This window comes from Aotus nancymaae, unplaced genomic scaffold, assembly GCF_030222135.1.
Source record: "Aotus nancymaae isolate 86718 unplaced genomic scaffold, 86718_ANA_hifiasm-v0.15.2.pri h1tg000016l, whole genome shotgun sequence".
Taxonomy (NCBI): Eukaryota; Metazoa; Chordata; class Mammalia; order Primates; family Aotidae; genus Aotus; species Aotus nancymaae.
In genome coordinates, this window is record NW_026988428.1 from 37487261 (window position 1) to 37557412 (window position 70152).

The 70152-nt window shown below is 48.7% G+C and overlaps 1 protein-coding gene and 2 long non-coding RNA genes across 4 annotated transcripts; 1 reads left to right on the forward strand and 2 right to left on the reverse strand.

Annotated features, from left to right (window-relative positions):
• Positions 1–1178: 1178 nt before the first annotated feature.
• Positions 1179–19376, reverse strand: CALCOCO1 (calcium binding and coiled-coil domain 1). Of its 2 annotated transcripts, none has more exons than XM_012450344.3 (15): positions 19298–19376; positions 16987–17166; positions 16539–16641; positions 15356–15546; positions 12715–12873; positions 12156–12304; positions 10157–10247; positions 6362–6517; positions 5890–6144; positions 5310–5435; positions 4712–4807; positions 4261–4369; positions 3828–4027; positions 3136–3242; positions 1179–2165 (listed from the first exon to the last, which is right to left on the reverse strand). In XM_012450344.3, exons 2-15 carry the CDS (start codon positions 17140–17142, stop codon positions 1988–1990), a joined length of 2076 nt encoding a protein of 691 aa, XP_012305767.1. In that variant the 5' UTR covers positions 17143–17166; positions 19298–19376; the 3' UTR covers positions 1179–1987. The 2 variants fall into 2 exon arrangements, with proteins under 2 accessions (XP_012305767.1, XP_012305768.1); XM_012450345.2 differs by having other exon boundaries at positions 16987–17163; positions 19298–19348.
• LOC105715879 (uncharacterized) lies at positions 18506–22685 on the forward strand. The gene is made up of 3 exons (XR_001107145.3): positions 18506–18592; positions 21787–21910; positions 22513–22685. It is a non-coding gene; the product is annotated as an uncharacterized LOC105715879 (long non-coding RNA).
• A 14762-nt stretch (positions 22686–37447) lies between these two features.
• LOC105716007 (uncharacterized) lies at positions 37448–48375 on the reverse strand. Its single transcript, XR_001107171.2, has 4 exons — positions 48154–48375; positions 47165–47280; positions 41728–42363; positions 37448–37955 (listed from the first exon to the last, which is right to left on the reverse strand). It is a non-coding gene; the product is annotated as an uncharacterized LOC105716007 (long non-coding RNA).
• Between the last annotated feature and the right edge of the window lie 21777 nt (positions 48376–70152).

The following is a 70152-nucleotide window of genomic DNA, read 5'->3' on the forward strand; positions in this document are numbered from 1 at the left end:
GAAAATAAATCACACATGATTTCATTAAATGCACCTCCTGCTGAGGATGTTGGCTCATAATTCCTCTCTGATTAACCCCCACTACCCCGGCAAGTTTATAGGCCAAGAGAGGGAGGGGGAGAGGGGGAAGGTAAAAGGAGGGATGGAGGGAATCCCAGGCGGGTGATGGATGCCTCTGTCAGCCCAGCTCGTATTTATTAATAGTCTTAATACGGGAAGCAATAAAGGAAGAGAGGGATTCTATTAATTAAATCATTGTTATAATTAACTTTCATTAAAGGAGGATCAATAAAGAGAGGTTGAGATGGAGAGGGGAGAGATCCATTATCTCTAATTTCCTTGGAAGGGATTCAGGGAATGAGATGGGGTTGCTAGGAGACAGAGACGTGAGGGAAGAAGGAAGGATGTAAGATGTCATCCAGGTGGGGCTGGAAAGGGGGTGGACAGGAGCATTTCAGGTGAATGGAGGCAGAGAATGGTGGGGGTGGTCCACACAGAGGCCCTGAAGGGAGTGGAGGGCGGCTGAGAAGGGAGTTTTTGGGATGGAGAAGGGGGCTGTAGGCATGTGCTTGTGCAGGGCATTGCTGAGAGCCTTGGTGGGCGTGCAGGTCCTTAACTAATGCTTTATGATGCTGTGTATGTGTCTGTCTAGCCTGTGAAGCTGGTTAGAGTGGATGAATGTGTTTTTGTGACTGCTGAATCAGTGTGCATACAGGTATGAGGGGATGGCAACAGAGAAAGAAACAGGAAGAATATAAAATCGCCGTTAGAGGCTTAGGGCATGTTTTACTAAGTAGATACTCAAAGGTGCACCCTCTTGACAGGAATAAAGCCTGTCCTTTGGCATAAGGTACAGTGATGGCTGGTGTGAAAGGTGAAGGTCTGGGCAGTGGAAAACCTGTCTCGCTTTTCCATGGCATGCACCCGCCCTGAGACTAAACCCTGAGCAGAACTGACAGGTTTTCTCCTTCCCACTGCTGCACACTCCAAGCCAGACTCCCACTTGAGACAAGCCACTGGTTGCCAGCACACCAGGACAGTAACTGCCCAGTATCCCCCGCCATGAGGCAGGGGTGCGTCCCTTCTTTCCCTCCTCCCTCCATCAGGGTCTAAGGGCTGGCAGTCTGGGCCCTGTACTCCAGTCATACCTCATAATAAGAACACATTTGTGACAACAGTTATACATATCATATAAATATATTTGTTCAAACTACAGATCAAAGGGAAGGATATTAGGGGGAAGCTTTTATTGCTGTGGGGGACCTGGAGAGGGAGGAGGGGCTGGGAAACAGGGATACCTGGGACCATTTCTTCCCCCCATCCCTCACAGAAGGCACAAATACATTATTTCTTTCTGTGTGAGGAGATGTGGGAACAGGATACAGAGTACAGGAATCCTCAAAAATACAAAAACCCTCCAAACTGAATACCTAAGGCTATGGAAAAGGCTGGGGTGGGGCGCAGAAGGCAACGGGGGAACAGGAGGAACCAACGAAGCTGGGAACCAAAAGGGACCTGAGAGGCCGTGACGCCCATGCTGCTCCCTCTATGCAGGCCCCAGAGAAAACTCAGGTAAACAAACGGAAACCCCAAATAAGAGAGGGTGGGGTGCCCCAGGAATTGGCTTTGGGGCATCAGACATGGGAGTGTGTGTGAGTGTGAGTGTGTGTGTGCAGTGGCTGTGTATCAGCAGCAACCAGGGCTATTCCCACAGGGGAAGGCCTCCTCCATCCCGGTTCCTCCAAAACCGCTTTCAGGGGGTAAATTCAGCCACTGCTTCTGAACACGACCCCTTCCTGGGACAAAAGAGCCAGGCAGGAGAGGATAAAGTGAGAAATCCTGGGATGAAAGCAGGGCACACAGAAGCAGTTCTTAGGGAACAGAATCTCATGGAGCCTGGTGTGGTAGAAAATGGGCATAAGTATATGCATGTGTGTGAGTGAGTGTGTGTGTGTGTGTTTATTTGTGCATGTATGAGGGAGTAAGATCACTCAAAGGTGAAGGGGTCCTGTGTGCTGAAAAAGAAGTGTCGATCCATGTGGTCCTCCAGGGCATCCTTGTCACTCTCAGCAGGGAAGCGCTCCTTACAGATAGGACACTCCTTCCATGTGGGGGTGGCAGGGCCCCCAGTGCCGGCTTCTGACAGGGGCCCCACTGTAAAGCCACTAAGAGAGACAGAGGGGACGGCGAGAGGGTTGGCGCGCTCTGTTCCCTTTTTGACTTGCAGAGTTCAGGGAGCAGGACCCACGCGCCTGGTCCCAGGTTATCCTGTGCCTAATGCAGCATCCCAGCCTCTCCCACAGCGTCTTTCTCCCCACAATCCCGGAAGCCTTGTTTTTCCAGTTCCCCACGTCCTCTCTTCTTTAGTCCCTGCTAGTCTCTGCAGTGCAGAGCCCATCCCCCAACCTCCTGCTCTCCTCCCTCCATCTCCCTCTGCTGCCTAATGAGGCTGAAAATGAGTCTGACATCGTCCTTCATCTTCCCGCTCCAGCTGAGAAGGATGACAGCATCACCCCCTCCCTGCCCTGAGCCCATCTCACATCTAGGCAAAACTGGGACTAGATGATCAAATCTCTCCTCTGTGCCTGCCCCCTTGACCCTGGGAATAACAGGGAAGAAGGTGACAATCTGGTACCTGAAACCCCCACCCCTGTAGGTTCCCTTCCCTAAGGGTCCCCCAGGGAAGTCAGGGAAGAGGGACAGCATTTTCGGTGTAGCCAGACGGATGCTGGACCCCAGTCTTCTCTCTGCTCCTATCCCTGGGGGCTGTGGTCACCTCCCTTCCTCCCCGGAGGATCCTAGGTACCTACCTAGTGGCTGGGGAAGGGGTAGGGGCAGGAGAGAGGGGAAGCAAGGCAATTTGGGCTCTGCGGAAGATGGTGCTAGAACAAAATAGAAGCCAGTTAAAGGCAAGACCTCTGAATGCATTGATAAGATAGGGGGAGGGATTACCTGAAGGCATCTAGGATTTGGAGCAGTGAGTCAGTTTCCTCGTTAACCATACCTGTATTTCCTTTTCTTGGCCAAGGCCAAGAAGGGTGGGGGTTGGGAGCAGGGCCTGGTGACTGTCCACACAGATGCCCCTTTCCTCTGACCTCCTCCCACTTCCCTCCTGGCCTCGCTGGTTGAACTCACCTGGCCATGTCATAGAAGGCACTGCCCAGTTCAGGAAGAAGCAAGTTGGCCTCCTCGCCCCCACTCTGCACAGCTGCCATCAGGACTGACTTCTCATCTTCAGCCTCCTGGACGCCAAAGAGACAGGGTTGGATTTTGGAGTGGTGTCCCAAGATAGGGGAGCAGCACATTGGGACAGGTATGAGAGGAGCAGCCAAGGTTAAGACAGTGACCTGGGGGGCTTAGGAAGAGTGAGGCAGGAGAGGCGTTTTGAGGGGCTGGTGGATAACAAGAGAATGAGGAGTGTGGGGGAGGGGAGAAGCAGTGAGGCTACTGGGCTGGTCTGGGTTTTGGGATGGTATCTGTTGATGTGGCCTTGAAGAGAGGCTGGGCCTGCCTTCTCTGCCCTGGGAAAAAAAGAGAGCCCCATATGGCTAAGATTCCTGCTCTAATTAGCTGGGGGCACATGCCTGTGGTCCCAGCTACTCTCGGAAGACTAAGGTGGGAGGATCACTTCAGCCCACGAGGCAGAGGCTGCAGTGAGCCAAGACCATGCTGTACTCCAGCCTGGGCGACAGTGAGACCCCGTCTGAGAGACTCCTGCTGTAGAGCCGGGGAGACCCCGTCTGAGAAACTCCTGCTGTAGAGCTGGGGATACTTGGGTTTGGCGCTACCCCTCCTTACTGCCTCTCACAGTCTCCTCCACTGCTCACCGAGTCAGAGCTACTGTCCTCAGCTGGCCCAGAGAGGTGAGAAGAAATGGGAGCCGGCTGGCTGATGACAACGAGGGGAGAAGCCTCTCGAGGCCCAGCAGGAGAGGAGCCTGGGTCTCCATGCTCACAAGGGCCATAGGGTGGGAGCCTCATGTCTTCTGGGGACTCGTCCTCTGAGTCTGTCAGAGCTGCTGGGCAGCCTGTAGGAGACAGAGCAGGCAGAGAAGAAAGAAGGATGTGTTGTGAGAAGGTTGGACCAGCTGTCTCCTCTGGATGAGGGGTATCATTAGACTAAACAGGGGACAGGGTCTGGGAAATAAAAGGCAAAACACATAGAAGGCAGAGGCAGCTCCCAGCAAGGTTACATGGAGCCTTCCTCAACAGCGGGAGGTAGAGTGGGGAAGAGGTGTTACAAGACTGGGGCTGTACGGACTCAGCCCTGCAGCAGCCTCCTCATCCTCTGTGGCACCATCCTCATTCCACTTCTCATCTGCTACCTTCTCCAGGCGGGCCTCCAGCTTTCTCATGTACTCTAGCAATTCCTGGAATTGGGAAGAAAGAGGCAGGTGCTAGAGACTGGGAAGGTGCCAACCTTGCTCTATACCCAGGAGGAACTCTTAGCTCCTCAGGATTAGAAGCCTTCAGCAAACACTAGAGCAACTTCAGGTAGATACCCCCCCAGCACCCCTCCTTCACCACTTACATCCCTCCCTTCTCCCAGAGATCATCCCCTGTCCTGCCAAGTCCACTAATAAGAGAAACCAGGGTACGGGTCCTCTTGGAGAGAACAGTTTCTAAGTCAAGGGATGACAGGAATTTACAAAGTTTCTAGCCCTCTAGTCCGCACCTGTGGCATCCATGGGGCCTGGGTTACGGGTGCTCACCTGCTTCTCCTCTTGTAACTGCTCCTTTTCCTTCTGGAGCACACGCAGGGCTGATCGCAGCTCTGTCAGCTCCCGCTTACTTTCTGACAACTGGACCTGAGGGAAGAGAGTCAGATGGAATCTGGAGCCTAGAATGTACCTCCAAGAACCTGGGCTCTGGGAGCAGGGCCAACAATCTAGAACCAGGTCTCCCCATATCTCTGCTGCTTTCTTGTGCTGACACACCCACAGAATTCCCAACACTCTTTCTCCATGAGTCCTTTTTCTTGGGCCACAGGGATTCAGTGATCTAAGTCCTAGTCTCTGCCTCTCGAGTGGGGACCTCAATGACTGCCTCTAGGCTGGGGTGCAGAGGCTTTGGTCGTACCAAGGGGCCACTCTATAATTCTCCTAAGACACCCCTACTGGGCCCAGATGTGTGCCCTGAGAGCAGAAAGAATGCACATTTCAAACCAACGAGGGCTTGTGTGTGCAAGTGAAATGCCACCCAACATGTAAGTGGATACCTCGCACTTCTGAGCCCATATCCAAGACAGAAAAGGGGTATGGATGCCTCAGGAGGCCAGAGGACAGGACTGTTGGTGGCTGGGTGCCTCACCAGGCTAGAATCCTTTTCCCGGGCCAGCTCAGTCTTCAACACTTGGTTTTGGGTCCTCTCCTCCTGAACTGCCTTCTCTAGTCGAAGTATCTCTGCACTCAGCTTCAGGATCTTGTCCTTCTCTGCCTGGAAGATAGCCAAGAAGAAAAATAGGAAAGTGGAGGGGGAAGAAAAAGGAGCGCCACTGTCAACAGCACCTTCCCTTACTGTGTCCTTTCCTTTCTTTCAAGAATCATTTTTGGAGCATTTTCCCCTTTCATTTCCTAACGAAGGATAGGACATGAATGACAGCAGGTGCTGCACTATCAGGAATGGGCATCATGGCAGGGCCTGGGGCCTAGGACAGAAAATGTTTCTGTTCCAAGGAAGGTGCTCTGGTGATCAGAATTGGGATACCTTGGTTAGAGATGGGTCATGCTTGGAAAGTAAAGTGTACCTCCCTCAAAGTCCCTCTCCACCCCAAGTCCTCTAAGGTTCTTAACCCCTCTTCTCTCCTCCCAGAGGGTCTGACCACATGTAGGAGTCCCCACAGAGGTGGGGGCGGTGGCCATCATTCTGCCAGGTGCCCCTATCCCTCTACCTCCACACTCTGCAGCAGTCCTGATTGCTCCTTGCTCCATTGGGATTTTTCTTCTTTCAAGTGCAAACTGAGTTCAGCCAGCCTGCTGTTGACTTCAGCCACTTCCAGGCGGCTGCGGTGTAGTTCGGCTATGGTGCGGTCCCTGGATGCCGCTGCGCTGGCCAACTCCTCCCCAAGAAGGATGGCTTTCTGCTGGCTTGAGGCTGCAAGCTCCTGGGCCCCTCGAAGCTGCTCCTTCAGGGGCTCCAGCTCAGCCTGAGGCGAAAGGAAGAGATGGAGATCAGAGTTCCCTGTGAATCATCTGTCAGCCGGGGAGGTAACCAGGCTCCCTCCACTCCACTGCATTAGGACTCAGGGTTGTGTTGTTTCGTCTTTAGCCATGTCTTTCCCCTTCTCTTTAGGCACTCAGGCTTTTCTACAACTTGCCCTTGGAACTTTCCCTGTTTTCTGTTGCCTCGGGGCCTTCACTCACCACTCGCTGCTGTGCCTGGCCTAGGGTGTCCTTCATCTGGGCCACCTTGTCTTTCAGTCGCTGGGCCTGAGCACTCTGCTCCTCTTGCCAGCTCTTGGCCTCCTGCAGCTCTAAATTTAAGCGACGGTTCTCCTGTTGTGCTGCTTGGAGCTCAGCCTGATGGAAGTGGAAAGCAGGTAAGGAAAGGGGTATGTGTGTTGGGGTGGTGCGGCAGGTGAACCATGGTGATGAGAGAAGTCAAGCCTCCACTTCTGAGACTTAACACACATTCAAGCCTTCAGCTATTGCCAGCCCTTCTTGGGTTCTCAGCTCAAAGGACTCAATCCTGCATATCTAGTCTCCAGCTTCCAAAATGAGGTATCCAGCATCACAGCCTCAGGTCTTACATGTAGGCATTCCATGTACTATTTCTGCTACTCCATTCTTTCTCTTAAATCAAAACTCAGTCTCCACACCCTACAGGCCCCTCAAACTCAACAGTCTACCTCCCACCCCATCCCAGTCTTTCCTCATCTTATTTCTGTCCATGGTACCAACTAGCTCCCAGGTCACTCAGGATGGTTCCCTTGGTGCCATGCTTGACTCTGTCCTCCCCCTAGCGGTCCACAGAAAAGCCTATTGCTTCTCATCCTCGTCACAGCCATTTCCTCTTCTCTATTACCACCACAACATTATCTCAGACTCTGGTCATTTCCTGCTTGGACTACTGAATAACTTCATAACTAGCTCATCCTCCACAAGGCAATCGGATTCTTCTTCTTTAGGTACAGTTCTGATTCTTTAAGTACAGTTATTTTCTTTTTTAGATTTAGGGTCTGGCTCTGTCGCCACGACTGGAGTGAAGTAGCATGGTCATAGCTCACTGCAGCCTCCAACTCCTGGGCTCAAACAATTGTCTCACCCCAGCCTCCTGAGTAGCTGGGATTATAGGTGTGCGCCACCATGCCTGCCTAATTTTTGTATTTTTTGTCGAGACAGGGTCTCACTACGTTGCCTAGGCTTGTCTCGAACTCCTGAGCTCAAGGGATTCTTCTGCCTTGGCCTCTCAAAATGTTGGGATTACAGGCGTGAGCTACTGCACCTGGCCATAAGTACATGTCACCCCTGCTTGAAAAATCATCAAAGCCTTTCACTGCTTGTGGAATAAAAATGAAGCTTAGGATCCTCCACAGTCTGACCTTGGCCTTATCTCAAACACTTTAGTCACGCATTCAAATGCCCTGAGTGTTCTGGCCTCTAAGCCTGTGCTCACGTCTTTTTCTGTTCCTAGAATAGCTTCATTCTCATCTCTGTCTACTCAAATTCTACCTATTCTCACTGCTGCGCAAAGGGTTTTTAAATGATCTTCCACACAAACCCAGGGTTCTGAGGAAGCAATTTAGGAGTTCTGTAGATATTTGATTTGAATTTCTTCTACGTTATTAACAATTATGTTAAAAAAAACAAAAACAAAAACACAAGGCCAGCCGCAGTGGCTCACAGTTATAATCTCAGCGTGATTTGGGAGGCCGAGGCGGGTGGATCAGCTGAGGTCAGAAGTTCACGACCAGCCTGGCCAACATGGTGAAACCCCATCTCTACTAAAAACACAAAAACTTAGCCAGGTGTGATAGCTGGTGCCTGTAATCCCAGCTAGTCAGGAGGCTGAGGCAGGAGAATCACTTGAACTCGGAAGGTGGATGTTGCAGTGAGCCAAGATCATGACACTGCACTCCAGCCTGGGCAACAAGAGTGAAACTCCATCTCGGAAAAAAAAAAAAGGGCCAGATGCGGTGGCTCATGCCTATAATCCCAGCACTTTGAGACCGACGTGGGCGGATCACGAGGTCAGGAGATTGAGACCATTCTGGCTAACATGGTGAAACCCTGTCTGTACTAAATATACAGAAAAAAAAAAAAAATTAGCCAGGCATGGTAGCATGCACCCGTAGTCCCAGCTACTACTTGGGAGGCTGAGGCAGGAGAATCGCTTGGACCTGGGAGGTGGAGGTTGCAATGAGCCAAGATTGTGCCACTGCACTACATCCTGGGTGACAGAGCAAGACTCTTGTCTAAAAAACAAAACAAAACAAAAAAACAAACCAAAAAAACCCCATAAAATCACAAGTTAACACATTGGAGATCACCAATGGATATGTGTTTCCAGGTTAATTCATTTTTTTGCAAAGCTCAGAACAGTTTCTGTTGTATTTTCTATTGAATTGAAGAGTAAACTGAGCTGCAAGGTGGAAAGTTTAAAAATGGTTATCATTTGCACCTACTTGTGTGTGACTCAACATGTTCCCAATATTGCACAACCAAAATAAAATACAGAAATACATTAGTTGCTGAGGCTGACAGAAAGTCATCCATAACCTCTAATTTCAAAGTCTGGTGTGTCTCAAAATTACCTAATTGCTTTCATTAACTTTTAAGTAAATGTTATACATTCAAATTTATAAAAATAAAGTTATAGTACTAAAATATTGTTTTTGTTTATTCAGTGAGATTCCACACAAGATGAAAAACTTTATTGGTGGGAGGAAAAGAAACGGTTCTGCCAAAAAGGTTTGGAAGTACTAGGCTACTACATGCTCCACACCCCACCCCTTTTTTTTTCTGAGACAGAATCTCACAATCTTATTCTGTCACCCAGGCTGGAGTGCAGGGGTGTGATTATAGCCCACTGCAGCCTCGACCCCCTGGGCTTAAGCAATTCTTCCACCTCAGCTTCCTGAGTAGCTAGGACTACAGGTGCATGCCACCATGCCTGGCTGTTTTAAAATTTTTTGTAGAGATGGGGTCTTATTGCCCAGGCTGGTTTTGAACTCCTGGGCTTGAACGATCCTCCTACTTCAGCCTCCCAAAGTGCTACAATCACAGTCATGAACTACCACGCCTAGCCATGAACCTCCCCTGCTTTTTCTTTTTTTTTCTTTTGAGACAGAGTCTTACTCTGTCACCCAGGCTGGAGTGCAGTAGTGTGATCTATGCTCACTGCAGCTTCTGCCTCCTGGTTCAAGCAATTCTCCTACCTCAGCCTCCCGAGTAGCTGGGATTACTGGCACCCACCACCATGCCTGGCTAATTGTATTTTTAGTAGAGATGGGGTTTCACCATGTTGGCCAGGCTGGTCTTGAACTCCTGACCTAAGGTGATCCACCTGCTTCGGCTTCCCAAAGTGCTGGGATTACAGGTGTGAGTCACCGTGCCCGGCCTTCACACCCCTTTTAAAAAGACTTTTCTAATGTCTCTAACAAGATGTGCTCTCATATACCTCCCTAGAGCCCTACAATACTTCATTAGATTTCTCTCGAGGCCAGGCGCAGTGGCTCACACCTGTAACCTTAGCACTTTGGGAGGCTGAGTTGGGTGGATCACTTGAGATCAGGAGTTCGAGACCAGCCTGCCCAACATGGTGAAATCCTGTCTCTACTAAAAATACAAAAATTAGTTGGATGTGGTGGTGTGCGCCTGTAATCCCAGCTCCTCGGGTAGCTGAGACATGAGAATCGCTGGAACCTGGGAGGTGGAGGTTGCAGTGAGCTGAGACAGTACCACTGCACTCCAGCCTGGGAGACAAAGTGAAACTCTGTCTCCAGAAAACAAAACAAAAAAAAGATTTCTCTTGTGACACTTCTTATATTCCACTTTTCCACTTTGACTAATTCTGATTTGGATATATGTCTTATGTTCCCTAGTAGAGCACACACAATGTCTTCTTTACATTTTTATTCCCTTTGGTGTCTGGCTCTCAGAAAGGAATCAAACACTGACTGAACAATGGAGAAAGTAAACCAACTCTGAGCCCCTTACCTCACTTTGCTCCTTGTCTGCTTGTACTTCTTTCAGTTGCCCAAGGAGCTTCTCTTGTTCCCGGGTCAGGGCCTTCACTGTGTCTCTAACCCTGGGATTGGTAGGATGACATGTCAGACAATCTGCTCCACCCAGAGAAGGAACGGACTCAGGCCTCTGTCTTGTGCCCTTCTACTGCTGCTCTAGGCCCAGAACTCCATTTCACTCTGGGATGCATAAATCCCCAAGCCAGCAGATCCAGTTCTAAGCCCCAAGATTCCAGGTTCTAGAGCACCATTTAGAAATAAATAGTTTTTCTTATTTTTTGATGTAATATTTTAAGGAATGTTCTGCTCATGGTTCCTATTGTTTTCACTCAATCAAGAGACTAGAATCTAGTCTTTTCAAGACAAGGACAGTCATTATTGATTATAAACTTTTGATCTAGACCAGAAGTTGGCAGACTCTTTCTGTAAAGAGCCTGATAGTAAAGACTGTATGCTTTGCAGGCCATGTGGTCTCTGTGGCATCTACTCAACTCTGCCATTGTAGTGCAGAAGTATCCATTGACAATATGCAAGTGAAAGACCGTGATGTTCCAATAAAACTTGAACAAAGACTTGAAGTTCATACAACTTTCATATGTCACAAAATATTCTTCTTTTAATTTGTTCTTAACCATTAAAGGATGTAAAAATCATTCTTACCTGTGGGCTATACAACAGGTGGCAGGCTAAATATGGCTTGTGGGCCATAGTTGTTGACCCCTGGTCTAGGCACTCCCTAATCTTTTCCAGATGCTCAATCTGACTCCTGCTTTTCTAACCTATGACTTAGAATGTAGACAGCTAATATCTCCCTACGGCGAGACTAACATATCCTGAAGAAGCCTCTCAGATGAACTCACTTATTATTTTGGGCCTTGGACAGAATGCCTTTCTTTTAAACAGTTTTAAAAAATATCACATCCACCAGTAGTAAATGAAACATAATTATGTCATTTAATGAAATAAAGGACGAGAGTGTTTAAACTGGTGAAAATTTGAAAGACGGACATGGGAGGTGGTGGTCACTATTTATGCTACTTGGTAGAGGTAACAGTTTTCTGGAAGAAGAGAAAAATGTATTCTATGTGTCTCCAGAGGTCTCAGGACCTCCTGGTAAGTTATAAGAGGGTAGAGTTTGGCTTAATACAAGAGATACAAAAATGAAAGAGGCTGCCTCCTGAGGGTGACCTCTTACATACCCTCATACATACCTTACATTCCCAATGCTAAGAGTCTATGATTTGTATCTTTTTTTCAGGGGAGAGATTCCATAATATTCCTGGATCACCAGTTCTAATGTTTCTTAATAGTAGCTTTCCTGTGGTCAAATCTGAAATCCATCCTCTCTCTCTTTTTTTTTTTTTGAGATGGAGTTTCACTCTTGTTTTCCAGGCTGGAGTGCAATGGTGCAATCTCAGCTCACCGCAACCTCTGCCTCCCAGGTTCAAGCAATTCTCCTGCTTCAGCCTCCTGAGTAGCTGGGATTACAGGTATGCACCACCACACCCAGCTAATTTTGTATTTTTAGTAGAGACAGCATTTTTCCATGTTGGTCAGGCTGGTCTCGAGCTCCTGACCTCAGGTGATCTGCCTGCCTCGGCCTCCCTAAGTGCTGGGATTACAGGCATCAGCCATCTCGCCCAGCCATATCCATCTTCTCCTATCTTGCACTGACTTCTATCCATTCTCTTTTTCCAAATCCTCCAATCCTAGCTCTGGCTCAGCTTTTGCTGCACAATAAGTGACAACTATGATTATTTCTGAAGAGGAGGAGTATAGACTAGTGTTTGGAAAGATGGGAGAGAGCTCAGCAGAAAAGGGTATCCCCAGTAATTGGACTAGCCTGAGTGAGGGTGAGATGGAAAGAGGAAGCATGTGGGGCAGACAGCAGGTCTGCCTGCCTGAGAGAGGAGGTTGGAGTGAGGGGGTCACGGAAGGGAGAGGAAGTGACGGGGTCAGTGGACTCCCCTCACCTGTCCAGCTCCACCTCTTTCATCAGCACTTTCTCACTGATGGTCTGGATGTCGTCCTCCAGCTCCAAGATGCGTGCCACATGGTCACCCTGTTGCCGGCTCAGGATGTCCCTTTCTTCTGTGATCTCCCCATGGGACCTCGAAATTCCCTGTAATTAAGTTTCCCCCCAGAAGAAAAAGGAGGTTGGGATTCATCTCTCAAGTGGTGGAACAAAGACTTAGGAAGAGCACTCCAGGGTCTGACTGCTCTCACCCGGCTATCACATCACCTTCCTTGAAAAAGAAACTGTAAGGGAACATTCCCTTACCTATCAGTGTAGCTACCTCCACCTTAGCCCAGCATTCCTATGTTCAAAGAACTGAGTCTCATTACAAGTTTGGAACATGTCTTTTGTCATATCAAGTTTAATCCCACCCATTACCCCTTAAATCTATTTCCTTGATTCCAAAACCATCATAAAAGCCAATTAACATCTCTCCTCCACCCTCTTCACTGGGTTCAGATTTTAGACATTGGGTGAGCAGCCAGGCCCTGTCCCCTACCTGGCCCAGCTCCCACCTTGTACTGTTCTGTCAGCTCTGCGTGCTCCTCCCTGGCAGTTGCCAGAACCCTCTCGAGCTCCTGCACTCGGCTCCTCAGCTCTGTCACCTGTGCCTCCAGCTGCAGCTTCAGCTGCATCAGGTCATTCCGTTCTTGCTGGCTCTCATCGAGCTGGTTCTATAGATGGCAGGATGAGAAGGGGGTATGCTGGTGGAGTACCCCTTTTAAGGGCCCATCCTCACTCAGAATGCACCAGGTACATTTTGGGGTTGGGGAGTTATGTAGCTTTAGGCTCTAAAGAGGTGAGAAAGGGGATGCTCAGTGTGCTACGGAATCCCATCCATCACCCAGTCAAACGCACCAGCTCATGGCACCCTGAACTGCCCATCCCTCTTTTTCCTTTCCCTGCCCTAGGCCTGGCCCTTTCTTCACCCAGCAATTGCAGGAATCCCTCGTGTGGCACAAGTCAATGAACATAGACACAAGGGATGACTCCCCTAATTTTACCCTATCTGCTCTGGAGTTGGATACACTTGGGTTCAAATCTTCAATGCAATTTTTACTAGCTATGTGATTTTTTTTAAAGATAGGGTCTCACTATGTTGCCCAGGCTGGAGTGCAGTGGCTATCCACAGGTCCAACCACAGCATACCATAGCCTCAAATTCCCGGCCTCAAGCAATCCTTCCATCTCAGTGTCTCCCAAGTAGCTGAGACTACAGGCACACGCCACTACACCCGGCTAGCTATGTGATTTTGAACAAGCTTCTTAACTTCTCTAAGTCTCTGTGTCTTCATCTGTAACATGATTCTGGATTGTTTTAGGGCTCAAATGAGAATCATGATTGTGAAAACACAACAGAGTAGGAGCTCACATATCTTTCACTTATGTGACATAAATATCTTGCTATTACTGTGGTGAGCCATGTATTTATTAGACTTGGAGTTGAAGAGGACAGGGTTTGTCTGAATCACAGGAAATCTACTCATTCTCACCTTCTCAGCCTTCCCCAGTCCCTTCCTTATCTGGGGAATATATTTCCTCTCCACCTGGCCCTGTCTCTTGTCTTCCTTCAGGAAGTCTTTCATGCTAATATCTGCCTTTACTCCTTAATTCTTCTCTATTTGGCTCAACAGAAATATAATACAAGCCACATATATACTTTAAAATGTTCTAGCAGGCACTTAAAAATTAATGAGAAACATTTGAAATTAATTTCTAGAATACACACACACACATACACACACACATACACACACACACACACACACACACAAACACACAGATGGAGTCTCATTCTGTCACCCAGGCTGGAGTGTAGTGGTGCGATCTTGGCTCACTGCAACCTCTTCCTCCCAGGTTCAAGCAATTCTCCCATCTCAGCCTCCCAAGTAGCTGGGATTACAGGCACCCGCCAGCATGCGCAGCTAATTTTTGTATTTTTAGTAGAGACAGGACACCATGTTGGCCAGGCCAGGCTGGTCTTGACTCCTGAACTCAAGTGATCTGCCTGCCTTGACTTCCCAAAGTGCTGGGATTACAGGTTTGAGCCACTGTGCCTGGCCAGGAATATTTAGTCTAACACAGTCTATCTAAAATAGCATTATTTTGGCCAGGTGCAGTGGCATATACCTGTAGTCCCAGCTACTCAGGAGGTTGAGCTGGGAGGATTCCTTGAGCCCAGGAGTTCAAGATCAGCCTGGGCAACATAGCAAGACCCCATCTCTTAAAAAAAAAAAAAAAAAAAGAGGTTTAAAAAGACCAAAATGGCCGGATACGGTGGCTCATACCTGTAATCCTCAGCCGAGGCAAGTGGATCATGAGGTCAGGAGACTGAGACCATCCTGGCCAACATGGTGAAATCCCATTTCTACTAAAAATACAAAAATTAGCTGGGTGTGGTGACAGGTGCCTGTAGTCCCAGCTACTTGGGAGGCTGAGGCAGAAGAATTGCTTGAACCCAGGAGGCAGAGGTTGCAGTGAGCCAAGATTGCACCACCACACTCAGCCTGGGTGACAGAGCGAGACTGTCTCAAAAAAAAAAAACAAAACCAAAAAACCAAAAAAACAACCAAAACAGTATCATTTCAATATGTAGTCAAAATAAAAATTATTCAAGTCTTTTACATTCTCTTTAAAAAATACTAAGTCTTCAAAATCTGGAGTGTATTTTACCCATACAGTCCATCTCAATTTGGATTAATTGCATTTGAAGTGCTCAAAAGCCATATATAGTTAAGAGCCTTTGGCGTTGGACAGTACAGGTCTGGGGTCTTGCCTATCTGCTCTCACTCCCCACTTGTCCTGGAAGCAGGTCTTGTGCTGCCTTTTCTCTGAACGTCCCCTGGAGTAGCCCGCCCCTACCCTTTAGATCTTCCTCTAGGGCATAGGGCAGGATGTGGCGCGTGGAGAAGGAAGGCTCCGAAAGTTCTTATGAAATCCTGAGTTACACTGGCCTGTGGGTGGTCTGCTTTCCTGCCTTATATGTTCATGTATGTCTATGTTAGACTGAGACATTCCTGGAGGCAGAACTTTGTCTAACTCTCAGTCAGGTCTTCAGTTGAGGCCACAGATGAGGGGAGGGTAAGGTGGGAAGGGTCCTCTTGCAATGCTGCCTCCCACTTCTTGCCTGGGAGTAACTCTGTCGCTCTTTTCTCACCTGTAGCACAGTTGCCTTGGGGACAACCAGCAGGATGTCAGAACCCCCATCAGCCTCCTCCATGGTCACCAGTTCATCCATGGGCCTTGGCTCTCGGAACTGGAAAGGGGGGCTCTGCCCACACACCCGGCCCTGGCGGTTCACATATCGGAACTGGTAGAGCTGAGCTCCTGGTTTGGGCAGGTAGCTGGCTGTGGGAAGAATGGACCCAGGACCCCAAATGATCCACTGTGCTTGGCTCCAGTCCCTTGCTCAGTGTTCCATACACTGTTTCTTCTCTTCTCCACTTCCTACAAGCCATTTCTTTTCCCAGGTACTCTTCTCCCTCCTTTCGGCCTATCCTTCTTCTTTCTTTCTTTCCCAAACCCACTCTCCTTCTATCACAATCATAATAATGCCAGTTACCATGTAGTGAGTGCCTATCATGTACCAGACACTGCAGTAACAGCTTTTATTTTATTTTATTTTGAGACCAAGTCGTGCTCAGTTGCCTAGGCTGGAGTGCAGTGGCGCAATCTCGGCTCATTGCAACCTCTGCCTCCCGGGTTCAAGCGATACTCTTGCCTCAGCCTCCTGAGTAGCTGGGACTACTGGCATGCACCACCACATATGGCTAATTTTTTTGTATTTTTAGTAGAAACAGGGTTTTGCCATGTTGGCCGGGCTGGTCTTGAACTCTTGACCTCAAGTGATCCATCCACCTTGGCCTCCCAAAGTGCTGGGATCACCATGCCCTCTAGCTTTCATTTTAAATCCTCATAATGTCCCCATAAGCCAGGCATCCCCTTTTACTGTTAAGATGACAGACACAGGGAGGTTATGTAATTTGCCCAAGGCCAGACAGCTTGTAAGTGTTAGAGGTGAGATTTGAACCCAGGTCTTTCCCTCTTCTCAACACATAACGCTACCCTTCCCTCTTTCTTACTCCCTTGTTCTTCCTTCTTTGGGTAGGATATGGGACTAGATGCCCTCTGAAGTTCCTTCCATTTTGAAGTCTCTGATTCTGCGATAATCCCATGATTTTCTATCTATGAAGCCCTGTTGGATATATTCTCATTATATTTATTTTCATTTATTTTTCCTCGTCCTTTGTGCCTAACTTTTATGTTTCTGAGCCCATTGCCTTCTTCTAAACCTCTACTCCCTCGGCTCCTCTCTCCCAATTTTCCATCTTCCCTTGTACCTTGGAACTGGACACTGGTGTGGATGGGGGAACCATCAGTTGTACTTTCAGGCACAGAAGACCACACAAATGTGTGGTAATCCCGAACACAGGCAGCCTCCACCTATGAAAGCCCAAGGTTGAAGAAAGGCATGGTGATGGAACTACCTTCTATGGACGGAAGAACAGGATGAGGGATTGAATGGAGGGGGGGATGGGCAGGATGGAGCTACAGTGACAACAATGACAAGAGGAAGAGAAAGTGGAGGGACACTAATGTGTCAGTAGAGAACAAGGCATAGATGAAGAAAAGATGAGCTTTGCTTATACAGTGGCCTCTGTCATCTGTGACATCTTTCTCCCTTCTTCTCTATCAACCTGAGGTTGAGAATCCAAGAACGCAATAATTCCCCTTATTCCAACCAACCCACGGCCCATAAACCTAAGCCAAAAGGGGTTCCAGGGATACCTTGAAGATGCCAATCCAGTCGCTGGCACTGGGCATGGTGCCTGGGGGAAGGGTGTAGTGACATTCCACCTTGGTGTTGGGGATGTAGGTCCGGGCTACATTCAGAAAGTTGACTCCACCACGGGATGGTACCCGGCTTAGTGGTGATTCTTCCATCCTGTCCTTGAGATATCTGTCCTCCTATGAAAGAAAGGGTTGATATCCTAAAGTCTCTCCAGTCCACCTCCTCCCCCTGACAGCTCCAGCACCACACATTCACAGCCCCTGCCACTACACCTGGGGATAAAGCCTACCTGATTCCAGTCCCTGAGGGTTATGGGACCTTGTAGAGGTATCACTCTTAATCTCATCTACATCTAGGATGTAGACCTGGCCTTCCAAGTCAGTCCCCATCTGGTCTCACACTGTACCTTCTCTGGCTCACAGACCTTTCTGAGGGTTCAGGCTTCTCTAATTTTTGCTTCCAAAAGGGCACTGAGAGAGACAGAGCCTGAGGCTTGGTCGACAGCCTCCATTTCTCCATTCCATTTCCCACACCTGGCTCTTGAATTCAAAATCCAACTGAGGTGTGGGGCCCTCTCATTGAGAGGTGTCCTTACCTACTCCTAAGCTTGTTGACCCAGCTGTACCCAGGAATGAGTTATGACATAAGAAAGCAGCAACTAATCTCTGAATGGTTCAGTTTTCAGAGCTAGAATATGGCTGGGGGTCGGGGAGGAACTGACAACCCAAATCCTTAGGCTCCTCAGCTCTCAGCTATTTTCATGCCTCTGAGCTGTCTACCCCCATGAACTCTGGGGAAGCAGAAGGCTTCTGCTGGCATCCAAGAGACAAAGGGAAGGGGAGGATATAAGGAAAGACAGGTCCTGTCCCTCGAATTATTATTCCAGGAAGTCAAGAATTCTGGAGGCGGCAGCTTCAAGGGTGGAGTGAGGCACTTAGCAGGAACGTGGAGTAGGGGTGGGAGATGGAATGTGGGGGCCTGGAGCCAGGAAAGCCCCACCCCGGGACAGGGAACAGACTAGAAAGTGGGAAGTAAGGGGCCTCAAGAAGTGGAAATGGATTATTTAATGTTGAGGAAAGGGAAGATATATCGTTTAAAAATAATGTAAGATTCTTCTCTCCAGACTGTGCCTGCAGCAGGACTAGAAACCTACTAGTTTCACTTTAGTATTTCTTTTCTCATTTTCTCTCTGCTCCCCTCAGCCTCGATCCTTCCATCTGTTTGTATTGGTAGCTGGAGACACACTATAGGATGGGGTTGGGAGGAAGGGGTGTTCCAAGTTAGCTGGGGAGAGTTAATTGGAAAATATGAGGGTGGGGCAAGGACAGATAACAATCAAGAGATGCCTCAGTCCAGGGCTGTGAGATGGCCCTCTTATTCATCATTCCTCTCCAGCCCACTAATCTGCTTCCTGTGTCACTCACAGCCGTCCAGCCGACGTGTCCAACCAGACATTGCCACTAGTCATATGCACGCCCCCAAACATCACAAACCCACACAGGCTGAAGTCCAGGGTACAGGAAGCTTTAAAAGAAAACAGAAACTCAGTGGATAAAGGTGAGCCAGCAACACAAAAAGGAGCAACTTCTGCCCCCTAAATAGGTAGGACAAGAAGTTTTTTTGGATGTTTATCTCTCTGAAAAATTCCTAGTTAAATCGAGCCCATGTTTTCTCCAAATGCAATTCTTCCAGCTTTCTAAGGGTGGGGGTAAACTGTCCCCAAAGAGCTATACCTGGAAAACCCTAAAAGACACCCCACAAAGAAAATCCGTAACAGCTGTAAATGTTCTTCATGTCCGAAAGAAAGTTCTGAGCACCTAAGGTGTAGGTGTGTAGCGTGATTCAGATGTTCACATGGAGGGCGGGGAGCGGGGTGTCCTACCCCCTACTCTATAGGGCTCTAGAGTTCCTTGACATTCTACAACTTGGAAATTCCCCCTTCCCCCAGGGATTCAGCGTCGTAAAGGCCTTTGGATTTGCCTAAGGGAGAGCAGGAAGACGTGTGGGGAATAATCTTACCTGGGAGAGAATAAGCAGATTTCAGCTCCCCTAAAGGGATCAAGCTTTATAGACGCGTACTGAGAAGAAGGCGAGGACGACGAGGGGGCGCCCCCTCTAATCAGGGTCCCCTTGAAACCAAGAACTCCCCAAACAGCGGGGGTGGCTTCTCCAGTACGGAAAGTGTTAAAACCCAAACGCTCCTGCATCCGCCTTCGACAGTTCCCTTACGTTATTCTTCCCCAAGCTGGAAAGTGGGGTGACCCTCCCCTCCCATAAGATCGCCCCCAATTAGGCCAAGTTTCTTACCCAACAGACGGATCAGCTGTTCCCCTCACCTTTCACCAACAACAAAAACAGCACTCCGACTTCTGGAGGGGAGGGAGACGAGTGGGCGCGAGGGCTTCTGGGGTTTGTGGTTCTCCCGCACCTTTTTGCAGCCGCGCTGGATCGGATCTAGGACCACACATCCCAGAAGGCCGCGCACAAGGAGGGCGGGGAAGAGGGCGGGGAAGAGGGCGCCCGCGGCGGCGGCCTCTCTGCGGCGTCCTGGGAGGCGTAGTTCTCACTCCTATGGCAGAAAACGAGGGTGTGGCCACGAAAGGACTTCATGGCCCATGATCCCTTAGGAGGGGGCCGGCTGTATTAGTGGTGGCTGCTGGTTTGTAACGTGCATTGTTGGGGGCTGGGGAAGATTTACGGCTCTAACGCCTTTTGTATAACGCTTTAACGGTGGGCAGAACGCTTTCTGTTGCGCCATCTCATGCACTTTTCACACCCACCTGTGAGATAGGCGTTCGCGTTAGGCACACTTAACAGATGAAGAACCTCATGCCCAGTACGGTTAAAGAGCCGGTGTGAAGTGTCAAAGCTGTGAAATGTAGAACTGCACTAGCCTTGGCTGACTCCACGTCATGTGTTCTTGCCAGTACACCACAGCTACCCACCATTTTGGGGATGGGAAACTGATAGCTGGGGTAGCAGTTTCTTCTTTGCTTCAACCTCAGGGACAGACCTTGTAAGAATGATGCGTTCTTCACAGCTGACCATTTTCTTCCAACTTGAGGATTTCAGTGCTAAGGGGCCGGACAATACACATCTGGACTGGGCTCCCTTAGAGTGGCTTCTGGGTTTAGGAAGAGGATATAATTGCCTGAGGTGGTGGTAGGAGCGGTGGAATGAGAAGAATGAAATTGAAAAGGGAGCCTGGCATAATTCAGGACCAGTCACAATTCACAAACAAGCCACTTACAGGGGCCTGTTTGCCCAAGCCTTTTAAGTGGCTTAAATTAATTGGGATAACAATACATGTTGACCTTCCGGTTTTTATTTAGGAGAGGTGAAATATTGACACGTCTCCCACACCCCAAATCACTTTATAGACGTGGGCATCCCGGCCCCTCTCTCGCCATTCTCCACCCCTCTAGTCGGAGGCATTCGGAACTACCTCTTTCCCTGGCTCTGTATTAAGGGATTAGTCTTAAGGATTGATTTCCTCTTCCTAGGTGCCTGCTTTAATTCTCTACTGCACTAAGTTACGGAGCTTCTGCCTTCTCCAAGTTTTTTGGTAGTGTTTTGCTTTTATGACTGAATGCGGTGTCTGCCCTGAATGTCTTTCATCCGAAGATTTCCAGGCACTTGACAATTAGTTACTGGGCTGCACAAACATTAAGGTGATTTGTCTGTGTCATTAGTCAGGATTTATGAGTTAGGGAACCAGCTTCTGGATTAGGAGGCAGGTCAAGGTCTGGAGTGGGTTAGGAGTGAGGCCTGTTCAAGGACCCAAGTCTCAAGTTTCTTGGCTCTTGTCTTCCACCAAAAATAAAGGTCTATAAGAAAGCAGTCTCAGACGGAGCTAAAAATGATAACTTCCATTTATTGGGTGCTTATGATCTGTTCAAACTATACTAAGAATTTTCCCATTTAATACAACAGGGTTATGTAATAGGCCTTGTTATTATCTCCACTTTACACACAATGAGATTGAGGCACAATTAATGACTTGCCTGGAGTCATCCAGCTAGTAAGTGGTAGAATCAGGATTTAAGCACAAGCAGTCACCATACTCCCAGTTCAGAAACTCTGGCATGTGATACTAACTCCCATTGTTCTAAGGAACAGTGCTGTTCATTAACAGGAGACAAATGTTCACTGAGCATTTATGTGCTCAGTGCAAGACACAGGTAATGTGAAACAGATTCATTCAACAAATATGTGTGTCAGGTACTATGCTAGGTATTCAGTTAATTTTATTGAAAGAATGAATAGAAAATATTCATTATTTTAATTATAGTCATTACTTTCAAATATTCAAATATTTGAAGAATACATTAAATTCGGATAGTTTGGCAAGATGGGGACTGGGGAGGGTAAGCTTCTTCTAGGCCAAAGCAAAGATTTGGAGGTGGGAATGGATAATGAGCCTAGAGTCACATAATAGCACATCCATTTCAACCTTTATTTATTTATTTAGGCGAACTCAGATTATTGATAATGTCTTCCTGAAATGTTGCGTTGAGGATTCTGAGGAAAGAGTGCCGGGTAGTAGTGTCTGCCATGTACTCCAGATGGAAAATGGCAGTTGTAGTGGAGAGACTAATTGTTTGAAATTATTTCCTCTCTTTCCTGCCCACTGCCATGTGACTTGCAGTAACGCCTGTAGAAGGAATATATGTCTCATGTCGTTGACTTTGGGCTTTGTCATGTTTCATAATTTGGCTGAAGAGATGTGAACAGACGTGACTCATGCCATGTTTAAGCACATGAGTTTCCATTTTCTTGTTCTTCTCTGCCACTAGAATGGGCATATTCCATGTGAGCGTTGCCTTCTGGCTGGGCCCTGCAATGAGAAGACTTACGGAGCAGAGCTGCCGCCTACTCACAACCTGCATGTACATGAAGCAGAAGCCAACACTGGTTGTTGTAAGTCCCTTAGATTTTGGGGTTGGTTGTGATTGCAGCAAAGCTGAATAAAAGCTACAGTTGGAGGCCAGGTGAGGTTGCTCACTCCTGTAATCCCAGCATTTTGGGAGGCCGAGGTGGGCGGATCACTTGAGGTCAGGAGTTCAAGACCAGCCTGGCCAACTGGGGAAAAATACAAAAATTAGCCAGGCATGGTGGTGTGTGCCTGTAGTCCCAGCTACTCGGGAGGCTGAGGCAGGAGAATCGCTTGAACCCCGGAGGCAGAGGTTGCAGTGAGCCAGGATCGTGGCACTGCACCTCAGCCTGTGACAGAGGGAGACTCTGTCTCAAAAAAACAAAAACAAACAAACAAAAAAAGCTACCATTGGATAGTTGAATAATGGAAGATAAAATTGGAAAGACAGACTTAAGCCACAGTATAGAGAGTTTTGAATGCCAGGTGAGCCAGAGCCTGCTATGTGTTTATCAGAACCTGTTTCTTTTTCTTGGACACACAGCTGGACCACATTTTTAAGCTTCTCTTTTAATTATTGAGTTCCATTTCCAAGTCTGACCCATGATTCCCTCCAAAAAAGATCCTCTATATTTTCTTTCCTGTCTAGCTTGATGAAGATGACCTTAGGCACAGCGACCCTGAAGGCCACATGTTAAAGATAATGGAGCCACAGAATGGAAGGAAGCTGGTTCCCTGAATCATCACTTGGCAGAGAGCTGACCACTAATCAGGATCATGTGTTTTAGATTTCATTTGACCAATAAATCAATTTCTATTTTGTTACACTGCTAAAATGTGGAGTTTATTTTTTATAGTAGCTAGTGTTTTCCTAATCAATACATCATGTGCAAAGGTTTGGACTTCATTCAGGAATGGGAAGTTAGTTACTGAAGATTTTTTGAAAAAGGGGAATAATACTGTGAAGACAGGTGAAAGTTATAATTATTGGGATCAAAGAATATTTCTGAGTGAGGGTGAGAGATCTGAGGACCGTTGGTTTTTTTCAGGCCGTAGGCTAACTCTTGTCGGGGGGGAGGGAGATGACGGTCATGATTGTCAAAGGGCTCCATAGAGCTGGGGAAGGAGCTGTTGAAAAATGAATCCCATTTCCCTAAAATGTTAAGTCTCTTTTCTCTTTTGTAAAAGTCCTAATTCTGGGCCAGGTGCCGTGGCTCATGCCTGTAATTCCAGCACTTTGGGAGGCCAAGATGGGTGGATCACGAGGTCAGGAGATTGAGACCATCCTGGTCAACATGGTGAAATCCCATCTCTACTAAAAATACAAAAATTAGCCGGGTGTGGTGGCACACTTGTAGTCCCAGTTCCTCAGGAGGCTGAGGCAAGAGAATTGCTTGAACCTGGGAAGTGGAGGTTGCAGTGAGCAGAGATCACACCATTGCACTCCAGCCTGGCAACAGAGTGGGACTCCATCTAAGAAAAAAAAAAGTCCTAATTCTAGTATTGCCTCATCTAGCTTGGTGCCCACCACGTAATAAATGTTTAATGGAAGGTGGCCCTGGACTCTGGGAATGCTTTGAGGAGCTACCACTAGTTGACTGCCTACTATGTGAGAGGTGCTCTTTCACCCATTGAAGCATCACAATAACTGTGCAAGTTGCTATCCAGATTTTACAGATGAAGAGACAGACTTTAAGAGTAACCTGCTGGCTGGGCGCGGGCGGTGGCCCATGTCTGTAATCTCAGCATTTTGGGAGGCCAAGGCTGGCAGACTGCTTGAGCCCGGGAGTTGGAGACCAATGACAAAACGCTGTTTCTACTAAAAATACAAAAATTAGCCAGGTGAGGTGGTGCGCATCTGTAGTCCCAGCTGCTAGAGAGGCTGAGGTGGGAGAATCACCTGAGCCTGGAAAATCAAAGCTGCAGTGAGCCGTGAATGCACCACTGCACTCTAGCCTAGGTGACAAGAGTGTGACCTGCCTCAAAAAAACAAAAAAACAAAAAAACAGAGTAACTTGCTCAAGGTCTCTAAGAACAACCTTATTCTGAAACCTGTACCTTTTCAATATAACAAGATGCTTTCTGAGAAAATAGTAATGGCCAGTGTTATTAATAGTGCTGAGTGTCTGCCATGTGCCAGGCACTCTGCTGGGTGCTTTACAAACACACAGAAGCAGCTCTATCAGATATTGTAGGTTGTTATGAATGTTTCCAAACTGTGGACTCTGTGGGAAGTAGGAAAAACATTGATGTAATTTTAGCGCAAAGTTTGATTATTTGAGGCTTTTCTTTAAGTTCTCTGGCCCATTTTTTTTTTTTTTTGTCTTCTTAGTTCCTTGGCTGACCTAGGGCTGGGTTGAAGAATGGTTTAGAGTTTTCAACAATACTCTGCAGACCCATTGACCCACCCTACTATGAAAGTGTTCAGATCACCTGTCTATTATCAAAGTGTTCAGGTCATATTATTATTATGTAATTTTTATCAATGAAAAAACCAAAGTTCAGAAAGATTAAATGACTTGACCAAGTCACATAGCTAGTATCAAATTTATTTATTTTTGAGACAGACTCTGGCTCTGTCGCCCAGGCTGGAGTGCAATGGCATGATCTCGGCTCACTGCAACCTCTGCCTCCAGGGTTCAGGCAATTCTCCTGCCTCAGCCTCCCGAGTAGCTGGGATTACAGGAGCCTGCCACCATGCCTCGCTGATTTTTGTATTTTTAGTAGAGACAGGGTTTCACTGTGTTGGCCAGGCTGGTCTCGAACTCCTGACCTCAGGTGATCCGCCCGCCTCGGCCTCCCAAAGTGCTGGGATTACAGGTGTGAGCCACCATGCCTGGCCCCTAGTATGAGATTTAAATCAAGAATTCCTGACTCTAGAATGCTCTCCTGTGCCCTCTGCATTCATCACAGTCCAAATGCGACAGTGCTACAAATCTGATTTCTTGCCATTTTGGCCTCATTACCTTGATTCATGTATTAGAGTAGATATAACAGCTGCAACAGAAAACCCCCAGATCTCAGCGCCTTAACATGATAAAGATTTATGTATCACATAAGTCCAATGTGGACATTTGTGGTCAGGTGACTCAAGAATCCAGATCTGTTCATGCTGTGGAACTGCCATCCGAAATATGTGGCTTCAGATTGCCCAGGTGTCACCGCCAGCAGATGGGGATGAGCAAGCATGTGGAGAAGGCACAGCCACTCTAAACTTTCACAGCTTGGAAGTAACACATTACTTCCACTTATATCCTATTGGTGAGAACCAGTCATATGGCCTCAAGTAATAGGGGCTGGAGATAGAATCTAGCCATGTGCCCATTCCATGCTCTATCAACATGGGTTGAATCAACATTCTAGAACCAGTAGACTTGTCCTGGGAGAAGTGATACCTCTGATGAGAAGACTTTTGATTTTAATCTGGCCACATGCTCTATTAGTCTCACATTTATTCCACTGAAATTTATAGAGCACCAACTTGGTGAACCACACATAAGCAAAGATCCCCTTCAGAAGAAAGACTGGAATTCAGTCAACCAAAATGTTGGTGAGGCATCAGGCCACAGGCTGATTGGTCATGAACGCCTGGCTTAATCATGTTAAGACACTGAGATCTGGTGTTCTATTTCCCTCAAGATAGTGTTATTCATATAGTTATAGAGTTTATTTATTTTTATTATTCTATTGATAAAAAGTCTGAAAATTTTTACCCTGTCACAAAATAAATAGCTGCGTGTTGTGGTCACAATTTGAGTAGCTGATTTCATGTACTTTGCAATTCTATCACCTTTCTGGCAGTTTCAAAATACTTCTCTCGGGGAAACTCTGTGGCTTGTCCTGTCCCCTATGCTTCTCTGGCCTTCCCAGTGCTATGGGAATGGGGGGACGGGTAGGTTAACCCAGGAGCCCGAGGACTCAACAAGGAGGCAGCTCAGTTATCTTGCTAAGACCTGTCTCTTCTGCCAGAGAGAGTGCAGCAAATTGGATAGACAGAGATGTTTAGGAAGTAGCATTCAGGATGTGGGCAATGAAGGAGAGGGAAACAGGACACTTTGATTTTTGAAGTAATGATTTTGATGTCTGAAGACATGTGACGCTAAAAAAGTTAAACTTTTAGCTTAGAATAAGCACTTAAGGGGGTCAGGCATGGTGGCTCATGCCTGTAATCCCAGGACTTTGGGAGGCTGAGGTGGGAGAATTTCTTGAGCTCAGGAGTTCGAGACCAGCCTGGACAACATGAGAAAACCTTATCTCTACAAAACATAAAAAAAATTAGCTGAGCATGGTGGCGTATGCCTGTAGTCCCAGCTACTTGGGGGCTGAGGTGGGAGGATGGCTTGAGCCCAGGAGGTTGAGGCTGCAGTGAGCTGTGCTAGCATCACTGAACTCCAGCCTGGGTAACAAGGTGAGACCCTGTCTCAAAAAGGAAAAAAAAGTCACTAAGTCACTTAATACATGCAACAGGCTCCCATGTCCCATCCTAACCTGAAGGAAGGGTCATGGCTGATCCCAGGGTACTGGCTTGGGCATTTGAGTGGATGTAGTTCTTCCCTGAGAGGGGACATTGGCAGAAGGAGTAGGTTTATTTATTTTCATTTTTATTTTTTTGAGATGGAGTCTCACTGTCACCCAGGCTGGAGTGCAGTGATCTTGGCTCACTGAAACTTCTATCTCCTGGGTCCAAGTGATTCTCCTGCTTCAGCCTCCCCCAGTAGCTGGGATTACAAGTATGTACCACCACACCCAGCTGGTTTGTTATTTTTAGTAGAGACAGGGTGTCATCATGATGGCCAGGCTGGTCTCGAACTTCTGACTTCAAATGATCCACTCGCCTCGGCCTCCCAAAGTGCTGGTATTACAGGTGTAAGCTACCATGCCTGGCCAGGAGCAGGTTTAGAGGTGGTTATAGGTAAGGCTGGCAAGGGGGAGGTCGTTCTATTTCTGGGCAAATAGGATTTGCGGTACATCTGAGTCTCCAGAAAGCCATTCCTTGTATTGTGGAGCCCCAACCTTCCTGGCCATCTTTGTACAGTTCCAAATTTGCTCTTAAGGGATAAGATGGAGGATGATTTAGAAACCTATGTGCTGGGAAAAACAGGCAAGCCAATCATAAAGACTGTGTGTGTGTGTGTGTGTGTGTGTGTGCGCGCGCGCGCGCGCGCGCGCTCACGTGCGTGCATGTATTAGTACCAAGAGGAGCAGGTTCCGAAATTGCAAAGGCAATAGATGTTCATCTGTATTGTACACAACATTTGTATATTAATTGGCTCACATAAAAATGCATGGAGACCTCCCAAGTCTCCGCCCCTCTGCTAATAGAGGAATCATTCTTATCATTGTTTCTGATTGCACCCCCACAATCTCTAGTTTTCCTGTTGGTGAGGTTGGGCTAAAATAACTGGTTGTCCTCTCTCTTGTTTGTGGTGACTTCCTTTGTGCCTGGGTCAGAGTTGTAGGTGTGGGAGTGGCTGTTGAGGGGCCAGAGATGGGCTCAGTCTGGTCTCAGGGGGTGTCGTCATCTGAATCTATCTGAGTCCCTCTTTCTGTCTCTCTCTACTCACAGATTGTGTGGCATTTTGGAAGGTGGAGTGCCTGGGCACCTAGCCCACCACTTCCCGCCCCAATCTGGCCCTGAGCACAAGCCACATGGTGCTGGCCATCAGCCTGGCCTCTTGCCCATCTATTACAGCCTCAGCTGCCAGGCTGGCACAGGTGCCAAAAGAACTAGGCCCTGCCCTCCCCCAGTGCTGTTCCTGGGGCCTAAGCAGCAGAGAGTTAGATGGAGGAGAGCACACTCTGGAGTGGGAAGCCAAGTCCAACATCCCTTGATGGTGACAGGGAGGTGTCTGTGCCTTAAGGAGTGCTGCTGAGGTACTACGCTGCAGTCATGGAAGAAGTCATGGGTTGAAGACATGGGTTGACAGCTGCTTAACGTGTATATGGGCGGGGGCTGTGTTGGGAGGAGACAGGAGCGGTTGCTATGGTGTGAAGGAAGACTCCCACTAGGTCCTAGGAGATGTTTGCTCTCCTCCTTCCACGTCTATGACTATACAAAGCTTGAGAGACTTGCGTATGTTTCATACTTGTGGGCATATTCCCAGGTGGGAGGGTGGGCAGGGATTCCGGCACTGTGGGGAGGGACCTTTAGCTATGCCCAGGTAGCACTGACGTGGACCTGTACCTCAGGACTGTGTCCCAGGTGACAGCGTTGTCTGTGAGACTGCTGATGGGGTACAATATGGATGTGCACGCATGGGCTAAGGCATGGGACCTTTCACCTGTTGATATGGGACGAGAATCTGCTATATGGGGCACATGAGCACCGTCTATGTGGACCCACCCTGGTTGTGGAAGACAGACAGGCACCCTCATTTCTGATGACAGTGGCTGGGTCTGCGTGTAGACCGGATTTATGCATGGGCAGTGAGGGATGGGGCGAACGCTGTCTTGGTGATTGGTGTGTCCACGGGGAGTGCTGGTCATGCCTTGCCTTTACACCCATGTGAATGGCATGTTCAAATATGTGAATACCCTGGAGAGATGTTGGGTGGGGAGGGGACAGAAGCCTGAAAAAGATGGAGAATTTATGAGCTGCTTTTGTCGGGAGACAGTCGTAATGAAGAAAATTCAATTTTCTGCAGCTCGGAGAGTCAATATGTTAAATCTCGGAGAAGCTGTGGAGTGACAGCAGAATGGCAAAGTCAATGGGACGTGTGTGGGAGGGAGGCCGTCTATCTGTGTCTGCAGTGGGGCCGCCTCCTCTCTGTACCCTTGAACTGCAGCTGAGGGACAGGATGGCATCAGATACCTGAGTTCCTGGAACTTCCCCGCTCTCCCTTCCTCTTCCACCTCACAGGACATCTTCCCTTGGCTGCTTCTTGTAGGAAGAAAGACTGTCCTTTGTCAGGTCCAAGTCTACCCTAGCAATGGCCTCATCAGGAAGTCCTTCTTGTAGTCTAACCAGCACTCCCTCTTGCTGCAGTCATTAATTCTATAGTGGCTGTTTACAGCCCAAAGTGATTTGTAGGGGAATTCTTTTTTCTTTCTAACTTTTCATTCCGACTCTCTCCTCAGCTACTCCGTGGCTGGCCTCCTGTTTCCCAGCGTTTCAACTTTACCCCACCCAGACTTCACCTCCTCCCTTCCAGCCACCTGTTCCCAGAGGCAGGATTGTAGGGGGAGGTGCGGGGAGGGAAGTGGGGATTCCTCTGTAAGCCACAGTGTCACCAGGAGCCGTGATTAGCTGAGCTGCTAGCTGTGTAATTGGCGTGTGCCCGCGTCCCAGGGGTCTGGTATGTTAACAGCGGGTCCCTGTGGTGAGTAACGAGATCGTGCCCATGGCTGGTTGCACACGCTAATTAATTAGTGCTCCTCTGGTGTTGAGGAATGAGGAGGAGCTGGGGGAGTTTGTGGTGAGGGTGTCTCAAAGCCTGAGAGGCCAGCTCTGCGGAGCCCAGAGGTCACCTAAAGTCCTGTTGGAATGGGAGTGTTCAGGCTGCAGTGCAGGGTTAGGGGTCAGAGTGAAGGTCAGACATCTAGGGGCCCTGGCTGAAGACAGCAGCCTCTTGGTTGTGGGTGTCCGGTGTCCTGGGCTGGATGGAGGCGGAGGGAGGGGAGGACACCCCCCGACTCCCGTGCAGCTTAGGGAGGTCTCCAGGGTCAGGGCCTATCTTACAGCATCCTTTCCCCAGGTGACCCAGAAAGGAAGGGAGTGGAAGGGGAAGAAGGCATGTCAGATGCCTCCAGTCTCATTCCTGTCCCCTCTGCCTTCCCTCTCCTCACGAAGGCCAGCTTCTCAGTCAGCCATTGCATACTTATTACATGCTCACTGCGTGGACAGAGCTCCAAAGGGCTTTGGGGCTTCTCTCACCTTAACAATCACTGCTTTCCTCTTGCTGGCCATGCAGGCACCCAGGTTCCTTAGCCGCTGGGTTAACTTTGGAGTCCAGCCTATTCTGAAACCCGGGATCTGGAACCCAGATATTTGGGGAAAACACCATGGAAAGCCTGAAGAAGGGGCGGTAGGGGAGAAGGTTGAGAACCCCACAGCTTTCCAGTACAGTATGGTCACTTACAGCAGCATGAAGGCTGAAGGTGAGAGGGGGAAGGAAGGACGCCCAGTGAGCAAACAGGCTGTACCTCGTGTTTTCGGAGGCAGAAAACCTAGGCCTGATATCGAGACGGGTCAGGATGAAAAGGGACCCAGAGCAGGAGGGACTCCGAGCAGGAGATCCCCTCCACCTGAGTTTTGGGGTTTAGCGAGGTGTGGCGGGGGAAGGGGAGACAAAATAGAGAAAGCAGGCAGCAAACGAGATGAGACTGCGGCGGGGACTCTTTGGCTTCCATGTGGAGGCGCGAGTCCCGTTCCCGCACACGGTAATTGCTAAATTACCCGCCATCTGCTCCGCTCTCAGCCATAAATTACCTGCGAGGAGGAAAGACGCAGAGGCGGCACACTTTCCTTCCTCTCCCCCAGACCCGCGCAAGGCGCTCAGGGGGTCCTCCCTCCTGCGGGGGCGGCGGGACGGCCTGACAGGGACAGGGTGCACTTGCCTCTGTCCTCCCCTGAGGGACAGTGGCCTGGGGTGAGCGAGAAAGCTGGCTCTCCCGAGGTCCCCGGGCTGCCGAGCTCAGGACCCTTCGGCCCCGGGGCGGGGCCGAGCTGCGGGCCGGGCGGGGCCTCCCAGGCCGCTCAGGGGAGGCGGGGCTCGCCGTGGTGGGCGGGGCTTCCCCCAGGTGGGACTCCTCGCCTGGGCAGGGTTTCCCCGGACACCCTCTTCCTTCCCCCCACCCCCCGGCTCCCTGGACCCCACCACTCTGCTGGTGGGGAGGTGTCTCCAGCTCTCGTTCACTCCCGTCCCAGTATCCCAGAAAGAAGAGAGGAGGGCAGGCAGAGGGCAGGAGGAGAGAGAAAAGGGGCACACTTTCCTTTCACTCTGCTCTGAACCTTGTCCCTCCCCGGCTAGATTCTGCAGGGTGAGCGAGGTGTGCAAGCAGATGTAGGAGAGATGACTTGAAATGGGGCAAAGTGTAGGCAGGTTGGAGCGAGGGAGGGAATGGGAAAGCGATGCCCACTGCCAGGCGGGGTTGTCTGGGGAGGCAGGCAGGCAACCTGGGTAGGGTGGAAGGTGGTCAGGGCTGGGGAAGTGAGCAGAGAGTGGGAGGTGGGCAGGAAGACGGGGGCGGAGGGATGGAGGCGGGGCAGGATCGGGAGGTGGGAGTACCAGGATGGAGACTCAGAAACGGGCGGGTAGTGAGTCGTCTGGGCGATGAGCTAGAAGAGGATGAGAGTCGGAGAGAGGGGAGACAGCAAGACGTTCAGAAGCAGTTCAGGCCCTGGAAGGAATGCAGGGAGCAAAGGCTGTGGCGGGGAAGGCAAGGGTGTTTGTGGGTCCTTGCAGGGTCCCAGGAAGGTGAGGACGAGAGCCCCAGAGCCACTTCTTGCTCTTAGGCCAAGGCCTGACTCCGGAGGGGAGCTGAGGAGGCCATCTATGCAGCAGGGATGGACGCCAGCCCTCCTCCCCCAGCCCCAGGCACCTGCAGGGGTGTGCCCATCAGGGTGGGGGGCAGGCTAAGCCAAGTCCCAGCTCTGAGCGCAGGAGCTGGTGGGGTTTCTTCGGAGCGATTGTTTAGTATTCATGGGGCGACGCAATCTCTCCCACATCTGCTTAGCACAGCAAGTCCTGTCATATAACTGTCTCCCGCACTGTCTGTCCATAAAGAATGTCTCGGAATTGGTGTAATTCAGAGAAATTAATGACGACTTTCCGCGGGACGGCTCCCTGGGGGATGATTAACACTTCATCGTCCATCTGATGCGCGGGGCCCAGCGCTCCATCGCGAACATTTGGGCCGTGGCCAGCCGCATTAAAGGTTATTACGGAAAACGCGACCTGCAAACGGGCGAGAGGCATGATGGACCAGGAGGGGCGGGGGCCGAGGGCGAGGGCGGGGGAGTCAGATCCGAGCGGCCCAAGTCCGAGATTAAGTTTCCCGAGGTGTGCGCACCTGTAGGGTCCGAGGCTGAAGGAGACTGGGTTTCTGTTTCAGCGAGCGGCAGGACAGGGAGGGTGTTGGGGAGCCGCTCTGCCCCGACCTCCGCCGCAGGGGCTAGGGAAGAGAATGGAGTCCCTTTTCATGGGTGGGCACATTGCTGTTGGAGGTTTTCCCTGCCTTTTAATCCTCACAGCATTACTGGGTGAGTTTTATTAACCTCATCTTACAGGTGATGAAACTGAGTCTCAGAGAGGTTATGTAATGTGCCCACAGCAACAGCTTGTTGAGACAAAGACAGGATTTGAACTCAGGTCCTTGTCTCATGAGCTCTTGCTCTTTCCACTACCCTAGGGGGCAGAAGGCCTTATGCTTTTATGTGTCTGCCTCAGCTTCCTGCACATAGGTGGCAGGTGTTCAAAGACGTTTGCTGATGACCAAATGAGTTATTTTTGCAGGCTCCATTTCCATGATGGGGACTAGAGTCCTAGAGAGTCTGGAGGCAGGGAAAAGGAAATGGTAAAGAAGTTCCAGTTTGGGCTATTTCCTGTGGGTTTACATGCATTCCGCTGGGCATTCTAAATCTCTAGAATCTAGAAGCCTGAGCTCTTTATCCTTAGTCAGCAGAAAGGAATAGAGGTGGTGTGCGCATGAGTGTGAACAAGTGTGTTTGATGAGTGAGCATGTGCAAGTTTGCATGTGATGTGTGTCTGTAAATGTGGGTGAGTTTATGAGTATGTGTATGAGTGCAAGTGATGTGGGGGTGTGTGCATATGCGTGCATTTTGAGGGTATGCGTGTGCATGTATGATGCATGTATGAGTATGCATCTGTGTGTATCTGCATGTGTGCAGGCAAATGTGTGCATATGTGTATGTGTGCATGTGGTGTGCCTTGGGGAGCTGGAAGACTCAGCTGAAGATGTCTTTGATTTACACAAATCTTTAGCAGGTTCCAGGATGTGGTATGTGGTGGTGCTGAGGTGGGAGGCCAGGAGAAGGCTGTTTCTACTTGGGTGTGGGGGGTTGGGGAGCCTGAGCAGTGGGTGCTTTTACCCTTCCAGGAACAGGGGATAGCATTACGGTCCCGGGTCTGAGATGGAGACTAGGACCTGAAGCCTTCACTCGGGGCTTGAAATTGGAAGTGGTCAGAGGCTCTGGTGTGACCTGGGAGGGTGATGAAGAGGTGGGGCCAGGAAGGGAGGGTGCCCAGACTGTGCAGAATTCAGGCCTACTTACTTCTCTCCCCTGCCTCCCACTACAGGTTTTGGCGATTAGCTTCTAACCAGCCTGCAATTCCTAACTCTAGATTTACCCCACTCCACTTCAGGGTGGTAGAATTCCCAGAAGTCTTTACGTGCACCCTTCTAACTAGGAGGACCGTAACCACAGTCAAAACTTCTCTCTCTCATTGGCACTATTCAGAGGTCCAAAACAGATTCCTGGTCTCTTGAAGGCCACTGATACATATTCTTACTGCATTTCACCTAAGCTGAGGTTTTCAGGCCACTTGTGCTGGGAAGTTCTTTCTTGAGTCTAACTTCAGATCCTCTTGTCATGTTTGATACCCAATAGGCCCAGGCTAGGTTTGTGAAACTGGGGCCTTGCACCTCCATCCCCCCACCACAGCAGTGGAGTAATTTCTTCCAGATGAGGGAGTGTGTCTGGAGTATAGGGACACTGAGAGAAGGAAGACTAAAGCCTGGCAGGTCACAGATGAGTCAGACCAGTCTTTGAGAGGAAGGCAGTCATCAACAGGACAATCTCAGAAAGGGAGTTCAGAGAGCATCAGTTCCAGCCTGTACAGACAGCAGCCAGAGTCCTGAGAGGTGGGAAGACTCATCCAGTGTCTCCTGCTCTGCAGTGGCTGCTTCTGAAAAGCCCAGGCCCCTGACTCCTGGTCTAGGAGTCCTTCTTGTGCCCTATTTGGAGGATCCTAGATTCTGTTCCTATTCTCCTGGCTATATGGGGGTGGAGAGGGAGGAATATTCAGCTAGGCCCAGGTGCTGCCAGCCATGCCAGCTGGGTCTTGAGGCCTCATTGCCTCACACGAACCATGCCTGTTCCTTCAACTCCCCATTCTCCCGCTGCAGGGTGGCGTGGTCTCTAAGCAACACCTGAGCAGCCATCCAGGTATTTAGTTATCTCCTGACCCCTGACCCCAAACAGTTTGTCTTCATACACTCTGTCTACACACTGTCTGTCTTCAGCCTGAACCATCTTCTCTCTTCGTTTTCTTTTTCCAGACCAGCCTCTCAGCCTTTTACAAGATCGCCCCATACTCTCCTCCTCTGGGAAGCCCTCCTTGACTGATCCTCCTGGTTCAGGATCCCAAACTTTTTCTTCCAAAACCACTGCCCAGGTGCTTGCAGGCCTCTTCCTATTCTTCTCTTTCCTGGTCCCCATGTACCGGCGCCTCCCTGTGAGCAGGGCTGTGTCTTCTCTTCTCTAGGGATCTACCTCCTTCTTTCCTGTCTCCCAAGACCCCTCTTCATGAACCAGGAGAATCAGTACTGCAGGGGAGGTGGCCAGAACCCTTCCCTGTTTGATGTTTTCTGGGAATGGCAGGGGTAATGGAGTCCTGTTGTGTCTCAAGGTCTCATACTGAGGAGTGGGAGGTGGTGCAGACCCTTTCCCTGACCAGATCTTGGTGGCTTACTCTGGTGTAGCCACCCCCCGCCAACTCCTCCTGCTGTGGTTGCCCCTGCCATGTTAACAGCTCTAGGCTGCTGTGCTGGAGCCCCTGGGATGCTGGGTGTGGTGGGGCAGTGGCCGGCGGCCCCTCTGTGATTCTCAGAGTCTCATCTTGGGGTTCTCACCACACCTGACTGCCCGCTCCCCGACGGAAGCCCTCCACGTTAGTGTTCGTCAGGTTTCCCTTCCACGTTCCCTTTCCTTCTCCCACCCAGTCCTCACCCAGCCCATTTACCTGAAGAGCTTGAGTCCTTCCAGAAAGTTTCGCCTTTCCTGGGACCCTCGGGGTGGGCAGCCCCCAGGTGGGGAGGGGGTGAGTGGAGACTGGGTGGAGGCCAGGGTCCTGGCTCTAGTGAGGCGCCAAGTTTAGCTCTGGATCAATCGATGCTTTGGCCGCCACCTTGTGGCAGATACGGAGAACTGCAGGCTTGGCGTCCCAGCGCTGAGAGTGGGACCTTCTGGAAAGGGAGGAGATGATCGCAGGGGTGTACGTTATGAGGGGAGCAAACCTCAGATTTCCAAACTGCCATTAGGGTCTTCCTATTCCTGCCTGACAGGGAAGTAGAAACCTGCCAATTAGCAAGGACACTTATGGATGGAGACAGAATTGAAACTCTGGCCTTAAGTCCCAAACCTATTGTTCTAATCCCCCTTTCCTAAAACAGAAACAAAACGAAAACAAAAACCAAAACCCTAAAAGGGAAACAGTCTGAAGCCGAAGCAGGAGGAGCTGAGGTCTGATCTGCGGAAGTTCCAGTAAGTCCCAAAGTGTATTTGGATGCTACTGCCTGTGACTCCTGCACGACTTTCTTGCAGCTGCTCTCCATCCCCAGTCAGCGAGTGTCCCACCTTAATCCCATCATGCTAAATTCATCGGTCCTATTCAGAAAATCCCAGGTTCCTTGGCCTTTCTACCCCATCCTGGCTTGTTCCTATAACCAAGGTGCTGATCTGGAAAGTCCTTTCTCTGGTCTAACTCCAATCCTTCCGATAGCACTGGAAATGCAGAGAACCACCATATAGCTATCAGAGCTGCAGATGGGAAGCTGGCATCCTAAGAAAGTGGGGAAGAGAAGGCAGCTCTGCCTCAGTTTCTCCTGCCATCTTCCTTGCCCCTGCCCCCTTGGATCCTTGGAGAAGAAGGGGATACAACAGAGTGGTCTACCTCCCTGGAGAATTCTCTCTGCTTGGGCTCCAGGATTCACAGGTGCTGGGGGAAGGGAACCTCTGAGTTCCAACCATGAGCCTTGTTATCCTCCTCTGTAGCATGGGCACTGTGGAGAGTGAAGACGGGGGTGATTGTCTCTATCAGCCTTCTTGTCTCACTTAGAGTCCCTCTGAAGCCTTTTTCTTTCTTTCCACTTAAATCCCAGGCCCCCAGAAGCTCTTATAATGATTCTTGGAGCTCCTATATCACTCCCTCTCGGTCCAGCTCCCTTCTCCGGTGAGCCAAGGGTCACCGAATCCTCCCTCTGCTTCCCTTGGCACTTCTTGGAGATCTTGGCCAGGAGCCCCGGCTCTGCAGGCCCCGGTGCCCTCCCTCTGAGGTGCCATTCCTCCCCTGCCTCATTTGCTGCCGCTGACCTTACTGAGTTAAATTAAAAAGCAATGTTCTGTGTGCAGCTCCAGCCCTGTGGAGCTTGACTCTGGGAAGACGAAGACAATTACTGGCCCCTCCGTCTCCCTCTCGTTTGGCTGCCTTATAATTTTTCCCCCCGCTGCCTGGTATGCAACATTTATGTTTTTAATAACACCAGAATGGTTTTGACCTTGGGAATTCATAGCAGAATGGGCACTGTGAGAGGCCCCGACGTGATTGGCGTTTGTCTCAGTCCTTTGCAGGGAGGAGGCTCCAGTGCCTCCTGGATTCTGGGGAAGGGGTGTAGGGCTTGCACCCCACAGGGTTTAAGTAGAAATCTCAAAAACCAGAGTGGACAAGGACATGGGGAGGGGGGAAAGAGAGGGGGAGGGTGTTGTCTTTTTAGGTTTCCCCGGAGGATGAAAGTTAGAATAAGGTGTTTGAGAGGTTGGGATGTTTTTCTCCCCTTGTTTTATAGGAGGAATCCTAGATTGGGGATGGCATGGAGTACGTGTGTCGGGGGGGAATGGGGAAGGGATGGTGTGTGACGCAAGTGTATACACTCACTCAGCCCATCAGCCCACAAGCTTGCGCATATACCCCCGACACAATCGGTTCCATTTCTTGTCATTTACTCTCAGCTCCTCTAGCTCTCAAGCTTCAAGGAGAGTAGATAAAGTGAAGACTAGCCAGAGGACTAAGGTCAGACTCAAAGTAGAACTTACCAGCTGAGAGTAAAGTGGGCAGGGGCAGAGTCCTCTTCTGGCTGTAGATAGATTTTCTTCCCAATCCCGCCTAACTTTCTTCCTTTCTCTTTTCTATGCCCACCTCCCTGGGTGGCTCAGCTTTTGAGATGAAAGGAGAACCAGTGGCAGCAAGAATCTGGAGGAGGCATAGGTTGGTCCGCAGAGGGACGGGAGAGGTGAGAAGCAGTGAAGGGACCAGGTGAGGGGATGCCTGGGAAGAGAGGGCTGAGGGTCATGTCCAGGCCTGTCCTCCAGCTGTAAAGGGCTGTGGTAGGATGGACCAAGGCTAGAGCTGGGAAAACGCTTCTGTGTCTACAGCTTTGAGGAGCTTCTGGAACTACCATGAAAAGCCCAAATTATAAAGAAGAGAAGCTTCTTTTGCAGTTCAGAAAGTAGGAAGAGAAGGGACAGAAGGCCAAGTACCTGAGGATGAGGGGTGTACAGCCAGGCGGCTACAGCACACGTCTGTGTCCTGAGTTAACAGTCTTGTATGCGCCAGTTACACACGTAAACATGCGGAACAGTGTAGCTTTGGCATGGATTGTTTAAGCCACGGATTTGAGATGATGTCTGGTTGTGGCCTGTTGGGCATGGTTCTATTTCAGGAGCTGCAGCTGACAGAATGGGAAGACCCCTGTGCTGAGAACCAAGAAGTCATGGATTCTAGTTCTGGCTCCAGTTATCAGCTGGGACCCTAGGGAATGTCACAGAGGAGAGTGGGTGTCATCTGCTATACCATGAAGGAAAAGCTACAGGCTCCTTCTGTGCCAGCAGCCCCAGTGCTAGGAGAATGAGAAATTGAAGGGAGGCTGGGGAGGGTGATGGCATTTCAGGGACTAGAGAGCTTGAGAAGGGTTGCAAGTATTCCTGAGTTCAGAAATTCATGGGTTCTTGCTCAGCTGAAGATGCCCCCAGCCTAGGGCAGCCCAGCTTGGCCTTGCCTGGATTCCAGACAGCATCCAGGGTCCACGTCTGGATCTGCAGGGAACTCTGTTCTCTGCCGCCCTCCTGTGGCCGCTGAGCCCTTCGCAGGTCGCTGCTAAGATTCTGCTCCTCCGCAGAGCCGCGTTCCTTGCCCCCTGGTGGAAATAGCGTATATTACAAGTAGCGATTTTGGGTTTCTTTCTTTTTTTTTTTTTTTTTTTGAGACGGAGTTTCGCTCTTGTTACCCAGGCTGGAGTGCAATGGTGTGATCTCGGCTCACCGCAACCTCCGCCTCCTGGGTTCAGGCAATTCTCCTGCCTCAGCCTCCCGAGTAGCTGGGATTACAGGCACGCGCCACCATGCCCAGCTAATTTTTTGTATTTTTAGTAGAGACGGGGTTTCACCATGTTGACCAGGATGGTCTCGATCTCTTGACCTCGTGATCCACCTGCCTCGGCCTCCCAAAGTGCTGGGATTACAGGCGTGAGCCACCGCGCCCGGCCGATCTTGGGTTTCTAACCGCAGCTTTCCCCCATCTGTTTCCCTAGTGTTGGAGGCATCTATAGCCTCTTCAAAGCAGGGAAGGTCTTCTGGAGATTTAACACTCTACACCTTTGCCTGGAGTTTTAACTTCTGGCTTTGGAACAAGGGGTTGAAATTGGACAGAGGGCAATTTCTCTTCTTCCTCTTTGGGTTTCATCTACAACCCTATATTCCTAGGGTGGCTGTTTTAAAATCACGGTCTGGTGACATTCCTGGAGAAAATGGGTCTGGAGCAGACCAGGCATTGTGCGTCTGGGCTTCTTGGCAGTTGCACCTGAGCGCAGTCCGTCAGTGTCGGCAGGGAGATGAATTGGCAGGAACCAGGAGGCAGGAGGCAGGGATGATGGAGGGAGATGGCATATTTGACAGATGCTGACACGGCTCGTTATTTGCTAGCTCTGGAATCCCCTCCCACCCACCAGGCTGCCCTTGGCCCTTCCCTCCCTGCACTCAGTGCTCATTAGTGATTGCCTGACTTTGGGGGAGAAACCCAGTGGGCCAAGCTGCATGGGGATGGGCAAGGGAGGGAGAGGAAGAGGAAGAGGAAGGGGCAGGGACAGAAGGCAGATACTGGAGGAGCCTTGGCTGGAATGACTGGGATTTGGAGCTGAGATCTGATGATCACTGAGGTGCTTGGAAGGTGTGGCCGGGATATTGTCCAGGGGCCAGATACTGAGTTGCTGCTGCTGGTGGGTCAGGAGGCATATTTAAAAGATTTGAGTTCCCTGATTTAGGCACTGATTTTGGGAGAACTGATAAAACAGGAGCTGACAATTTTTCTGAGGACTTACTATGTACAGCGCAGGTCTGTAGGTGCTACGAGGGGATAAAAGAGGCATGCCACGTATTTCCTGCCCCTTCCTGTGTGTTGAGACCTGCACATCTCCTCCCTGCACTTGTTGCTCCGTGTGCGGCTGAGGGGTCAAGGTGCTGCTGGGCTGGGAATGCAGACACGACGCCCCCAAGCAGTTTCTCACCTTCCCACACCCTCTTCCAGTAAAGCTCCTCCAGTCGGCTTCCCACCTCTCCTCATTCCTTCTCTCAGAATATACAAGACTTGGAGGTAACTGGGTGGGAGAGGGGGCCCTCGGGTGCCCTCCCAGAATTTCCGGTGGCTCCCAGCAGGGGAACTGGGTTGGGGGCAGGGGTAAGCCATACTATCCTGAGAGGCCAGCGGAGCAGGCAGGGAGGGGACCTCAATTTGGAGTGTGGAGAATGTTCGGTGAGGAGGAGAATGCTGCAGTCGGAGCCCGAGCTGCATCCTAATCAGCGCTGCGGAGGCTGCGCCGCGCGGCCGTCAATCTTCCACACAAAGGGCCGCCCGCCTCCTTCCCTCTCCAAGCCCTCCGCGCCAGCTCCCCCACTCCATCCCCATCCCTGCGGAGCAGGCGAAGAGGCAGAGAAGTGAGGAGATGGACATACAGACAGGGACAGAAAGACCCAGTAAATTAAAGCCAAGGCGGACAGAGTGGGACCAATGAGGCAGAGTGGGTCCCAGCGCTCTGGAGATGAAGAGAGACAGAGTGAGCAGAGACACTGCCACATGGAAAGGGGACGACAGAGGAGAGACAGATCTAGAGACCAGAGAGAGCCAATACACAGGAGCATCCAAGAGCAGACAGAAAGATTGGAAATTCACACAGGGACAGAGCCATCCAGAAACCAGCCACAGACACTGACTGAGAGGGACCCAGGCCCAGGGAGAAACTGAAAGCCATGTATCCCGAGCCAAAGATACACTGACCTAGGGCCCGGGCTGAGAATATACCAGAAGTGTATCAGTAGACTGATGGAGGCAGAGAAGGGGAGGGAGAAGATGGGTTTCCAAGGAAAGAGGAAACCAGAGTGAAGGTGGGGAGGGGAGACAGTAAGGAGGGTCAGGTGGAGGTTGCAGAGGGTGAGATGGGGACTCTGGGTTCAGGGCTCTGCTGGCCTTCCAGGGCCTGGGACTCAGGTGAGAGGGGAGGCCCATACGTGTGTGTTGCATGTGGGTGAGCAGGAACACGGCAATCCCAAGCTCTTCAAAATGCCAGAGTTGCCTAGTGCTGAACCACACAGCCACACACCTCCCTCTGCAGGGACCGCTTGCAGCAACTATGGTGGGGTGTGGAGGAGAGAACAGAAGAAAGATGGAAGTTAGAGAAAGACCGAGAAAGAAAAAGAATGGCAGAGGCCCAGCAGAGATCAGAGGGAGAGGAAACGATATTGAAAAAGGGAGTAGAGAAATTGGCGGAGGACAGTCAGAGAAAGACAGAGAGAGAAATATGAGGCAAGAAATAAGATGGAGGCAAGAAGTGTGTGTGTGGGTGTGTATAAAGGACAGGGAGCAGTGCCTGTAACTGCAGGAAGGTGAGAGGGGCATGGAGAGAGAGGGGGCTGTTGAGAGGCAGGTGGACTAAGGGGAGACGGGGAGAGAAAGCAGGCAGGGCACCTATCTACCCAGAGTTGCTGGGCTGGAATCCACCCAGCATCATGTTTACCTGATGAAACAACCCTGCAGTGAGCTGGGGAGGCAGTCAGTCAATGAGTTTTTCTTTTTCTTTTTTTTTAAGGATGTCCTTGTTATTTTCTTTAAGTACAAAGAACCTATTCTGATGCTGGCCGTCTCCTTCAACATAGCAGGTTTCAGCTGCTGCTGTAGTTGCCTGGGTCATTCCTGCAATTTCTCTTTGGGGATCACCTTTAGAGCTTGCAGTACAGCTCTGAGCAACTGCACCTGAGGCAAATTTGTATCCTTTAGGGGTAGATCTAATTCCTGAAAACAGCTAGGTGTTAGGAATCAAGGCTGGAGAATCAGGTAATTCCCCAGCTGGGGAGCAGTATTTCCAGTTAAAAGGAAGGTGGAAATGGGAAGACACAGAGGAAGTGTGCCCTCCCCCAAAGTGGCTCTGAAAGGCCACCCTGAAGGGGAAACTTGCAGGATATGACAGAAGGAAATCTTCTACTGGAGGATCTTTTTGCTGGAGGAAAACAGCAAAACGGCAAACAGCTACGGTGGGAGAAACAGGAACATTGCACGCCCGGCGCAGACTCCCCCTGCTTGAGGGCCAATTTCATTTTTGCGTCTGTCAAAACTGGGCAGTTGTGCTCCCAGGAGCGTTTGCAGCCTGGCACTGGAGGGATGAGGCCTGGCATCTGACGGAAATATTTGGTCACAGTGGTCCTGCCCTTGGGGATCTTACAGTCCTCCTCCCTGCCAACGTTATGTTTACAGGTGCAAAGTTACCTCTGACATTCACCACAGCAAAGATCAACAAGTGCAAATGACTAGGGCAAATTCAGAATCCAAGCCAGGTAGTTCATCAGGGAAGGCTGCTGGGAGGAGGGGCGTGGAAACAGAAACCCAACAGGGCATGGACTAGATTAGGAGAAGAGCAGGAGTGCCTCTGGCTAATGGTGCTGAGGCAGGTAAGCAAACCATAAGTGAGGCTGGGGACAGCTTTGCTGGCCTGGAGTGACGAGCTGGATTCAGGAACCAGCCCGAAGGGGAATGGAAGGGGGCAGGTTTTGAAGGCAGGCTGTATGATCTGAATTTGCTATGAGAGAAACTGGGGCCCACTGAGGATGCACTGGCATGTGTCAGGTAGAGGGTGTGAGTGTGTGTGCACACTTGACTGGGTAGGTGTGTACTCAAGTTTGCATGTGTTTTCTGTGTGTGTGTGTAGCGCATGTGCATCCAGGTGGCTTTGTGCCATGTGGCTTTGAGCCCCAGGCCCTTGTCTTCCCATCTGTGTGTGACTGGCATGTGGCTCTGCCTGAGTGCGTTTGTTCATTTGTGTGTTTCCATGTGGTCATGTGCGATGGTAGCTCAGTTGCTTTTTGTGTATTTTATTTGGCTAAGTGCGGCGAAGGGCAGTGTGTGTGTTTTGTGTGTGTGTGTGTGCTTCTGTCTGCAGGAGGAGTGGGGCCGGTAGGGAGCCCTGGCTACCCAAGCATTGCCGTCTGTCTCTCTCCCTCCACTGACTCCATCTGCCCTCGCTGAGGTCGTGACAAGGAGGAAAACAGCAAAACGGCAAACAGCTACGGTGGGAGAAACAAGAACATTCTACGCCCCGCGCAGACTCCCCCTGCGGGGGGCAGACGGACCGACGGGGACACACACGTGTACACACACCCTCCGGCGCACACAGGCTGCTCCGCAGACACGCTGCACGGAGCAGGTGCGCCCACTCGCAATACCCTCCTGGCCCACAGGCCTCCGCACGCACAGGACACACACAGACACTCCCTGCTGACCTCCCTCTCGCCGCCCCTCCTCTGAGCCCTGCTGCTCGGCCCTCCGCACCTCCCAGTGTCTGCAGGGGTTGGGGGCGCTGGGGCTGGGGGCGCTCATTCGGACCTCGGGGCCAATCGCCGGATATCTAATGGCTCCTTTGGCCATGGAAGGGGGTGTGCGTGGGTGTCCTCTCCTTCACTCCTTCTCCAGCTCCGTCGCCTCCCACCCCACTTCCGGCCCGCGGCAGTTTCCGAAATCGCCCGGCGGCCGAGAATTCATTAGCGGGGGGCGGATGTAAACGCAGCGCGGTGGAACGTTTTAATTAGGCCTGAACAATAAACAAGCTAAACGAGGCGCGCAGGGCTCCCTGGCGGGCCCTCAGCCTCCTCCGCGCGGCGCGGACTCATTACGGCTGCAGCCAATTTCATGCCAGCGCCGAGCACGGGCTGGGCCGGGAGTGGGGTTGGGGTTGGGGTTGGGGGTGGGGGTGCGCTCCGGGCCTGCAGGGTGCGGAGCCGGCGCGTCCAGGGGCGAGGGCAGCGGGCCGGTGCCCGCCCGCCCGGGGCCGTGGCGCCCGCATTTCTGCACCATCCATCTGCCTTCTTCAGTGTCCTTGAGATGAAGCTCCCTCCCCACACCAGAGCGGCCGGCTGGAGCGTCTAGCTTGCTTTTTAGGGTCTTTCTCCCGCCTCTTTTCCTCCCCTGCTCCCTCTCCTTGCGGCTGACTCCAGCTCTCCCTCGGTGCCTGTAACCCTCCTTTCCACTTTTTGCCGCAGTCTCCATCTCTCTTCCACAGGGGCTCGCCCTCCCCCGCTTCCCACGGTTGTCATACTTTCTCCTGGACTTTCTCCGCCCGGTGCCGCCCGCCTCGGATGCCGAGCGTGGTAGACTCTGCAACCGGGCTCCTCGCTGCCCGCCGGCGCTGCCTACACCCACCTTGGGCTCCCCTCCCAGGTCCCCCGTGCTCGCCCCGCTCTGCCCGCTGCCGCCGCTGCCTTCCAGGCCCCTACCCGCCCTATGTCTCTTCCTGCCTGGGTTCTTCCTTTGGGCCTTCTACCTTTGGGTTTCAGGTGCGACCCTGAGCATTGCTCTCGCACCCTACTCATTGGGGCTCTTCTGGACCGACTCAGCCGGCGAAGTCGAGTTTGTCTTGTTTCCTTCTCTCCCTTTTTGCGAAGCTGTAGACACTGCTTGCTGCCCTTCCCACCCCCGCCAACACCACCTGCCACCGGTCTCTGCCAGGACTTCCCTGGTTGTACCTAGTTGTGGGTGGCAGTCGGTCTGTGGCTGAGTTTGAATCCCAGCCCTGGGCCTCAGCATGTAGCCTCTTAACCTGAGCTTGCTCAGCTGTAAAATGTGGGAAATCAGTTTAGGGGCTTCATGTTGTGAGAATTAGCACCGTGATAATGTAACATGCTTGGTACATGGGACATAGGACATACTCAGTCAATATTAGCTCTTCCCTTCTGCCTTGCCTCAATCTGCTTCTCTCCCTACCCTGGAGTTTTCTTTAAATGTTTTGAGGAAAGAAGAACCACAGTTACAGATTTCATAGGCCCCAAACAACTGAATGTCAGAAATTGCAAAGGGTTCAACCTAGTACATTCGGTAGGCTCTGATTGCAGGAAGTACTGCTGAGTGGGTACAAGGGGGAGGACCGGGATTGGACTGAACCGCAGAACAAAGGAAGCCATGTGGATTGGCACACTGGACTCAGCGAATTCAAACCTACAGGGTCTCCCACCTGCATGAGTCCTGCCTCGGCAGCATGGCTGCCCTCTTAGGGCTACATCATCACGGCGCTGTGTCCTCTTGGTGGCTGCAGTGGATCTGGGAGTCCAGCTGCCCCAGGACTCCTGCATCAAGGCAGGAACCAGACTCCTAGAACCTCATACTGCCATAGTCCTCTCCCCTGTATACGTCACACACACACACACACACACACACACAGGTCCTTTGAGGTTTCTAAAGGAAAGGTGAAAAGTGTGGGCCTGGAATTCTATCCCTGCTTGAGTTTCTTTCCCTGGTTCCCTCCTGACTCCTAAGGAGCAGAATTGGTGAGTCGCACACCTTCCCCTGTGTGTGCTGCCCATGGTGCTGGGTACTGAGGGAAGATCCAGAGGGAGAGCACAGGTCCTGCCCTGCGGGAGCTCCTAGGCTACTGATAAGATGAGGCTGGTCCTCAAGACCAACCAAGAGGCATGGAGCTCTGGGCATGCCCTCGACAAAGGCTTATGAGTTGAGTTGGTCAGGAGCAACTGGACCAAGCCCTGTGGTCTGGCACTGGGGAAACTGGGAATGACCAAATAAGAAAGGATGGAGGGAGATCTGAAGGAAGTCTAGGAGGGTCCCTAGAGGATAGGGAGAATAGTATTCATTTGGTTAGCAGGGAGCAGCAAAACAGAAAGGAGAAGACTAGCAAGTTAAGAGCTCAGTGAAGTGCACTATCTTAGGGCAAGGGGTGGCCAGTGTGAACCTCAGAGGCAGATGGGGAAGGAATGCATAGGTGTGCACGTGTGTGTGTGTGTGTGTGTGTGTGTGTTGGGGAATGTGTATTGAGGAGGCAGAGGGGTGGAGGAAGCAGGGCTTTGGGGGACAGGTTTGCTGGACTGTAGCAGAGAGCCTGGGCTGAGGTGTCCTTAAGACACCTGTGATACGGTAGCAGTGGTGATAGAGGTATCGGATAGCAACGTAAAATATCCCACTATTGTAGCTCTACGGTGACCCTGGGCTGGGTAGGCAAGATGCTGGGAAGCCAGGCTGACTTCCTGGGCTCTGATATGTCCTCGCGGGGTGTGAGGATGAATGAGTCTGGATTTCATGGGCTAGTGAACCATGGCTAGGTGGAGACAGCTGCTCAGGCTATGAAATGTGGGGAAGAGGCCTCCTGAGGTTCCCAAATAGAAAGAGAGAGGAGATGTAGGTGGGGAGGGGGATGGGTAATGGGAGGATGGAAAGCTTGAGACTTCTTTCCTGACTATCTCCTTTATTCACTCCTTTCATGGATTGAATTATTCATTTTAAAGCTAAACAATCTTCAATAAATTATCTAGTCTAGACTCTCACCTTCAAAGGGTTCAATAGTACTTCCCCATTTCACAGATGAGGCCTACACAAGATAACCAGCTTGATCGAGATCTCCTGAGCAGAACAGGCCTAAAAGGGCATGAGGAAGCAGGTCTTTTGCCCTGGGTAGGGGAGATAGGGGTTAATCTCTCCCTAGGCAATCAGGTTCTGAAACTGGCTGCTTCCCAGAGCAGAACCTGCAGGAGTTGGCATCAGAATGCAGCAACTTGATTCCTGGCTACTTACCAGCTCTGTGACCTGAGGCAAGTTACTTAACCTCTCTGTGTCTTAATTTTATTATCTATAAAATGACAACACTAATACTTGCTCCTGTGGCTTGTTATTGAGAATAAAATGAAATTTATGCAAAAAGAACTGTGTACAGTTGAGTCTAAGTTTATTAGGCTTTAAAAATCCTCCTCCTCTTTGATATCTTCCCAGCTTATTCTCTTCATACCTGCTACGGACATCGGCCTCCTTCCTCCCAACCCCTTTGCACTCTCTCCAAGCTGGCATTTACTTCTCTCTGATCTTGCTTCATACTTTCACTCTTCTTTGCCTATGTTTCAGCACTAAAAGGATCTGTTTACACTCTACTGTCACATATGCCAATTTTTTTTCTCTGCTTCGGTTTCTTGTCTTTTATGTCTTCCTTATCACATCCCAGAGAGCAGAACCCTGTCCTCTCCTGCCTTTGCACTTCTTCCCTCTCTCCAGGACTGGGTTCATAGGCTGGGTCCAAAGAATGGGACCTGAGGTGCAGAGAGGTTAAGGTAAAACAGCAGAGGGAGGACTTAGGGGAGAAGCCACCAGGCTGTGTGCAGGGCTCTTACCCACAGGCTGTGCGATCCCTGAGCAGGGCCTTTGCCAAGCTCTGTGGAGGGAAATAATCATCTTCCTCCTGGAGAGAAGGGTGGGATGGGAGTTATTTTCCTAATGTTTAGAGAGACTGTTTTCCCCATGATGTGGGACACATCACCTTGAGGTCAATCCCCCAGAAAAAGAATAGCAGTCTAGAGAGGGCCTTCTTTTCTTGTTTGAGGTGTGTGTGTGTGTATGTGTGTTAGGAAATGTGTTATTGAAGATTCTATATCATTTCATTTGCTCTAGAATTTACCCACTCTAACTCGAAGGAAATCCTTTCTAAAGTCTATTCTACATTTCTTTTGCTGACAGTAAGCCCACCTCTTTAGTGGAGGTATTATCTAAAGTCCAGGATCTGGTTCATGTCTTTTGTAAAAGATGCGTGTCTGTCGGGGAGGGGAAGGCAAAGGATGGACCTTGAAGAAATGGAATGACCCAGCTCCTGGCTTTAATTACACGTAAGCCCTGAACATTCTGAACTTTATTAACCTCCTAAGTGTCCACAGGGGTGGGACGGACCTGGTGGGTTTTGCTCCCTGGTCCTCTCTGCAGGGCGTCTCTGGAGGGTCCCCTCTGCAGGCTCCCTGCCCATCCCCACCTTTGGCTGCACACCATTTCTCCTGGCTACAGGTGGCGCTATAAATCACCTCTCCCAGAAATGAGGCTACCACCTACCTATCCAGTCCACGTCTCACAGGCCGTCTTTATCTTGCCCAAGACCCTCTGGTTGTTCCTTCTCTCCAAACCCCATAGGCTTTCCCCAGCATCACTTTTTTGGATAACCTGATTAGCTGTTTTGGTGAGACCGGCTCTTTTTGCAGGGACGCCCCCGCCACCTCCTGAGTGTCTTACTAATTACAAACAGAGAAAGCCTGGTCTGTGAAGTTAGCCTGCCCCCAGCTCCCTGGCTTGGTGGAGGGAGCCAGGAGCTAGGAGATTTAAAGTGCAATTTCCTGTACCCTTTTCATTTCCTGCTGGGGGTTGTGGAGAGCAATAAGCAAGGTGGGTGGCAAGGGCCAGGAGAACGGGCCAGAGGGGGGTTGGGCTGGGGAGCCTTCCCTCCATACACTCTTCTATCATCCCCTTTTCTGGCTGTCGAGGTGAGTTCTTTGGGGATGGAGCACCTGATAAGTGAGAACCCGGCAGTCCTTACAATCTCCCTCTTACCTCCCCAAAGTAAAGGAAAGGAGTAGAGAGGTGTTTGAAATAATTCAGGTTCAATTATTGTAATAACAGATGATGCCACAGGAAGGAACCTTGGAAATCAGTTGGATCCCTTGAGGTTTTATTTTATTTTAAATAGAGATGAGGGTCTTGCTATGTTGCCCAGGCTGGGTCTCGAACTCCTGGGCTCAAACGAACCTCCTGCCTCTGCCTCCCAAAGTGCTGGGATCACAGACGTGAGCCACCATACCTGGCCTCCTTCAGGTTTCAGATGAGGAAATGGAGGCCTTGGAGAGGGCAGATTACCTGGCCAAAGTTATGTATGTAAGTGGTGGGCTGGTGTGGTGGGATTTAGCTAACTCTCATGGCTCACTGTTTAGTGCTCCTTCCTCAGAGTGGGCTGTGGGTCAGAGTGTGTGTGTGTGTGTGTGTGTGTGTATTGGGGAGGGGGGATTCGATGGGAGGAAGTGAGGTAGGGAGCAGGAGATCCGGGGAGGTACCTGGATAGCAGGGGACTCCAGGTCCTGAAATATTCACTTTTTGGTAGGTCCTGTGGAAGAGCGCAGGCAAGTCCTGACTTAGGGAAGCTTTTGTGAGCTGGCTCAGGAAACAGATGTGTGGGAAAAAAAGAAGAGGAGAGGGAGGCATTGTGGCCCTTGGAAACTATTAGCCCCACATCTTTTCTTCCCCTCTCCACAGTCAGAGGTGGATGAGGTGGGGGAGGGGGCATGGCAGAGGACAAAGGAGCCAATTATTGAGTGAGTGGATTAATTGATTAATTGTCCAGAAGCTTCCAGTGCTCCCCCAACAATGACATCCCCTCCTCCGACCCCAGTCAGGCATGGCCTCGGTTGGCCTGGATTATTAATTAGGGCTTGAAGTCATTTAACGATGATTTCATTATCGACGTGCTGTCTGTCTCGGGCTCAGCCCGGTTGCCAGGGCGACTCAGATCGATTGCCTTCCGGTCTTTTCGGCTCGGCCGGCTCCTGCCTTTCTGGAGCCTGGCTGTTGGCGAGCACTCCCTAGCGGCCCCCTCTGGTATTGCAGCGCTTCCTGGTTGCCGGCTTGAGAGACCCAGTCGAGGAGCAGATCTACAGCTGCCTTGCGGGGGTCTTTTAGCTACTGACTAACCTAGGTGTTGCCTGGGAGCCGGGGTTGGGTCCTCCTTTTCTCTTGGGTTGTGAAGTCCTTCTGAGCCTGTCCCCTGGCCTTCTACCCATACCCCTTTAGGATGGGTGTAGGAAGAGGTAGGTGATCTCAGTCTTTGAATTTACATCTGGGAGGCCTGAATAAGCTGTTACATAGTCCCTCCTGCTGCTAAGCAGACTCCTTAGGCTCTGCCTATCCTGGGACATCTGGCCTCTTGGACCTTGCATGAGGCTGGCAGGGAAGCAGTGGGGATAATTTCCCTTCAGATGACCTGAGTTAATGTTCTTAGGGTCTTCCTCGGCCCTGAGAAGAGCTGGGAAGCTGGTCTTTGCAGAGCTCAGCTACTTCCTCAACCTCAGGAAAGCCTTGGGAAGAAAGGCAGGTCCAGGTTGCCATGTTAAGTCTTAGGTCTTCAGAAACTTGTCTGGTTACTACATCTCTGGTGCCTGAAAACCTAGCTTCATGCACATACACTGGTCTCAGGATCTCTATGCCTCGGTTTCTCCTTTCATGGGTTTTATGTATGTATTTGTGGGGTCTGTTAGTAGAGAGTTGCTTGAAGGCATCTGCCATGGCTTCTCAGAAGGTGTCTAAATTGTTGACCCCAAAGTAACGGGCAGTCACTGGTGTCTCATCTCCCTTATCCTTTGCGTGCTGCTGATTTCCTTCTCAAATGCAGACCTCTCCTCAGTACGTACCTCTCTTTACGCTTCTCCCCATGACCTCTGACCAAAGACCGTCCCCAGCACTGTCCCCAGAACTTGCCTCCCTTGCCTGCCAGCCTCTATTTCTCTTCCTCCCCTGGGTCACTTCCCCGTGTACTGGTTGTGCCAGGCTGCATTAGCTCTGAAAAATTTGGAGCTGGGCTTTGGGCCTCTCTGGACTGCAGCATTTTGGGGACAGGAAGGCAGGTTGGGTTGTCGTGTCCCTGTAGGAGTCTCTGTGAGCCCCCCAGGTTGGCTCTGGGAGAGAGCCCAGGGGCTATGGCAGCAGCCTCACCCTATCAGCTTTCTGGGCACATCCGCCACCGAGCAGCACCTGAGAGGGGAAGCAGCTCAGCAGTGAGCTGAGTGAGATTGAAGAGGATCATAAAGAAAATATATATCCCCCTCCCTGGCCTCACTCCCTCCGCCTGCTCTACACTCGCCTCCTCTCTCTCTTTGTCTCGCTCCCTCCCCCCTCTTCACTGCAACCCTGTTTTCTTTGTTCCTTCTTTGCCTCTGTCACCCTCATCTCTGTCGGGCCTGTCTGTCCGTCTGTCTGTTGGCCGTTCCGTCTATCGCCTTGACTCCACATATTTTTTGGTCTGAGTTTTTCTAGGACTGCATCTGCCATCAGCCCTTCTCTCTCCCTCCCTGCTTCTCTCCCTCAGCCTCGGAGAGTCTCTCATACCATCACGTCTTTATGAGTTCCACTGTGTGTGCCTTTTAGGCTCTCCATCCACCTCCCCTCCCATCTGTCTCATTTGGCTGCCTCCCCATCGCCGTTCCCATCTCTTGCCCTCCCTTCCATCTCTCCTTTTTGCTTCTCTTCTCCCTGTCTCTTTCAGCGTCTTCTCCTCTCTCTGGTTCACACCCCTACCTGCTTCTCATCTTCCGCCTCCCACCCCTCAAGGTTCAGATACTTCATGTGAAATCACCTGGATGGGGTCCAACTGTCAGGGCCCCCCATTCTGTATCCCCTTCTCCCTGGGAGATTTACAGCCCCAACTCGGCATCCTCTGCATTCCCCCCAGCCCTGGGCCAGTTCTTTTCATTACCTGATGATTATCTGGGGGCCCTGGCATTTCCCCCAGCCTCCCACCCTCTACCCAGCAGGCAGTGAACAGCAGAGGGAGAAAGGAGAAGGGATTGCTCTTGGGACCAGATGCAAGGACATGGAGACCCTCCCCCTGTGCCGCCCTTCTTTCCCTCAAGCAGATGCACATCTGGGAAAATCCCAGCTTGAGGCAGGGGAAGACAGCATAGGACTGTTGGAACAGACATAAATCAAACACCCAGATGCCCCCGCCCCCCCACTGTTCTGTCATGACAGCCATCCTTCTAATTCCTGCCTGTCTCCTTTGCCTCTAGACATTCTGGCTCTGTAGTCTTGACTGGGGCCACTCATCCACTACCCAGCATCATGCCAGGCACAAAGGAGATGCTCAGTTAATGCCCTTGGCCCATGTCTAATAGAGAAGCACTAGAGCAAGGTCAATGTGATGTTTAGGTTTTTCTCAGTAGGCAGTTCTTTCTGAGATCTGGAGCAATTCTCTCTGCTCTGATTCCAATATTCTGTCTTAGTATATAATTAGTATAGACTCTACTTCCCGTGGTCTTGCTTCTACCCTTCTCCTCCCCTCTCTCGCCTCCACCCCAGTCTTTCTTTCATCTCGTTTAGTGTCTAGAGGATTAGCAGCACCATCGAGAAAAGGCAGCAGTGCCCTTTCCCTGGAGACCAGTGGCTTCTTGAGTGGATTGCTTGGCCATTTAGCCCTCAGTCTCTACGCGGACCCCACCTGTTCCATCTCTGGCAGTCCTGTCTTGTCTATTTGAAGATTGACATCAGGAAAGGAGGAGATACCTTCCTTGGGTCTTGGAAGCCCTTCTTTTTGAATATCTCCATTCCCGAGAGCAGGAAACTCTGTAGGCAGGGACTGTATCTTTTTCATCTTTATTTCTTCCATCACAATAATCAATGAGTATTCAGTTAACATATGCTGTGAATGCTGAATGACTCTCTTAGGAGATCTCCCACAGTGAAGTCTAAACCAGCTCCCTTTTAATTCTATCTCCGGGGTGAGGGAAAATGTGGGTGAGGGGGTGAGAATTGGGGGACGGTGGTAGAGGAACCCAGTAGGGGTGTTTCGAGAGAGGTTGGGGGCCTGGTGCTTCTCTTCTTGTTGAAATGGCTTCTTAGTGGTGGTTCTTTATCTGGACCTGGGACTGACCCTCATATTTTATTTTTTAAATTTTTTGAGACAGAATCTCCCCCTGTTGCCCAGGCTAGAGTGTGGTGGTGCAATCTCGGCTCACTGCAACCTCCGCTTCCCAGGTTCAAGCGATTCTCATGTTTCAGCCTCCCTAGTAGCTGGGATTATAGGCATAATCCACACCTGGCTAATTTTTGTATTTTTAGTAGAGACCAGGGTTTGCCATGTTGGCCAGGCTGGTCTTGAACTCCTGACCTCAAGTGATTTGCCCACCTTGGCCTCCCAAAGTGCTGAGATTACAGGTATGAGCTACCACACCCGGCCCCAGCCCTCATATTTTCACTGGCAAGGCATCAACCCCTTCCCAGCCTCTCCTTTAACCAATCAGGGCCTCTTCCATGCCCAGTACTCCCTTGGCACACATGCTTACTTCAACATCCATTTCCTGCATGGGTCCGGTAACTAACTAATGCCTATAATCCCAGCACTTTAGGAGACTGAGGCAGGCGGATCTCCTGAGGTCAGGAGTTTGAGACCAGCCTGGCCAACATGGAGAAACCCCATCTCTACTAAAGATAGAAAAATTAGTCAGGTGTGGTGGCGTACCCCATAGTCCCAGCTACTTGGGAGGCTGAGGGAGGAGAATCTATTGAGCCCAGGAGGCAGAGGTTGTAGTAAGCCAAGATCGTGCCACTGCACTCCAGCCTGGGCAACAGAGCGAGACTCCATCTCAAAAAAAAAAAAAAAATCCATTTCCTGTTGTCCAGTCTCCAACCAAGCTCCATTAACTGGGCACCTTGCCTTCTCCCATTGCTTGCCTCCAGCTTTCTTTCTGGATTCTGGGCTATGCCACCTCCTTCACACTGTTTGTCCCATTTCCTAACTCCCCTTCAAAAGTTCCCCTACTTCCAGCCTCCCTGGGGCCCCACTTCCTGCCCTCTCCCCTAGGCCAGAAAAAGATAATGGATAAGTGATTCCTCATGGTTACGGAGTTGGTAAGATAACTGAGACAGCCAGAAAGGAAGAAGGCTGAGCAGACTGGGCCTGGAGTGGTGCCAGTGTAGAACCCTTGAGGGCTTTGAGCAGAGAGCATTCCCTGGTGCCAGGGCAGAGCTCTGGACTGGGGAGTGCAGACCAGAGGCCTTGTGGGCCTGAGAAGGGTGGGTAAGTTTACAGGGTGGAGTGATTTGGGGGCCTACATTCCATTCTACTCCAAGCCAGAAAACTTCAGTAGAGCTGGTCCTAGGAACAGATGAGTTAAGGGAGGTTATTTCTTAGCCTTCCTCCTCCATCATCCTTCTCTCCTTTTTGCATGCCTCCATTCCCAGCCTTTCCCTTCTGGCCTGGTGTAGGGCTTGCTTTATTTATCTTTGTCTTTCCCACAGGGCCCAGACCTGTATGTGTACAGACATGCTTGAATGAATGAAGATTTTCCCCCTGGGTCTGCTGCCTCCTTCATGTTTTACCACCCGGTGTCACGTCAGCTTCTGAAACTATCTGTGGTTCATCTACTAAGGGAGGACACTGATGTGGGCTTTGCCAAATATCAGCTCTAGTTTGATCAGGTGGTGCACAATAATGAGAGGACTTTGAGGGTTTTCTTCCTTTCCTAGGTGCTCAACTAGCTAGGAAAAAAAATGTATATAAGAAACAAGCAGAGGTGGGAATTGCAGGTTAGCTATAGGAGGAAAGATGACCAAATTATGTTGGGGGGTGTGGCCGCTAGTGGTCTTTAAAACACTGAAGGAAGGCTTGTCTCAGGTCCCAAGTATATTGCAAATGAGCCAGCGCTAAATAAACCTTGAAACCTGATGACTCTGTTCTCTCTCTTGGAATCTATCAATTTTACGTACATGATAGGCATATTTATTGATTGATAAAGGCTTAGTGGAGAAGCCTGAAATAGGACTGGCTTGGTCTCCAAGAGGCAGTTTCCTTCTATCACAAAACATGTTTAAAGCTCTTTAATTTCGAAGGTTTTTGAAGACTGAAATTGTTCTCCACCCCCACACAAATACGCTTTCAGCAATACCCCTAACACTGGAAACCCAGATGACACCTATCCGTGTAGGACACCTGCGGTATTGACTAGATGTGGCAAAGGTTTAATTCTAGGTTTACTTTCTCTTGCCATCCAGTGCTCTCTATTATCAGTTAAGATGTGAGTCTCCAGAAGGCAGACTCATTACAATCTCAGTTTAAGCAAAATCACGTGGAAAACCCAATTTCCCTTAAAAAGTATATTCCAAGTTAATGAAAATAATTTTTGATTATATTCTTTTGGTTTATCTTTGTCGTTTTTTTCTTTTTTTTCTGAGATAGGATCTCACTCTCTTGTTGGAGCTGGAGTGCAGTGGTGTGATCACGGCTCACTGCAGCCTCTAACTCCTGGGCTTAAGCGATTTTTCTGCCTTAGCCTCCTGAGTAGCTGGGATCACAAGTGCATGCCACCATGACTGGCTGATTTTTTGGAGGGGTATTTTTTGTAGCTATGGGGTCTTGCTATGTTGCCCAGGCTGCTCTTAAACTCCTGGCCTTAAGCAATCTCCTGCCTTGTCCTCTCAAAGTGCTGGGATTGCAGGTGTGAGCCACGGTGCCTGGTCTTTTTTCTTTTATTATCACAGAAATCACAAGGCAGATGAGGGAATAGAAAGAACCAGGGAAGGAGGATAAGGAATGTACCCTAAAAAGCATGGTGTCGGAGGCTCTTTGTGGTAGATTATGACATATGAGCAAGAGTGAGGCAGGTGGGTCCCGATTGGAGAAGTCGTATTGCTCCATATGGATAAAAACTCAGGACTTTGAGATATGATACAGCCCTCATTTAACTCAGATGATCTAATATCTTTGCTACAACAAAATAAAACAAATTAACTTTCTAAGGATGATGGTAGGGGTATGGACCATCAGCCTAAGGCTAAGAGAGGAATTCAGCAGAGCCTTGTAAGAGAGGATAGAGAGACAGACAGCCATTTACAGGAGAGGACAGAATTTGAGACATGAAGGCATGAAGGAAGATAACCAGAGAGAAGCTGGCATTTCCTAAGCTACTTGGTATGCAGCACATTATGGTGGGTGTTGGGAGGAAGGAGATATGTGGAAGAAGGGGCCATTCACAATGACCATTCACAATGGCTGGTCTAAGAGTACAGACAAGAAAGACCGATAGATGGGACCACGGGGTGGATGTCTACAGTCTATGCTTACAAGTAAATGAAGGATTTTGGGAAAGAAACAACCGTTTGGTTAGCAAGGCTTCTTGGAAAAAACGAGTGTGGATCAGGGTTCATTGTAGACAAAGGCCATCCTATGTCACAGTTGCAGATTGGAAAGTGAGGTGGACAGGCAGATGGATCTCCAACTACTATTCTCTTGTGAGGACTTTGCTGAGGAGTGCTGAGTTGATACAATGGTGGGTTGACAAAAGGGGAGTAGAGATCAAAGGGGAAGAAGGGAGAGAAGAAATCTATTTCTGCTGTTGACATCAATGTATCACATCACTTTTTTTTTTTTTTGAGATGGAGTCTTGCTATGTCACCCAGGCTAAAGTGCAATGGTGTGATCTTGGCTCACTGCAATCTCTGCCTCACGGGTTCAAGTGATTCTCTTGTCTCAGCCTCCCAAGTAGCTGAGATTACAGGTGACCACAACTATGCCTAGCTAATTTTTGTATTTTTCTTAGAGACAGTGTTTCACCATGTTCATCAGGCTGGTCTCGAACTCCTGATCTCAGGTGATCCAGCCCCCTTGGCCTCCCAAAGTGCTGGGATTATAGGCGTGAGCCACCGTGCCCAACTGCACATCACTTTTTAAATTTAATCTTTTATACCCTCCCTGGCTTTTCCCAGTTCCTGTTCTAATTCTGTTTGAAAAATCTAATTCTGATTCATTCTGGTACCCCACCTAGCTTCTGAAGAGTTCTACAAGCAGAAGCCCAGGCTTTTCTGATTTGTCAAGTTGATCATCTTTTTTTGGTGTGAAAGAAATGTTAAGAATTTCCAAAATTGGATTCTGACTAAAACTAAACCTGTGAATGTGTCAAATCTTGATTAAAGAGACTTGGATTTGACTCTGTTGTCTCTGACGTTGTCTCAGAGAGACTCAGAAAAGCCACCTTATTCACAACCATCCCGAAGTGGCAGCAGATAATAGGAAGCATACATAGCCTCTAGAGAAAGCTTTTGCTGTCTGATTATTTACCCAAATCATAGCACAATGGTGCTGGTGTAGTATCTGTATGTAGCAGGACTGCACAAATATGGAGGGAAGAAAGCAAAAATGTTTTGGTTTGTATCTAGATGGATTTTGTCTGCATCTGGACTTTAGTGTACATTTGGTCTGCAGTGTTTTGGTCGACATTGGAATGCGTTTTCTTGGAATTGAGCCTCTGCCCAGCTAGAATGAGATTTGAGAGAGGTAGTGCTGATGTAGGGCAGTAGAGGAATTGGAGGAGGTGGCTGTGTTTCCCCTTGGTCTACTGAACAGTTTGGGGGCTGTCGTAGTTTTCAAGTTCAGGGCTTGGTTGAGCTAGTAATATTTATTGCAGAATTATAATTTCTAACCCAGTGAGAGAACATAAAACAGTTTTTACCCCAAGGAGTTTTTATTTTAGATAGGGAGACAAAGTACTCTCCCAAGTATCGTTCAGACGGAGTGCAGGACACAGAAAGTTCACAGGTATGGGGAAGATGCCTGGTAAGCAGTCAGTCTGGTGGGGTCATTCCAGAAGCCTCCTGGGAGATCAACTTGGATACTTATTCTCTTTAGTATGAGCTAGATTTAGTTACTTCAGCTTTCTTTCCAACCTTTTAGGGAAGCCATCTTAGCTTTACTTCTCTTTCCCTGTGGAGAAGTAACGCATTACTACCGGAATTGTTTTTCTATTTTCCTTTTTAGCACAGACCAAGACTGAGAATTATTATTATTATATTTTGGTATTTAGATTTGTATTAGAATATGTAGTAAATATTTAGCTGTATCTGTACAGTTGAGTAAACTGGATTTACTGGTTCAAAGCATATGTAGCTTTTATTTACTTTTATTTTTTGTTTTTGGTGGGAGGCACGGAAGGAAGGCCTAGGTGAGGTTTGATTTATTGGCTCATAGCCCAAGCTTCTCACCACCATGAAGATGTAGATTGAACTGATGTTTTCCAGGGAAACCAGCAAAATGCCCATATGAAGCAATGACTCCCTTCTTCCACGAAGCTTCCTCAGACTGACCTGAGGTGCAAGGAAGATACTCTCTAATCTTGACAACACTGGAAAATGAAACCCTTCCCGCTCACATCTTCTGTAATGATGATGTCATCTGGGATCTTGGAATGTCCTTGCCGCTGATAGAAACACTTTACTGTGCATTTCTGATTTAGGATTATCCTTTGTAGACCATGGTTACTTATCTTTTACTTATTTTGAGGAGTTGAGGAAGTAGCCACAAAATCTCACTCTTTTTTTTTTTCGAGATGGAGTTTTGCTCTGTCACCAGGCTGGAGTGCAGTGGCACAATCTCTGCCTCCCGGGTTCAAGGGATTCTCCTGCCTCAGCCTCTTGAGTAGCTGGGACTACAGGCATGTGCCACCATGCCCAGCTAATTTTTTGTGTTTTAGTGAAGACGGGGTTTCACCATGTTGGCCGGGATGGTCTTGATCTCCTGACCCTGTGATCCACCTGCCGCAGCCTCCCAAGTGGGGATTACAGGTGTGAGCCACCACTCTCGGCCCACAGAATCTCTTAACTTTAAGCTCCTAAAGAGGGGAATTCTTTATTTGCCACCATTTTTCTTGCATCGTGTGTGAATGTGTGGTGATTTGGTGGTCATGGTGGTGGTGGTAATAATTTAGGGGAAAAAAGACACTGCTTTTGCTTGAATTCCTTTGCAAAAGGAATCATGTTGGTGCTTGAATTTTCTAATTTGGAATTTGTCTTTGAATTCACTTACACTTAGTTGAAATCTAATTTTTAGTAGTTTGAATCCAACCTTTGTCACTTAGAAACTTTTAGTGGTATCCATTTGAGGGAAACACCAAATCGTATAGAGGTCATCCAATTTCTTATCATAGACCCAACCCAAACCAAACAGAATCTATCTGTGAACTTAGTTATAGACAGTACAGGACAAATGGTAGAAAACAGAGAAAATTCTCTTTCCTGGGAGCTTACAATATAAGAGCACTTCATGGACACTTCCCCATCCTCCCAAAACAAACGAAAATCCTATTCTAAACAATATTCAACCATTTGATTATTGGACCACTCCTCCTTTCTGCAGTCTAAGCTGAAATTTAATTATTGCAGTTTGAGTATCACACCAGGTTACCTAATGCCAAAGTATTAGGTGACTTATTTTCCCAATTAAGTAAAGCAGTATTGTTGGTCAATTCAGTCATTGGGCATCAAGGAGATGACACTGGAGCCAATAGTAAGTGTCACAGATAACGTACTTAGCCCCAGCCAGTTTGGGCTACTTCCTTTGCATTTTCACTTTGTGGTGGTGAAAGAGACTTGGACCTGGATTCTTGTTTCATAATCTCTGACGTTACCACATTAGGTTGTGGGGTGCTTCCTTGGCTGTGGGCAGTTAACTCTGTACCTCCGGGTTCAGCTGAAGAAGGAAAGGCAAGCTGAAAGCATCGTCAGGCAGGAGCTGTGCTACTTTGCCGCGCCTCACCATCTACCACTGCTACCCTCTTCCCTAACCAGGTGTTTTACCAGTGCAAAGTTCTAGGCCAGTGAGTTATGCCATTCTGTCCTAAAAACCTCCTGTGCAAGAGGCTCATATTCACTGCCGACTAATCCAAAGGAAGGGGGAGGACAGGAGGTCAGTCTGATGGAGGAGGCTGGACACATATTCAAGGCACAGACACCAGTAGTGCAGCAAGGAAAGAAGTTAGGAGGAAATTAACAGAACTCTGGACAGTAATGAGGGGACAAAGAGGGCATGCCAGAGAGGTCAGATATCTGTAGGTGTGGTTAGAGATGCTTCCTGAAGGAGGGGCATGTTGAACAGTTTAGAAAAAGGGTGTTCTAGGCAGAGAGGGACTGTCCCATGTGATGGTTGAGGCAATGATAGCAAGATGTTCATATATGGGGAAAGATTTGTCCTGTTCAAGCAAAGAGCCACAGAAAAGGTTAATAATAAGAGTAAGGGTTAGAGGCACAATGAAAAGAAAGATCTGGAAATACAGTCTTAGAAGTTTGGATTTAACAGAGAGCAGGAAACTGCAGGTCTGGTAGGGAGAAGGTGTAGGGGTGTGTGTGTGTGTGTGTGTGTGTGTGTGTGTGTGTGTGTGTGTGTTGCTTTTCAATCCTTGAAGAAAGTGTTATTTTCCAGAAGGAGGGTAGAGGGCACTCACACTTCAGTTATCTGCTGCAATGCAGCAATCATGGTGAATGTGATTTAGGGCTGTAGCCTGCTTCAAAGAAGGGCAGCACTCTCTGATGGTCGTTGGGGTGAATCTGAGTGAGATCTGTGAGGATCTCATTGTTTAGAGTTATCAATGTTAGAGGCCAGGAGTGTGGATCAGTGAGGACAGCGGGAGGCTGGGATGCAGTCTTTGCAAACTGTAGGAATCTACTAGATAGAGTTCTGGTGGGAAAAAGGTGCTAAGTATCAGAGTGACTTCATGTCAGCTGGGTTGAATTCAGGCCTAGGATAATGATCCACAAATATCTGAAACCAGTGATTTCAGCTGGGATTCCTTAGGTTTAATCTAAATTTTCATGCAATGCCCCTGAATAAAGTCAGAATCCTTTGAAGCTGCTTTGTCAATCCCCTTGTCTTTGGCCATATCTGGGGCTTCCTTCCCTTGGAAACTGAAATGGAAAGGTGATTTATGTTCTTTGTGGATATTCCTATACTAATAGCCTGTTGAGAAAACCCATCATTTCTTATCTCAAGTTCATATTTTTTAATAACATTAAAAAAATGAGGCAATCTAAAAATATAAAGGCTAAGAGACCAGTGTTGGTGCCTGATATCCATTGGTCTTTATGCTTATTTACATGAATGGTTAATAAATATTAGAAATGCTCTAGTTGTCATGAGCTCAGAGCTAGACATGGACATGGGGCATATTAATACCTGTTTTTGATATTCTGCTAAGTAAGGTCTCTGGCTGTCAAGAACAACCAAACCACACCGAGCAACCTCACATAGCTCAAGTCCTTCTCCCCAGTATCACCATGAGTTGTTAGCTCTGGAATGGGGTTAATCATGTTTTAGAATGACTGACAAGCTGATATTTTTCTGGTACTGGGTTTTCCTGGGTTAAGGATCAGGGATTGCCATTCTCTGGCAATCATTTTCTCCCCTCCCACCCCCACCTAGTCTGCTCCTGATTGGCAGCCAAGTCTGGGGAGCAAATGGCCAAGTGAATTAGAAAGCTTAAAAGATGTTTTGTTAAACCATCCTCATTAAACTGGCACCGTCTGCCTTCCTACACTCCTTTGTCCCAGTTGGGGCTGTTCTTTGTGACAGATGTTTCCTAACGGTGTGTGCCGGTAGCATCTGGAAGCCTTAGGTGACTGCTGAGGTTTGGGAAGGCCAAATCTGGAGGTAGTTAGGTTGTCAGGGAAATTGCAACCATTTTCCTGCCATTGGGCTACCATTTAAAAAAATACCCGCTTCCCTTCCCACCACCCCATTTTCCTTTGGCCAGTGAAAACCAAGGTTCCATTTCCTTCTCTAGCACTTCCTAACCTGCACTGAAGATGGTTTTCCTCTTCTTAAGAATGAGGTAGTGAGTAGACAAGATTTGGAATATGATGAAAGAGCAGCGTGATTGTAGAAGTCTCAGAGGGGTCACTTATATTTGGCATCTAGAGATCTTTTATCCTGTATTTTCCACCAAAAACCAAGCAAAAGGTGATGGGTTAAAGTTGTGGGAGTAGAAATTACAATTAGATGTAAAATTGTGTCTATGAACTATTGGAATAGTTACAGGGATGCTTTGGAAACTCCTTTCTTGGCATCTAAAAAGATCATCTGTGCCAGGCATGGTGGCTCACGCCTGTAATCCCAGCACTTTGGGAGGCCAAGGCAGGCAGATCGCCTGAGGTCAGGAGTTCAAGACCAGCCTGGCCAACATGGTGAAACTCCGTCTCTACTAAAAATACAAAAATTAGCTGGGCATGGTGGCGGGCATCTGTAATCCCACATACTCGGGAAGCTGAGGCAGGAGAATTGCTTAAACCTGGGAGGAGAAGGTTGCAGTGAGCTGAGATCCCACCCTTGCAGTCCAGCCTGGGCTACAAAAGTGAGACTTCATCTCAAAAGAAAGGAAAAAAAAAAAAAAAGATTGCCTGGAGACATTTTTGTACCTGATTGGATTAGCATTTTAGCAGGAAATGGTTTAGATGGAACTTTCAGATTTAATGATTTCTCTGCTTCCATCTCTGGCCCATCAGTGTCTATTTGGGAGGAAAGAGAAGGAGGAAAGAGAAGGCATTGGCAGGGGATGATCTGGGCATGAGGGCAAGGACTGGTTCAAATCCTCTTTTAATAGACATGCCCTTTGACTCCTTGTTCTTTGTGGAGATTGGGTGCTGCAGTAGGAAGAACATGGGCTTTGAATACATGAAGAACCATGTTCAAATTCCAGCTCTTCTTTTTACTGCCTATATGATCTTGAAAAAGTTATTTAACCTCTCCGAATCTTCAAAATTAAATAATACTTACCTCATTGGGTATATAGGGGTTAAATGAAATAGTGTATGAACCTTGCTTTCAGCCCAACACATTCTGGTGCTTTTTCATCCCTCTTTCCACGTAACCCTAACACTTGCACATAATTCTATACCTGGTGTGCCATTTGCCAGATATTTTGCTCTCCCACCAGCCTCTGCACATCTTCCCCAGTGCTTCTTAGCATTCAGGCCTAGAGCTCTGATTTATTAATTTGTGTTAGTCCCACAAAATGGCCATAACAGTATGTACTTTTTATAAGCATACTAATGTGAGGCAAGGTTGTGGTTTCTTTCCAGGCATTTTTACTTGCTGACAATTTTGGTTGTAAATCAAAAACAAAGGAGTTCTACCGGCCCACCCACCTCTCTGATCTGAAGTTCTTGATTCAGGGCTACATCATTCTGGGTGGAATTTCCTTCCAATCAAAATATGATGGCAAGTTTGTTTATAAAGATCTTTAAGAGAAGAAAAATCCATAACTTTTACCATTGGGACATTCTTGTTTTCCTCTCAATCTTTTTTTTTTTTTTTGAGATGGAGTCTTGCTCTGTCACCCAGGTTGGAGTGCAATTGTGCAATCTCGGCTCAGTGCAACCTCCGCCTCCCAGGTTTGAGTGATTCTCCTGCCTCAGCCACCTGAGTAGCTGGGATTATAGCTGCACACCACCACACCCAGCTAATTTTTGTATTTTTAGTAGAGATGGGGTTTCACCATGTTGGTCAGATTGGTCTTGAACTCCTGACCTTGTGATCCGCTAGCCTCGGCCTCCCAAAGTGCTGGGATTACAGGCATGAGCCACTGCGCCTGGCCCTCCCAACCTTTTAATGTGAAAAATATTAACCTATAGAAAAATTGTAAAATAATATAATTAATACCCATTAATCTTTCACCAAGATTGACCAGTTGCTAATATTTTGCCACATTTGTGTGCTCTCGCCTTCTCTCTCATTTATACATGTATGTATATATATACACACACATAAAACAGTCCCTATTAAAATTTTGCTAATTGTCCTATAATTTTTTTTTTTGAGACAGGGTCTCACTCTATTGCCCAGGCTGGAGTGCAGTGGCATGATCACAGCTCACTGCAGCCTCTACTTCCTGGGCTCTGGTGAACCTCTTGCCTCAGCCTCCCAAGTAACTGGGACTACAGGCACATGCCACCATGCCTGACTAAAAATTTTTTTTTTTGCACAGGCAGGGTTTCACCATCTTGCCTAGGCTGGTCTCAGACTCCTGGGCTCAAATGATCTGCCTGCCTTGGCCTCCCAAAGTGCTAGGATTACAGGTGTGAGCCACTGCGCCCGGCCGAATAATTTTTTTTTTAGTAAAATATTTCTCCCTAGCCCTGATCCAATTCAAGTTTATGCATTGCATTTTGTTATCATGTCTCTTTATTCTCTTTTCATCTGGAATCATACCTTAGCCTGTTGTTGATAATATTCACAGTTTTGAAGAGTACTGGTTAGTTCTTTTATAGAAAGTCACTTGTCTGAATTTGACTGATTGTTTCCATCATTAGATTCAGATTAGGCATTTCTGGTACCTTTGGATAAGAACATTTATTAAAGACAGTGCTAGCTGAGCACTGTGGCTCATACCTGTAATCCCAGCACTTTGGGAGGCCAAGGCAGATGGATCACCTGAGGTCAGGAGTTCAAGACCAGCCTGACCAACACGGAGAAACCCCGTCTCTACTAAAAATGCAAAAAAATCCCAGCTACTTGGGAGGCTGAGGCAGGAGAAACGCTTGAATCCAGGAGACAGAGGTTGTGGTGAGCCAAGGTCATGCCACCATTGCACTCCAGCCTGGGCAACAAGAGTGAAATTCCATTTCAAAAAAGAAAAAAAAAAAGACAGTGCCATGTAGACAGGGAACAGATTTTCCCCTCCCTGTTGTGTTCTTAGCACCTGGCACAGCAATGGGCATACAGTAGGTGCTTAATACTTATTGAATGAATGAATGAATGAATGACCTAAAACTTTCACTGACATTTAGGTCCATTATTTTTCTACCTGAAGAGAGAGAGAAGAGCAACCTTTGCCTGCACCCAGTCCCATTTTTATTATACATCTTTGGGCTGAAAAGGGTAACCCAAGTCTTCTTTAATGAGACCACAGAGAAGGGACTATGAGGGAGGGACCATGGCATGAGGGGAGCTGTGGAGTTTCTCTTTACCCTGAGCGGGTGGTGGTGGTGTTCACACTGCCTAGAGACAGAAGGCTGAACAAAGTGGTCCTCAGATGGAAGGAAAAATAGCACACAGAATCCTAGAGCACCTGGCCTGTTTTCTTGCTGAGAGAAATTCGTCATTTAGGTTTCCACATTTTACCATACTTCCCTCTCCTAGCCCCCATTTGAATCCTAAGAATGCCATAGTGAAAATTGATTTCTGGCCCTCCTCCTCTCCCAGAGGGGACAACTCCATAATTCTCTCTTTCTCCGCTCTCCGTCCCCCTGCCCTCACCACACACAAGTGTGTATTTTCTAACATTTATAAACGGTGGTTGGGCGGCCATTCTCTCCAGATTATTTATTGTTGAGAAAATCTATAACTCCTTGGACTTCTCATTTTGATGTAGAAGCTTTCATCCCTGTCGCCTGGGGGAAGTGAGGTTATGAGAGGTACTCTCTGCCTCTCAAAAATGTGTTTTCAGGCTTCCCTTTGGGGCCCTTTCTCTCCCTAGCTCTGATCATCTCAGACATCTCTGACAATCCTTGCTGAGGCATCCGGGGCTTGGGACTGAATTCATCTATTTAATTTTGCAAGGCTGGTGAGTGCCTGATTCACATTGCTCCTGCCCCTTTTCTGAGAGTCTACCTGCCCTTGTCTTTTCAGTCCTTAATTTCACCAGTTTCTGGGGAAAAATACCTTTCATCCCCGTATCAGCTCTTGGTTACCAAGAAAAATGGAGGATATAGTCCAAAATAGTGAATGAGACAAAGATTATTGGTTTTTAAAGTGATTGAATCCTGGCTAAAGATAATCCATAAAGTGAGCAACCTGGATGAAAGTAATCCATCATGTTAATCTCCCATGAGTGGGTACGTGGCATCTGGAGAGGGAGGCCGGGGCGAGAGGGCCTCAGCTTGTTTAGCTCTCACTTTGTTGTTAGAACCATGAGACGTCTGTGAGGAGCTCTGTAGAACCCATCTCTATGCTGTGTTTTCAAACTCTGGAGGAGGCCTATTCCACAGTTTGAGAACCAAACACTTAGTTCAAAGAACGTGAAAATCATCACTCAATATGCAAAACTGCACTTCATCTAGGGTTTCCATGATACCCAGTGTGAAGGTCAGAGTCCTCACAGTGACTATGGCCCTCCATGAATGATCTGGCCTCCTGATTTCTCTCTGACCTCATCCCCTATCACTCCTTCCTGTCTCACTCTGTGCCAGCCCCAGATAGTCAGGTGCCATTCCACACCCATCAGGATGGCTATTATTAAGAAACCAGAAAACAACAAGTGTTGACAAGAATGTGGAGAAATTGGAACCTTTGTGTACCGCTGGTTGGAAGGTAAAATGGTGCAGCCACCTTGGAAAATGATAAATTGGTGATTCCTAAAAAAAAACAAACAAACAAAAAAACAAACAAACTTAGAATTACCATATGTACCAGAAATTCCACCTCTGGGAATATGTTCAAAATAAATGAAAGCAGGGACTCAAATAGATATATGTACACCCACGTTCATAGTAACATTATTCACAATAGCCAAGAGGTGATGGAAGCAATTCACGTGTCTGTTGATAGACAAATGGATAAACAAATGTGGTATATACGTAGAGTGACGTATTAGTCACACTGAAAAAGGAAGAAAATTCTAATATGTGCTACAACATGGATACCCTTGAAGACATTATGCTAAAGAAAATAAGCCAGATGCAAAAAGACAAATATTGTATGGTTCTGCTTATATGAGGTACCCAGAATAGTCAAATTCATAGAGACAGAAAGTAAAATGGTGGTTTCTGAGGCATGGAAGGAGGAGGGAATGGGAGTAGGAGGGAATAGGAGTTTACTGGATACAAAGTTTTTGTTGGGGAAGATGGCAAAGGTCTGGAGGTGGGTGGTGATGATGGTTGACCCCCATGTGAATGTACTTAATGCCTCGTTTATTTATTTTTATTTTTTTAGAGACAAGGTCTTGCTTTGTCACCAGGCCGGAGTGTGGTGGCATGATCACAGCTCACTGCAGCTTTGATCTCCCAAGGTTTAGGTGATTCTCCCACCTCAGCCTCCTGAGTAGCTGCTTGCCACCACGTCTTGCTAATTTTTCTATTTTTTGTAGAGATGGGGTCTTGCCATGTTTGCCCAGGCTTGACCTCCCAAAATGCTAGGATTACAGGTCTTGAACTCCTGGGCTCAAAAGATCTGCCCGCGTTGGCCTCCCAAAATGCTGGGATTACAGGCCTGAGCCACCATGCCTGGCCTAATGCCACATTTAAAAACAGTTAAAAATGCGCTGGGCGTGGTGGCTCATACCTACAATCCCAGCACTTGGGAGGCCGAGGCATGTGGATCACAAGGTCAGGAGATTGAGACCATCCTGGCTAACACAGTGAAACCCCATCTCTCCTAAAAATACAAAAATTTAGCCAGACATGGTGGCACACGCCTGTAGTCCCAGCTACCTGGGAGGCTGAGGCAGAAGAGTCGCTTGAACCTGGGTGGAGGAGGTTGCAGTGAGCTGAGATCACATCACTGCACTCCAACCTGGGTGACAGAGTGAGACTCCATCTTAAAACAACAACAACAACAAACAACAAAACAAGAAAACAACAACAACAACAACAAAAAAACCCCAGTTAAAATGGTAAATTTTATGTTATGTACATTTTACCACAATAAACAATGGCCAGAGTCTTTATATTTGCACTTCTCAGAGATCTGCACCATTGCTTTTTCCTGCACCTGCTCCTGGCTGCTGGCGAAGTGTCATCTCAGCAAGGCCTTTTGGACCACTCATTTTAAAATCGCAATTCTCATCCTGAGCGCATCTTAACCTTTATTTGCTTTACTTTCTCTACAGCACAAACCACAATCTAACACAATATATATTCTCACTACTTGTTTATCGTTTGCTTCTTCTTGCTGGAATGTAAGTGACTTGAGTGGAGGGATTTTTTTTTTGTGTGTGTGTGTGTGTGTGTGTTTAATTGTTGTATCCCCAGTGCTAAGTAGGTTGGGACCAGTAAATATTTGTTAAATAAATGAATGACCATGACTAGACACAGACTTCTAGAGAAGGCACACCCAGAAAGAGGATATGAGAAGATTCTGTTTTTCGTTTAACCTTCACTAATTTCTTCTAGACCTTGGACATATAACTCAGACCCAGTGTTCATGATGGCTTTTGTACAGTTTACCTTTTCTTAGGTGTTTTGAACTGTTTCCAATTTAGAACTGTTGGTGAACTGCATATGCCACGGTTATTATTATTTAAAGCTGTCACCTTGAACACAAAGCCTCTACTCTTGTGTGTCTGACTGCCTCCAACTGTAGCTGCAGAGGTGCTTGCGTCAGGGCTTTGGGAACTCTGGGGAAGCTTAGATATCCAGAAAACTTTACTTTTTTTTTTAGATATTGGTTTGGTTGGCTCCAGAGTTTTCATTCTCTGGAATGTTTAAGGAGGAGCAAACATATAATTTGGGATCAGGAAAGGAGTTGTATTTACATGCAGAGACTGATATAATCTCTAGGAGATGTTGCATTTTAAAGTCCATTTCTTTGAAACTTTGAGACCTGAAATAATTATGTAGCAGCTCCGTAGCTTTTCTCTGGTGTATGTTTATCAAGCTTCTAGGAGAGCACCTTGTGTCCACGCTGTATGTGAAGCTGTGCAGCAGGAGCCATGAGGCCAAACTTCCGGATTGGCAGAATTGTTAGTACCCGAGCACGGGAACCAGTGACACTTACTTCCTTGGAAAAATGTTTTGGAAAGGAAAGGTCCTGAGTGAGGGCAGTGCCCTTCTTAGAGACAGAGGAATGAACACAATGACCTCCAGGATGAAGGAGAGTGGGTGGGGTTGGCTGGGAAAACAAGACAGCCTTCAATTTAGTGGGTGGATTGTTGGATTTGACATGAGTTCTTTTTGGCTACTTGGGATGGAACTTTTGTTCTGGAGTTTGGAAAGAGCTCAGAGAATGACAGAAACATAGGGAGGAGGAAGGAGCGAAGGAGGGAGCCGGGGGCATGATGGAATTCATACAAGCTGGCTTCGTGTTCTCTGGCCTTTCTCTGTATTTCTTTAAGCACCTCCTCTGGGCCAAGCACCGCCTTTGGGAGAGACTGTTTCCTAATTAAACTGAGATCCACAGACCCAGGGCCCTCATCAGGAAAAGTCCTTAGGAAATGCTCTTTAAATAGAAGATTGTGCGTGTTCTAGTCTCCTGTTCCCCCCTCTGTCTGGCCCTTTCTGTCTTTCAAAAAAAAAAAAATCCTACTTCTAGGAATCCTAAGACATAGTCGTTAATCAATAAATCTATGTATTTATTTTCTCTGTCCTAAAAGTGTCACTTTTGCTTGCTCAGTACAATTGAGTAGATCCTTGTCCTGGGTAGCAAGGGTTGGTGGTGGGAGCATGGAATTCAAGAAGGAGCAGGTACCAGGTACATAGATCCTGGCCCTGCCCTCTGGTAGCTTTTAGACTATAAAGGAATTTAAGGGACTTACCCAGGACACCATCAGACAGAAAGGGAAAACTAATTTCCACCGAGCATCAGGGCTAGCTGTCAGTGCTGATGGAATGGGGAAGAAGGTTGGAGATGGGGAAGTTAGTCAGGATGTCATAGGGAAGGCTTCTAGAAGTGAGGGGAAAGGTTGTAGAATAGGAATGAGAAGAGCTGGAGGGTCAAGACTGGATAGAAAGGAGTGAGGTGGGCACCCCTTGGCCAGGCCAGTAACTGACACAGGGCAAAGGCTTGCTACACGCAGGGTAAGTTAGGATGTGAGGAGCTGAGTTAGGAGTGAGGTGATAGGCTTGAGGATAGAGGTGGGCATGATTAGGAAGAATCTCTGACAGCTGGTTTGAAGAACCCAAACTGAATATAAACCATTAGAATAATTGCAGATGATTGCACAGGGAAAGATATTTCTGAGAATTGCATTAGAGGAAGATGTTTCTCTTTACTGTTAGACACTGGGCTGCAGTTAGGCTTTCTCAGGATTCCCAATCATGTGTTTGCTTTTTCTTCTGTCAGTCTGGTTGTTTATTTGTTTATTCTGCATGCTTCTGTTTGAGTCATGAGTTATGACTGTTTAATTCCCACGTTTTGTTCTTTAAGCTGCTCCCCTTGCATCTTCATAGTTTGTACATCCAGTTTTATCTTCAGCAAAAGTGGGAAGGGTCCAGGGACCACCCTGTGGGATAAAGTTGAGGGAGTCAGAAGTGTCCTCTGACAACATTATCTCATGCAATTCCTTTGTGGAAGCTCAACTGCAGGGAACTGAGTTAATCACCACGCCTCGTTCACGGCGCACCAGCATCATCGGTTCATGTAATGCCCCCTTTTGCTTCCTTCTATTTTTCCCTTTCACCCCTCACCTCTATTCTAATTTCCTTTCCTTCTGGAAGCCATCTGCTTTCATGTATTTAGTCAGTGCTCTTCCAATCCATACTCTGTGTGTTTATTTAGAGACATTCAGCCATTCACTAAATATGAAGTGCCTGCTGTGTGTTGGACAGAGTGCAGGTGCTGAGAAGTTGTAGGTGTTCACAGCAGTGAACAAACAATCAAAATCTGCACTTGGTCACTTACGTTCTAGAGGGGTGAGATGATCATGAACAAATAAACGAGAGGATACATTACTTAGTGATAAGTGCCATGGAAACAAAAAATCAGGGCAGGGGATAAGTTGTGTTGTGGGTGGTCAGGAGCAGATTGCTGCTTTCTACAGGGTGATGTAAGAAAGCCTTACTGAAAAGGTGCAGTGTGCCAAATGCACATAAAGGATCAGCCATGTGGACATCTAGGGTAGGATGTGTGGACAGCAAGTACAAAGGCCCTGAGGCAGGTTTTGCCTGGTGTGTTAGGAGGCTAGAAGGGTCAGTATAGGCCAATGGCCAGAGCAAAATGAGTGAGAAAAGAGAGAGAAACAGAAGCCTGAGAGGTAGCTGGGTCAGTGGCAAATCATGTAAGACCTTGTGGACCACTGTAAGCACAGATGTTGACTTATACTCTGAGTAAGGAGGGAAACCAGAGGAGGGCTCTGAGCAGAGGAATTACAGGATCTGATTTACATTTTTGAATAAATCTGTCTGTATCCTTAAAAAATGTAGCGTCATTTTGACTGCTTTTTAATGTACATAAATGACGTGGCGCTATATGCTTTATCTTGCTTCTACTTTTTCCTCTTAACATTCTTTCTGAGCTTTTTTGCTGTATGTAAATCTACTTCGTTATTTCTGAGTGCTGTGCTCACACAGTAGATTTTATTATATGTTCACCTAGTAATAGGTACTTGGGTTGCCTCTAACTTCTTATTACTACAAACACTGCTGTGATCAGTATGCTTATGTGGGCCTCTTTATGGACCCAGAGAGTTTTCCTGTGGTGTATACCTAGGAGTGGGATTGCCGGGTTAGAGAGTGTGTGCACATTTAATTCCATGTAGACTGCACCAGGATCTTGGCCCTCACCACAGTGTGTAATAGTTTGTATCTTCTCATTTAATTCTCATTTGACACTTTCCATTTTGTGGATAAGAAAACAGAGGCTTAGAGAGATTAAGCAA

Excerpts from the sequence above, each read along its gene's own strand:
- CALCOCO1 (XM_012450344.3), bottom strand. The coding sequence starts at position 17,142 with ATGGAAGAATCACCACTAAGCCGGGTACCATCCCGTGGTGGAGTCAAC. Across the intron at positions 12,874-15,355 it reads CCAAGGCAACTGTGCTACAG|AACCAGCTCGATGAGAGCCA; the intron begins GTGAGAAAAGAG and ends TGCCATCTATAG. Across the intron at positions 4,028-4,260 it reads GGAGGCTGCTGCAGGGCTGA|GCTGCCCAGCAGCTCTGACA; the intron begins GTCCGTACAGCC and ends TGTCTCCTACAG.